Source organism: Triticum aestivum, chromosome 6A, assembly GCF_018294505.1.
Source record: "Triticum aestivum cultivar Chinese Spring chromosome 6A, IWGSC CS RefSeq v2.1, whole genome shotgun sequence".
NCBI classification, from domain to species: Eukaryota; Viridiplantae; Streptophyta; class Magnoliopsida; order Poales; family Poaceae; genus Triticum; species Triticum aestivum.
The window spans coordinates 427,194,843-427,266,931 of NC_057809.1; the positions used below are offsets into that span (position 1 = coordinate 427,194,843).

At 43.7% G+C, this 72,089-nt stretch overlaps 2 protein-coding genes and 1 pseudogene across 3 annotated transcripts; 2 read left to right on the plus strand and 1 right to left on the minus strand.

Moving 5' to 3' along the window:
- The first annotated feature begins 45,407 nt into the window (after window positions 1–45,407).
- LOC123129629 (long-chain-alcohol oxidase FAO1-like) lies at window positions 45,408–46,265 on the plus strand. Its single transcript, XM_044549718.1, has 3 exons — window positions 45,408–45,711; window positions 45,861–46,133; window positions 46,236–46,265. The coding sequence occupies exons 1-3, from the start codon at window positions 45,478–45,480 to the stop codon at window positions 46,263–46,265; spliced, it is 537 nt and encodes a 178-aa protein (XP_044405653.1). The 5' UTR covers window positions 45,408–45,477.
- A 35-nt stretch (window positions 46,266–46,300) lies between these two features.
- Window positions 46,301–49,291, minus strand: LOC123129631 (uncharacterized; annotated as a pseudogene).
- LOC123127744 (type I inositol polyphosphate 5-phosphatase 4) lies at window positions 49,165–53,319 on the plus strand. 2 transcript variants are annotated; one of them, XM_044547560.1, is made up of 11 exons: window positions 49,165–49,612; window positions 49,700–49,802; window positions 50,377–50,454; window positions 50,574–50,655; window positions 50,761–50,865; window positions 50,955–51,452; window positions 51,586–51,721; window positions 51,811–52,001; window positions 52,091–52,199; window positions 52,316–52,464; window positions 52,556–53,319. In XM_044547560.1, exons 1-11 carry the CDS (start codon window positions 49,586–49,588, stop codon window positions 52,800–52,802), a joined length of 1,725 nt encoding a protein of 574 aa, XP_044403495.1. In that variant the 5' UTR covers window positions 49,165–49,585; the 3' UTR covers window positions 52,803–53,319. The 2 variants fall into 2 exon arrangements, with proteins under 2 accessions (XP_044403495.1, XP_044403496.1); XM_044547561.1 differs by lacking the exon at window positions 49,700–49,802.
- The last annotated feature ends 18,770 nt before the right edge of the window (window positions 53,320–72,089 follow it).

Sequence of the window (72,089 nt, forward strand, 5' to 3'; positions counted from 1 at the left end):
CCACACCCTCTACTCTCACTGTAGCGAGGTCGCAGGAGGGGTGGAGGTGGGCTGCTGGGCCAGCAGGCCAACTAGGCCAAATGGCCCGGGGGAGGGGAGGGGCTCTTCTTTTATTTTAATTTTCTGTTTTTCTTTTTCATTTGTTTTATTAATTCTTTTCTTTTTTATTTTTATATTCACATTAGTTTAGTTTTGTAAAATTTATACTTAGCAGCTAAATTAGTATTTTCATTTAGTCCACTGCCACAAAAAGTTTCACTCACAAATAAAATAGTTTGAACATTGTAGAAATTATAGAAGGCATTTATATAATTATTTTAGGTACAGTTTTATTTATGTAAGTGCATTTAAATGTTTTATAAAAGTGTGGTTTTTTCACCAATATAACCTTTGAATTATTTGCCACAATTTGAACAATTTAGTTTTGACATTTTGAAAACTTTAAATTTTGACTTTCATTTAAATTTGAGTTTGAACCGGTTTCGAATCAACGCGAGTTTAACAACAGTAATCATGGTGACGTGGCATCATTAGCAGAGGATTACTATAGATTAATTATCTAGGCATTACACATGTCTATGACAAGTAGACCGACTCCTACCTGCATCTACTACTAATACTCCAGGCATCGACCGTTATCCAGCATGCATCTAGAGTATTAAGTTCATAAGAATAGAGTAACACCTTAAGTAAGATGACATGATGTAGAGGGATAGATCCAATCAATATGGTAAAACCCCATCTCTTTATCCTTAATGGAAACAATACAATACGTGTCTCGCTACCCCTATTGTCACTGGGTGAGGACACTGCAAGATTTAACCCATCACAAAGCACCTCTCCCATTGCAAGAAAAACCAATCTAGTAGGCCAAACCAAATCGATAAATCAGAGGGAAATACAAAGTTATCTTAATCATGCATAAAAGAGTTCAGAAAATCCTCAAATAATATTCATAGAAAATCTGATCATAAATCCACAATTCATTGGATCTCAACAAAAGTAGCGCAAAAGAAGATTACATCGAATAGATCTCCAAGAACATCGAGGAGAACAATGTATTGAAGATCAAAGAGAGAGAAGAAGCCATCTAGCTATGAACCCTTAGGTTTGTGGTAAACTACTCGCGCATCATCGGAAGGGAACAAGGTTGGTGTAGAGGCCTCCCCGATCGAATCCCCCTCCAGCGGAGTGCCGGAAAAGGCCCCAAGATGGGATCTCACGAGAACAGAAGCTTGTTGCGGCGGAAAAGTATTTTTGGTGTGCCCTCTGACGTTAGGGGAATATTTGAGAATTTATAATGCTGGAGTTAGGGTTAGGAGAGCCACAAGGGGCCCACAAGCCTAGCGGCCACCCCCTAGGGCGCACCCCTGGGGCTTGTGGCCTCCTCGTGGGTCTTCTGGCCTCCTCCCGAAGCTTTCTAGGGCTTCTGGCATCTCCGGTTTATATCACCTATTGGAGTTGTTGTTTTCCATCTCCATTTTGCATCATCTATTGGAGTTGGGCCTTTTTTGAAGACCCAAAAAGCACTTTTGGGAGATGTAATTGTTTTACATCTCCATATTTACATCTTCTATTGGAGATGCTCTAAGGAAATTTATTTTCAATCGTGACATAACTTCAAACATGGGCGGAGCGTTGACGGGAATATCCCGGGTCCTGCAAAAGGATTTGATGCAAATAAAAGCAAATGGCCCATCATACAACTATGGGTACTATCATGCAGATGGGATCTACCCGAGGTGGAGTACTTTTGTCAAGCCAATTGCAAAACCCGAAGGTAAGAAATAACTTATCTTTCACCATGCACAAGCGGCGTCTAGGAAAGATGTTGAGAAGGATTCTAGGATTGTGCAATCACAATTTGCTATTGTGCGAGGATCATCTAGATTCTGGGATCGGAAAACCCTTTGGTATATCATGATTGATTGTGTGATCATGCATAACATGATCATTAAAAATGAGCGTGAACAGGTTTAGATTACACCTTCTATCACTAGATGGGCATACGCGTTATGCCGATGAGAATAGTGGAGCGAATCAAGCGCTTGATGAAGGTGTACAATAAAATTAGAGACTTCGATGCACGCGATCAACTTCAGAAGCATTTGTTGGAGGAGTATTGGAAATATCATGGCGAAAGAGCCTCCTAGTTTCATTTATTTGTTTGTTGTATTGTGCAAAACTATGTTGTATGTGTGCTATATTTGATCTTGTGGATTTGATGAACTATGTAATGATTTGATATTGTGGACATGTGAAATTTTTATGTTGATTTTCTGATGTTTTATTCAACATGTGTCGTTGTACAGTAACTACACATCAGCTACAGCGGCAGCGGCTGGCGGCCAGTTTTGCATCTCCAGTTTACATCATCTATTGAAGTTGATGTTTTACATCTCCATTTTGCCTCATGTGTTGGAGTTGGGCCTTTTCTGAAGATGCAAAAAGCACTTTTTAGATATGTAAATTTTTACATCTCCAAATTTATATCTTCTATTGGAGATGCTCTGAATAGGGGTGGAGCGTCGGCGGGACAATCCCGGGTCTTGCAAAAGGATTTGATGCAAAGAAAAGCTAATCCTACTAGTGAACTCACTTTTAATCGATTTTGTTCACGCTCCGCCATTGACTTCAAAAAAGTACAATAGAAGTCTCAGATTAAGAGCTTGCTCAAGATTATCTTCAAAGTATCGTACTTTTAGTGATGTAAACGTTTTTAAGGGAGTACAAGATTGTGTTGTACTGTAAAATAACTACCCCATCTTGGTAAGTACCGTCATGCTACTCATCTACACAGAGCCATAGAACAAGAAGTACTTGACGTCATGATCACCCTTAGGAGAATGTCCTTTTTTTGGGGTACCAAAAGGTAAGCTCGGTATGAAGTCAATTGGATCGGCACTCTCTGTTTTTGCTGTTGCAACATATGTAAGCGGTACGCCGAGCCCTGTTGGAATAATTGTATAGAGAGAGAATTCCTCCTATTTAAACTTGTATCTCTTCTCTATCTCTTCTTCTATTCCAACTCCTACCGACCTTCTGTAATCTCGATCTACCGATCGTTTATTCCTTGTAAGCCACGGCATTGCCCATATAAATATAAGTGCGGCCCGAGCAAAGGGTTTAACGCTTCCCAATAATCTTACATGGTAATCAGAGCGACTTCTTCCTAAGATCGAAAGGATATCGCATCTAGCCAAGCCGTTCTTCAACCTATCGCCATGACTACCGCTTCCACCACCTCTAGCACCATGAGTGCTCTCGCCACGTCCCTTGCATCCAACTCCACCTTCGCCCCTTCCTCCTCTTCCACCCCATCCTTTGCCACATCCCTCGGATCACCCCCCCCCCCCACCCCCAGGAGAAGCTGGTGAGGAACAACTACCTCATGTGGAAGGCCATCGTGCTGCCCCAAATTAAGGCCGCATAGATGGGCCACCACCTTGATCCAATGATCCAGGCGCCAACGGAAACCCTCACCATCACCAAGGATGGGAAGGAGGAGTAGATTGCCAACTTCGCCCGTGTTCTCTGGTATGCACAACAGCAGCAGGTTCAGGGCTTTCTCATGGGTTCTCTGTCTCGCGAAATTCTTGCACATGTGGTTACCCTACAGACACCGGCGGAGGTGTGGGCGGCGATCGAAGCCATGTTTGCTACTCAAAGTGAAGCGCAAGCGATCAACACATGGATGGATCTCACAAACCTCGAGAAGGGAAACATGTCCATGGCAGAATACTTGGCCAAGATCAAGATGCTCACAGATGAGATCGCCTGCACCGGTGCCCCCATGTCCAGAGGCGAGATCGTCTCTCAAGTTCTGGCCGGCCTCGACTTCAACTACAAACCGGTCGTGTCGGCTCTTGCTGCGCGAGTTGAACCTGTGTCTGTACAGGAGTTGTACATGCAGCTTCTAAGTTTTGACGCACTGCTCAATCTCCTCCATGGGATTAATGTGTGCCAGTCTTCAGCTAATGCCGCCTCGCGTGGCTGCGGTATTGGCCATGGGCGCCGATACGTCTCCATCGTATCTACTTTTCCAAACACTTTTGACCTTGTTTTAGACTCTAACATGCATGATTTGAATGCAACTAACCCGGACTGACGTTGTTTTCAGCAGAATTGCCATGGTGTTATTTTTGTGCAGAAACAAAAGTTCTCAGAATGACCTGAAACTTCACGGAGAATATTTCTGGAATATATAAAAAATACCGGCGAAAGAATCAACGTCAGGGGCCCACACCCTATCCACGAGGGTGGGGGCGCGCCCACCCCCTGGGCGCGCCCCCCTATCTCGTTGGCCCCCTGAGGCTCCACTGACCTCAACTCCAACTCTATATATTCACGTTCGAGGAGAAAAAATAAGAGAGAAGGATCATCACGTTTTACGATACGGAGCCGCCGCCAAGCCCTAATCTCTCTCGGGAGGGCTGATCTGGAGTCCGTTCGGGGCTCCGGAGAGGGGAATCCTTCGCCATCTTCATCGTCAACCTTCCTCCATCATGAATTTCATGCTCACCGCCGTGCGTGAGTAATTCCATCGTAGGCTTGCTGGACGGTGATGGGTTGGATGATATTTATCATGTAATCGAGTTAGCTTTGTTAGGGTTTGATCCCTAGTATCCATTATGTTCTGAGATTGATGTTGATATGACTTTGCTATGCTTAATGCTTGTCACTAGGGCCCAAGTGCCATGATTTCAGATCTGAAACTATTATGTTTTCATGGATATATGCGAGTTCTTGATCCTATTTTGCAAGTCAACAGTCACCTACTATGTGTTATGACCCGGTAACCCCGCAGTGACAATAATCGGGACCACTCCCGGTGATGACTATAGTTTGAGGAGTTCATTTATTCACTAAGTGTTAATGCTTTGGTCCGGTACTCTATTAAAAGGAGGCCTTAATATCCCTTAGTTTCCAATAGGACCCCGCTGCCACGGTAGAGTAGGACAAAAGATGTCATGCAAGTTCTTTTCTATAAGCACATATGACTATATTCGGAATACATGCCTACATTACATTGATGAACTGGAGCTAGTTCTGTGTCACCCTATGTTATAACTGTTGCATGAGGAATCACATCCGACATAATTATCCATCACTGATCCAATGCCTACGTGCTTTTCACATATTGATCTTTGCTTAGTTACTTTTCCGTTGCCATTATTACAATTACTACAAAGCCAATACTGTTACTTTTGCCACCGTTACCATTACTTCCATATTACTTTGCTACTAAATACTTTGCTGCATATATTAAGTCTTTCAGGTGCGGTTGAATTGACAACTCAACAGTTAATACTTGCGAATATCTTTGGCTCCTCTTGTGTCGAATCAATAAATTTGGGTTGAATACTCTACCCTTCAAAACTATTGCGATCCCCTATACTTGTGGGTTATGAAGACTATTTTCTGGCGCCATTGCCGGGGAGCATAGCTCTATTCTTTGAGTCACTTGGGATTTATGATCACTATGAGGAACTTGAAAGATGAAAGAACCAAGATTTTTTCCCTAAACTACGAGGGGAGGTAAGGAACTGCCATCTAGCTCTGCACTTGATTCACCTTCTGTTTTGAGTAAACTTGCGACACCTACTCCTGCTATTTATTCTGATATGTCGCATGTTATTGATGATGCCACTTCTGCTATGCATGATGCTTATGATGAAACTACTTCTATGCTTGATAATATTGTGCCATTAGGTGAATTTTTTGATGAACAACTTGCTAGGGTTAGAGAGAATGAAATTATTGAAACTGATAATATTGATAAAAGTGACGATGAAGATTCTCCCCCTAGATATGAATTGCCTGTTGTGCCTGGGGGTTATGTTATGGAGGAAGAAACTGCTAGAGACTTTTTAGCTTGCAATGATAGATATGATCTTAAGAAATTGTTAGCTAAGCTGGAAGAAAAATCTTTGAATGCTAGAATGAAATATGACGCTGCTGAAAGATCGTGGATGTCGCCTAGAGGGGGGTGAATAGCCATTTCAAAATAATTACGGTTTAGGCTTGAACAAATGCGGAATAAACCTAGCGGTTAATTTTTGAAGCACAAGACCTAAAACAACTAGGCTCACCTATGTGCACCAACAACTTATACTAAGAAAGATAAGCAACTATGTGATAGCAAGATATATGACCAAGAACACTACGGCTATCACAAAGTAAAGTGCATAACTAAAAGGCTCGGCTAAGAGATAACCGAGGCACGCAGAGACGATGATGTATCCCGAAGTTCACACCCTTGCGGATGCTAATCTCCATTTGGAGCGGTGTGGAGGCACAATGCTCCCCAAGAAGCCACTAGGGCCACTGCAATCTCCTCGTGCCCCCGCACAATGCAAGATGTTGCGATTCCACTAAGGGACCCTTGAGGGCGGTCACCGAACCCATACAAATGGCAACCCTTGGGGGCGATCACCGAACCCGTACACTTTGGCAACCCTTGGGGGCAGTCACCGGTACCCGTCAAATTGCTCAGGGCGGTCTCCACAACCTAACTGGAGACCCCGACGCTTGCCCGAAGCTTTACACCAGAATGATTGAGCTCCGAACACCACCAACCATCAAGGGCGCCCAAGCACCCAAGAGGAACAAGCTCAAGGTTACCAAGCACCCAAGTGTAATAAGCTTCTCAACTAGTAACTTCCACGTATCACCATGGAGAACTCACATCGATGCACCAAATGCAATGGCAAGGGCACACAGAGTGCCCAAGTCCTTCTCTCCCAAATACCACCAAAGCAAATAATGCTAGGGAGGAAAACGAGAGGAAGAACAAGAAGGAGAACACCAAGAACTCCAAGATCTAGATCCAAGGGGTTCCCCTCACATAGAGGAGAAAGTGATTGGTGGAAATGTGGATCTAGATCTCCTCTCTCTTTCCCCCAAAAAACTAGCAAGAATCTATGGAGGTATTGAGAGAAAGCAAGCTCGAAGAAGATCAACAATGGGGGAAGAACACGAGCTCAAAGGATAAGGTTCATTGGGGAAGAAGACCCCCTTTTATAGGTGGGGAAAAATCCAACCATTATGCTCATAGCCCGCACAGAGCGGTACTACCACTCGACCTCACGGTACTACTGATAGGGGTAGCAGTACTACCTCAAAGGGTAGTGGTACTACTGCTTGCGGGCGGTATTAAAAAAAATACATATGTGCCTACCACCGCTGGACTTGTGACGAGTTTTTGGTCCGGAGTGAAAGTAGCCATGGTAGTACTGCTCCAAGCGGTAGTACCGCTCCCAAGAGCGGTAGTGAAAAATTACATCCCCTCCAAGCGGTAGTACCACTCCCACGAGTGGTAGTACCGCCGCAACTTTTATAAGGACACCAAAACTAACACAACTTCTACAAACGGACTCCGAATTCAATGAAACCAAGTTTGTTGGAAAGCTAGCGACAAGGGCTAACACAATATTGATAGAAATAACAACAAGAAGAAAATTAAAAAATGCCCATAAGAGAATGGTGAGAACCCTTCTTTGAATAAGACCAGTAAAACCTCCAACACCGAAAACGCAATAGAAGAAGCATGTGAACTCCGTTTTCGATGAACTCGAGCTTGTCAAGAAGATGACCATAAGCTCCAAATCTCACAAAGAGAACCAAACAAGAACCAAGAAAGATGATGCAAGGATGCAATGGTTTGAGCTCTCTACGAATGATACGATCAAGCTACTCATCCAGAGCCGCCCTTGATAGTACGGCAATCGATCCTATAACCCGGTCTCCCAACTACCACCATGAGACCGGTAAAATAGAAGACCTCTCAAGGGAAAACCTTTGCCTTGCAAGAAGTCCACTTGAGCTATATGATGAAGATCTTGACTCCCTCAAGTTGGACCACCTTTCTTGATTGCGTTGGCTCGATGAAGACTAGATGATCGCTCCCCCATAGTCCACTATGGGTGAGCCACTCTTCGGCGTATCTTCACAAGTCCATTGTCATCACAATGGACGGCAAGCTTCAAGCACTTGATCTCTTCGTGATGCATCACCTGAACTTGCACACCGCAACCTAACCCCACAAAGACTCTCACGAAGACCACAGGTTAGTACACAATGCGTAATTGACAATGCTTACCATACCATGGGATCACTTGATCCCTCTCGGTACATCTTCTATGCTTTGTGTGTCGATCAACTTGATTCACTCTTTGACTTAGTCTTCTCTCACAAGACCAATCTTTAGGTAATTCCTTGAATAGCACCTTGGTCGACACAAACTCTCCTTGAAACCAACACATGTACTCCAAGAAAAGCCTATGGACAAAACCTTCAAATATAACTCAAGGCAACCATTAGTCCATAGAGATTGTCATCAATTACCAAAACCAAATATGGGGGCACCGCATGTTCTTTCAATCTCCCCCATTTTGGTAATTGATGACAATCACGTTCAAGAGAGTTTATATAAGGAATTATGCATCATCATGCAATGCAACAACCAAAGATGGATGAGTAAGAGATGCAAATGCTTAGGAACAAAACAAAAGCAATGCAAAAACTCAGAAAACTTCTCCACAAAACTCTGTGTAACTTCTCCCCCATTAGCATTGATTGCCAAAATGGGCGAAAAGCTTAGAAGGCCAATATAGAGAGTGTTCCTCCATAAATTGTGTATTTCTCAACAAGAGAGTGGAATGTCATACACATATCCAAAGGTAAATACTTGGAGGAAGACAACCTATATTGAGGCACAAAGATTGCTAAAGAATGATATGCCACAAATACATAACAAAGAGAGACAAAAGCAATCAAGCAATCAAAAGATACCAATTGAAGCAAGCAATCAACAGATACCAATTGAACCAACTAGACCAATGATCCTGCGTGCCACATGAATAAAAGAAATTATGATATGAGCAAAGGAGTGTTCAAGAGAAACTAGAGAAGCTCCCCATGATATGTGCACAATTTAGTTTTGTAATTGGATACAACAAGGACAAAATAGGATCTTCACTCCCCCAAGATCAATAGAACCTCACGACAAGTGCAAGAGAGCAATGGATTGTTCAAAAGACACTAGTGAAGCTCCCCATGATTTGTGAACTCCTTAGAATATTTGCATTAGGATACCAAGTGCACAAAAATAGGATCATCACTCCCCGAAAATCAATAGAAACTCACAACAAGTGCAAGTGGACATGTAGGAAACAAAGCCTAGCACTTGCAACAAACAAATAGCTGAGCAACATATAAAAGAGGCAACTTAAGAGTAGGCTCAACCAAAATGATGTGTGTGAGTCATGACAAAGCACTTGAGAAGACTAATATAAGGATGAGCGTAAAGCATCAACATAGTCTTGGATAAATGAGATACACGGTGCATGACATGTCCTCCCCACACACACCCAACAAGCAAATGGGTTCACAAGCTCACTAAAATGTGAATTAACAACAAGGCTTGTGACAACCCATGGTGAAGATAGAAGATGAAAGCCTCATCAATACGAGGGATATCAATTAAGATGGCAAAAGCCTCGTAAAGACAAGCATGAGAAAATAATCTTCACCACACAAGAGTGCAACAAGATGCAAAGATATAAGATCCGCACTCAAGACAAATCCTTTCACGGAGCCACCTAGGAAATACAAAGGAAAGAAAGGTGGATGTGAAAGAATAAGGATATCAACTAGAGATGTAACTTTACTCAAGTGTAGGTATACACGAAATAGTTACACAAAGGAAAGAACAAGATGTCCACAAGGAAGTCATAAATATACCAATAAGATATTTGCTTGGAAGCATAGCACATGGATAGATATGGTCTTATTGAATATAAATGAACTCCTACCACACATCCATCAAAGACATCACAACTAGCAACAAGAGATCATTGTTGGGATGCTTTGAGAAAGGAAACAAGTATCACAAGAAAGAATGAATAACATGCCATGATACAACCTACACAAGGTTGATGCAAGAAATGTGTGCATGAAGTATATGAAGATACTTGTTACCGAGTTAATATTGGAAGGATGTAGTAGATACCAATTGAAGGTAGATAGTAGTTCATTGATCATCCTAGCTTGACTCCCGTAAGCACATGGTGACGACACCTTCCTTGTGAGTGAGCCGAGCATCTAATGCATATCCAATTGTTCCTAGAGCAACAACAGAAACAAAATGGTACCCAAACTCATTGGGGCCAAAGAGTTAGAGAACCAACAATATACATGACAAACTGCACATAAATATGTGCATATAGAAATGAAAAAGAATTTCATGCACATCTCATCCAATTTGAGACTTGGTGGAGTTTCCCATATATGTTGGGTCAAAGAAAGAAAGCATGACAAAGAGACTACATGAAGTTAATATGCATGCTCAAGACTTTCAAGGACCGATACCAATTGACAAAGAAATGCCAAGTGAAGAAAAGATACCAAATGAATAAATCATCACTTGGAGGATATCCATAACAGATGCATCGAGGAATGAGATATTCATTGATACACACTAAATAAAAGATATCAAACTCCCAAAAGAGAGGATGGTTCCAAACAAACCAAGTCTACAAAGTTTCATGATGGCATAGAGTACCAAAAAGAAAACGGCTTGCCTTCCACTAACACACACTTGATAAGGATCACAAGAGAGTGTTTTATAGGAAATAGGATAGCTCCCCCAAGACTAGTGCATTATAGAGAATTTGCATTTGAATACAAAATGCACAAGGTGGGATCACCACTTTCACTATATCTAGAAAACTCTAGACAAGGCCAAGAAAATAATAAGATCCACAAGTGGTATGGAAGACAAAGGGAGTTGATACATTCTTTGGCAAGAGAAAAGGCAATAAGAAGCAATCGCCAACATGAAGATGGTCAATAATTTCTATCACACATAAGTGAGTACCAATTGTCAAAAGAAAAGAAGTATTTGGAAGTAATTCCTGGTGGTAGATAGCAAGGATATCCAACATCATCTTGACACCAAACACAAGAAAATTTGCAACTTGTAGAGCTAACATGCCACCTAGCAACAAGATAATTTACAATATCAACTCTAGGTGACAATATCTCAAATGTACACATTTTCTAGGCTAGTAATATACACATAGCATATTACTCCCCCATAATGTGATACCTATTAAAGATAAACAAGAGGCAAATAAAAGGATCCGACAAGAGATAATTAATGGACTATTTAGAATTTGAATTTCTCATGAGAAGACATACCACATAGTGACTAGATAATCTTGTAATATCACTAATAGATGGTATTCCTCATGTACACACATTTATAGGATTGTGAGGTTCACAAAGCACATCACTCCCCCACAATGGGATATTCCATTAATCTCTCACAAGAGCCAACTATGATACAAACAAGATGCACAAAGGCTCAACGCACAACACACACGAACATGATGTGCAAACCAACAGACATATGCTTGATAACTCAAGATAAGAAAATTGGAGGCACAACATACACAAACACATGCAAGGAACAGAACCAAAACATGCAAAGGGGCAAGTAACTTCCAATGGAAACAATTTAAGTACAAGTTACCGCAATGAGGCACATTGGATATAAGATAGAAACTTGATAACCCAATTGACTTGGCTTGAGACAATATGAATGATGAAGATCCCTTAATTCTTCATGATGTAAAGCCAAGTCTCCAATGCCCTCCAACCACACCTATTGATCAAGTTTGAGCTAGTTGGTCCCCAACCAAGTTGGGTCCTAAGAGGTTAGTCACAATAGGCTTGGCTACCCAAATTATTCTTCTCTTGACACCATTTTGAGTACTAACAACTTTGGAAAACACATTGCCAACCTTATCCTTCCCAAGAGAATAGATATCATCAATAATAATTGGGTTGCATAAGTTACCACTAGTGCATGAAGAAGCGAGGTGACCTTTCTCACGACATAGGTAGCAATGTCTACTCTTCACTTTCTTCTCACTTAATTTCTGAACTTGAGAAGCATTAGCTTGAGTTTTCTTGGGAAGAGGCCTTTCTTCAATTTGAGGTTGAGCATGAGAGTGAACTTGTGGCCGCTTCCCTTGTTACTTGTCACTAATGGGCTTCTTCTTCAATGGGAAAGATCTAACATGATGCCCTTCTACTTTGCACTTGAAGCAAACAATCTTGGCCGAATTCATGACTTGTTCTTCATCCTTCTTTTTGTTCATCTTGGACTTCTTCTTATTATTGGAGTTGAATCCAAGTCCACCTTTGTCATTGGGGGATCTTTGCACACTCAAGATATTGTTGAGTGTGGAATTTCCCTCCTTGACTCTTTCCAAGTCTTTCTTCAAAGAAGTGACTTGGGCCTTGAGCTCTTTGATTTCCTCTACATGGGTAGTCTCAACACAAGTACTAGAGGAAGTATAAGCTTCATCGTTAGAGCAACAAGGCAAGGAAAGCAATTCATCACAAGATGTACCAACATTGTGAGTAGATGAATTACAAGGACTAGCACATGGCAATATAGCATTTTGACTAGAAGTAGTGCTAGTATCAACATGAGGCTCACTAGAGGTTACCTTAGCAATCATGGCCTCATGAGCTATCTCTAGCACATTATGGGATACTAGAAGATCATCATGAGAGCTTGAGAGCTTTTCATGAATTTCTTCCAATTTCCCATAATTGCTCAATAGCAACTCAAGTTGAGCCCGTCGCTCAACATTTTCCTTCAAAATGGATGCTTCACAAGTAATAGAGTTAGTAGCACAAGCATCATCATTAACAATAATAGGAGAGGACAACTTGGCAAGCTCTTTTAAATAAGAAGATTCAAGTTGAGCATGAGACTCGGTGAGTTTGATGAGCTCACCCTTGATGACCCTTGAGCCATTTTCGAGGTGCTCAAAATCCTTAAGGAGTCTAGCATGAGCAACTTCAATCTTAGCATTTTTAGTTTTAAAATCATTGGCTACCTCAAGAGCTCTATCATGAGATTCCTTCACTCTAGACAATTCTAGAGAAAAATTCTCCTCAAGAGATTGCTTGGTGGTTTGTTCAAGTTCAAGAGCTTGAGAGAGGTCCGCAATCTCATTAGCATAATCACGCTAATGACCTTCTATTTTATCAATGGTGACCTCATGTTGCTCGATATGAGATTCCAACTCCTCAATACATTTCTTGCCCTCAATGGCAATGGACACGATTTCCATGAAGTTGGAACGAGCAATTTTACTTTTATGAAGAGCTTTATAAATCATTTCCCCCTTAATTTTTAAGGAGGTAACATTATCATTCTCTTCATCATTATCAACATCATCATCAACAGACATATTGGGGTTCAAACTAGGAGATACCTTTGAAGCCTTAGCCATAAGGCAAAAAGCAATAGATGATGATGTAGGATCCCTTGAAGCACCATTTAAGACCACATCTTGTTACATGGAGTGTTGAGTTTCCTCTACATTGTTAGCACAACAACTCGAGGAAATAGATACATTTTTATCATGGTAACAAGACATAGCAAGCATATCATCATGAGATTTGAGCAAGCAATTTATACATGATATGCAAGGACTACCAACACAAGCATGTGAAACATGTAAGGTGCTCGAAGTGTTAAAGTCCAAAAAAGGACCATTGCAATAAGATAGTGATGAAGAATCACCAAGAACAAGCACACTATCATCATTGCAATGACCAACACTACTCACCCTAGCATTACCTTGTGGAAATCCACATGTAGGTGAAGTAGAAGAAGTTGAGAAGGCAACATGGCCGAAGGTGGATGGAGAACAATCATCCCCACAAATCTTGGACACACCATATTTATCTTGAAGCTTTGTCCACAACTCATGAGCATCCCGGAACAGCGTGAGTTGAAATATAACTACATTGCTCAAAGCATCGAAAAGCACATTAGAAGCTTGAGCATTGAGATAAGAGTTTTTCTCATCCTCAAAAGATAATCTTTGGGGATCCTTTGGAGGAGAAAAACCCATTTCTACAATTTTGTCTAAATTTGGGTCCATGACCCTAAAGAGATTAAGTATGCGAATTACCCAAACATCAAATTTTGTGCCATCAAAACTAAGAGTGTTAGAGAATCCTAAGCCCCTAGTTGACATCCTTACTCTCTAGGTGGTTAAGCATTATAAAGAGCGATGAGGCTCTGATACCAATTGAAAGATCGTGGATGTCGCCTAGAGGGGGGATGAATAGGTGTTTTAAAATAATTATGGTTTAGGCTTGAACAAATGCGGAATAAACCTAGCGGTTAATTTTTCAAGCACAAGACCTAAAACAACTAGGCTCACCTATGTGCACCAACAACTTATGCTAAGCAAGATAAGTAACTATGTGATAGCAAGATATATGACCAAGGACAATATGGCTATCACAAAGTAAAGTGCATAAGTAAAAGGCTCGAGTAAGAGATAACCGAGGCACGCGGAAACGATGATGTATCCCGAAGTTCACACCCTTGCGGATGCTAATCTTAGTTTGGAGCGGTGTGGAGGCACAATTCTCCCCAAGAAGCCACTAGGGCCACCGTAATCTCCTCACGCCCTCGCACAATGCAAGATGCCATGATTCCACTAAGGTACCCTTGAGGGCGGTCACCGAACCCGTACAAATGGCAACCCTTGGGGGCGATCACCGAACCCGTACACTTTGGCAACCCTTGGGGGCGGTCACCGGTACCCGTCAAATTGCTCGGGGCGGTCTACACAACCTAATTGGAGACCCCGACGCTTGCCCGAAGCTTTACACCATAATAATTGAGCTCCGAACACCACCAACCATCTAGGGCGCCCAAGCACCCAAGAGTAATTGGCTTCTCAACTTGTAACTTCCATGTATCACCTTGGAAAACTCGAATCGATGCGCCAAATGCAATGGCAAGGGCACACGGAGTGCCCAAGTCCTTCACTCCCAAATCCCACCAAAGCAACTAATGCTAGGAAGGAAAATGAGAGGAAGAACAAGAAGGAGAACACCAAGAACTCCAAGATCTAGATCCAAGGGGTTCCCCTCACATAGAGGAGAAAGTGATTGGTGGAAATGTGGATATAGATCTCCTCTCTCTCTTCCCCCCCCCCCCAAAACTAGCAAGAATTCATGGAGGGACTGAGAGAAGGCAAGCTCGAAGAAGGTCAACAATGGGGGAAGAACACGAGCTCAAAGGATAAGGTTCATTGGGGAAGAAGACCCCCTTTTATAGGTGGGGGAAAATCCAACTGTTATGCTCACAGCCCGCACAGAGCAATACTACCGGTCGACCTCACGGTACAACCGCTAGGGGTAGCGGTACTACCTCAAAGGGTAGCGGTACTACTGCTTGCGAGCGGTACTAAAAAAATACATCCGTGCCTACCACCGCTGGACTTGTGACGAGTTTTTGGTCCGGAGCAAAAGTAGCCACGGAAGTAGCCACGGTAGTACTACTCCAAGCGGTAGTACCGCTCCCAAGAGTGGTAGTAAAAAATTAAATCCCCTCCAAGCGGTAGTACCGCTTCAGCTTTTATAAGGACACCAAAACTGACACAACTTCTACAAACGGACTCTGAATTCAACGAAACCAAGTTTGTTGGAAATGTTGTGACAAGGGCTAACACAATCTTGATATAAATAACAATAAGAAGCACATTAGAAAAGGCCCAGAAGAAAATGGTGAGAACCCTTCTTTGAATAAGATCAGTAAAACTTCCAACACCGAAAATGCAATAGAAGAACTCGAGCTTGTCAAGAAGATGACCATAAGCTCCAAATCTCACAAAGAGAACCAAACAAGAACCAAGAAAGATGATGCAAGGATGCAATGGTTTGAGCTCTCTACGAATGATACGATCAAGCTACTCATCGAGAGCCCCCCTTGATAGTATGGCAATCGATCCTATAACCCGGTCTCCCAACTACCACCATGAGACCGGTAAAATAGAAGACCTGTCAAGGGAAAACCTTTGCCTTGCAAGAAGTCCACTTGAGCTATACGATGATGATCTTGACTCCCTCAAGTTGGACCACCTTTCTTGATTGTGTTGGTTCGATGAAGACTAGATGATTGCTCCCCCATAGTCCATTATGGGTGAGCCACTCTTCGGCACATCTTCACAAGTCTATTGTCACTAGAATGGACGGAAAGCTTCAAGCACTTTATCTCTTCGTGATGCATCACTTGAACTTGCACACCGCAATCTAACCCCACAAAGAACTCTCATGAAGACCACGGGTTAGTACACAAAGCGTAATTGACAATGCTTACCATACCATGGGATCACTTGATCCTTCTTAATACATCTTCTACGCTTTGTGTGTTGATCAACTTGATTCACTCTTTGACTTAGTCTTGATCAACCTCTCACAAGACTAATATTTAGGTAATTCCTTGAATAGCACCGTGGTCGACACAACCTCTCCTTGAAACCAACACATGTACTGCAAGAAAAGCCTATGGACAAAACTTTTAAATATAACTCAAGGCAACCATTAGTCCATAGAGATTGTCATCAATTACCAAAACCAAACATGGGGGCACTACATGTTCTTTCACCTGCTTTTGCTACTTCACATATCTGTATTTTCGATAAGGATTATGATTTCTCTATCGATCCTGAGTTAATTACTTTGGTTGAATCTGATCCTTTTTATGGCTATGAATCTAAAACTGTTGTGGCACGTCTTACTAAATTGAATGATATAGCCACTCTGTTCACTAATGATGAGAAAACTCGCTATTACTTTATCCTTAATTTATTTCCGTTCTCATTAAAGGGTGATGCTAAAACATGGTTTAATTCTCTTGATCCTGGTTGTGTGCTTAGTCCCCAGGATATGATTTATTACTTCTCTGCTAAATATTTCCCCGCTCATAAGAAACAAGCTGCCTTAAGGGAAATATATAATTTTGTGCAAATTGAAGAAGAGAGTCTCCCACAAGCTTGGGAGGGCTTCTCCGATTACTTAATGCTTTGCCTGATCATCCTCTCAAGAAAAATGAAATACTTGATATCTTTTATAATGGACTAACTGATGCTTCCAGAGACCACCTGGATAGATGTGCTGGTTGTGTTTTCAAGGAAAGAACTGTTGATCAAGCTGAATTGCTATTGAATAATATGTTGAGTAATGAAAATGATTGGACACTTCCTGAACCAACTCCTAAGCCAACTCCAAAGTAAAGGGGTATTCTATTTCTCAGTCCTGAAGATACGCAAGAGGCAAAGAAATCTATGAAAGAAAAGGGTGTTAAAGCTGAAGATGTTAAGAATTTACCACCTATTGAAGAAATACATGGTCTTGATAACCTGACACAGGTAGTAAAGGTAAATTCTCTCTATAGATTTGATAAGGGTGAAATCCCATCTACTAAGTTTGCTAGCCAATGCTTGGATGAGTTTGATAATTTTATGGTTAAACAAGAAAACTTCAATGCTTATGTTGGTAGACAATTGAAACGTAATGCTTATATTATTGAACACATGAGTGATTACATGTCTAGAGTTAAAGGTGAACTTAAACTTATTAGTAAACATGCTTCTATGGTTACCACTCAAGTAGAACAGGTTCTTAAAGCTCAGAATGATTTGCTAAATGAATTAAATAATAAGAAAAATGATAATGTTGTTAGAGTTGTGACTAGAGGGGATAAAATGACTCAGGAACCTTTGTATCCTGAGGGCCACCCTAAGAGAATTGAGCAAGGTTCTCAGAGAACTAATGTTAATGCACCTAGTCCTTCTAAAAGGAAGAAAAAGAAAAATGATAGGACTTTGCATGCTCCTAGTGAACCTGTTGTTGACACATCTGAGAATCCCAACGATATTTCTATTTCTGATGCTGAAACACAATTTGGTAATGAACATGAACCTAGTGATAATGTTAATGATGATGTTCATGTTGATGCTCAACCTAGCAATGACAATGATATAGAGATTAAACCTGCTGTTGATCTTGATAACCCACATTCAAAGGATCAATGTTATGATAAGAGAGACTTCGTTGCTAGGAAGCATGGTAAAGAAAGAGAACCATGGGTTCAGAAACCCATGCCTTTTCCTCCTAAACCATCCAAGAAAAAGGATGATGAGAATTTTGAACGCTTTGCTGAAATGATTAGACCTATCTTTTTGCGTATGCGTTTGACTGATATTCTTGAAATGAATCCTTATGCTAAGTACATGAAAGATATTGTTACAAATAAAAGAAAGATACCGGAAGCTGAAATTTCCACCATGCTTGCCAATCATACTTTTAAAGATGGAATACCAAAGAAACTTGGAGATCCAGGAGTACCAACATTACCATGCTCCATTAAAAGAAACTACGTTAAAATTGCTTTATGTGATCTTGGAGCCGGTGTTAGTGTTATGCCTCTATCTTTATATCGTAGACTTGATTTGAATAAGTTGACACCTACTGAAATATCTTTGCAAATGGCTCATAAATCAACTACTATACATGTCGGTATTTGTGAGGATGTGCCTGTTGTGGTTGCAAACGTTACCATTTTAACGAACTTTGTTATTCTTGATATTCCCGAGGATGATAGTATGTCGATTATCCTTGGTAGACCCTTTTTGAATACTGTAGGGGCTGTTATTGATTGCAACAAAGGCAACGTCACTTTTCACATTAATGGTAATGAGCATACGGTACACTTTCCGATGAAACAACCTCAAGTCCATAGTATTAATTCTATTGGAAAAATTCCAATGATTATTATTGGAGGTTTTGAATTCCCTCTTCCTACTGTCAAGAAGAAATATGATATTCTTATTGTTGGGGATGTGCATATCCCCGTTGAGGTAACTTAGTGTTATTTGAAAATTCTCCGGTTTCATGCGATTCGGAAAGAGTTTGTTAACAAGACTTGATCAACCTTGTTAGTGGATTCCTTTTGATGAGCATGAGATGGATGAAGTTAGAAAGCACAACTCTCTGTACCCTCTTTTTACTTTTTGTAATTTAGTTTAAATAAAGCAAAAATAGTATTCTCTGTCTATTTCGGAATTATCCTTGCAATAAAAAATACCCCGAAAATAAAAGTTCTCAAAATGTCATGAAAATTTTATATGGCTTTTTTCTAGAATATTTAAGAATTATTGGCACTGAGAACACACCTGGGGGTCACACCACCTGGCCACGAGGGTCTAGGGCGTGCCCACCCCCCTGGGGTGTGCCCCCTGCCTCGTGGACCCCACGTGGGCCCCCTCCACTTATTCTTGCACCAACACACTTCGTCTTCCTCCAGAAAAATCCTCCACCAGCTCAAACCCAAGTTCTAGCTCATCTTTCTACCATTTTTTATCTCCTTGCTCAAAGGTCCATTCACAAAACTGCTTTGGGGGATTGTTCTTCGGTATGTGACTCCTCCAACGGTCCAATTAGTTTTGTTCAAGCGCTTTATTTATTGCAAATTTTTGCTGCTTAGGTGACCCTGCTTTTGAGCTTGCATGTCAAATTTATGTGGTCAAAAGTAGTTTTAATACATGATATGGCCTCTAGGCACTTGTGGGAGTAGTTGCTATCAATCTTGTTGAGTTTGATTCACTTTTATTTTGAGTCACTAAAAATTTCAAAAAACATAGAGGAAGAAATATGTTTAGGAAAATGTACCAAGGTGGTCCTTCAAGGAAGCAAGGCCCAAGGCCCACGATACGTGAGCCGGATAATGAACTACCAAGGGAAGCTCAAGTGCGACCTTGTGAATGGCCGTCAGAGGATTTCATGGTCCAGGCAGGCATTAAGGATGAATTTGACGCATATGTGCGTAACGTTGATCTTGAGAGCTTCGTGTCAGATAAGTGCCGGCAATACCTCTATCTAACTGATTCATTTGTGAGAAGGTTTAAATTTACATCCTCGCACAATTCTCACACTGTCCTATTTGATCTTTATGATAAATCATATACCATGGACTTAGAAGATTTTAATACTGCTTGTACACTCCCGCACTGGGGGAATGTTAGTGAACCTCGCAAATCTGAATATAGACTTTCTCACTAGTATTACTGTGGGGGAATCTAGGGAGATTACACAAGCTACCATAGGGAGCATTCTTTCCCTTCCATACATTATTTTGCTCTCTTCATTGTTAGATGCATTAACGGTAAAGATGAGGCTTGTCAAATGTGTGTTCCTAATCTTAGTGTCCTCGAGAGTGCAGTATTAGGTGATAAACAATATAATTTGGGGGCTATTGTTGCACGTAGGTTGCATTACAATAGTATAAGTGGAGATTTGTTTGGTGGAATTTATGCAACTCGTGTAGCTAACTATCTTGATATACCAATACATGGAAATGATATTGAGTTGCCTCCTGCTTACCTAGATTATAATGCCATGGTTCGCCATCAGTTTGTTGAGAGGAACGATCAGTTCCTCCAGTACGAACTGATCTTTGACTGACGGCTCATCGTCCATGTTGCTCTGCCTGCTCCTGCTTTCTATGACTTTTAGGAAAAAAGGAGATATGTTATAACTAGGGAGGAGGCGAATGAGTACGACAGGAGGACGGAGGTAGCTCGCCTCCAAGTTGCAGCTCGTCAAGAAGTAGCTGTTGGATCTCAATACAACCCCAGCTACAACTTTGTATACCCACCAGGCCAGCCATGGCCATAGACCAACTTAGGCCAAAAGCCTAAGCTTGGGGCAGTCCGTATTTCTCACCGACATTATATTCATGTTCACACACTCATGCCAGTTGTCGGTGCTCATACTTTTTCATTGTATGATCCATGCTAGTTTATTTTCTTTTCTAGCATTCTTCTTGTGTGTTTGAAAAACCTTAAGAAAAACCAAAAAAATTAGTTGTAGCTTTTAGCTAGTTTACTTTCCATGCGTGTAGTAGTAGTAATTAAAAGAAAACCCCAAAAGATTTCTCGTTCTTCTTTTGCTTGTTGGGAGCTTTCCCGTGTAAATAGTTTTATTTCCTTTCCTTTCTTTGGGGGTCGAGAGGAGAAGACCATGATGAAAATGTTGAGTGGATCTCATATGCATTATTGTTGATCTAACCAAGAGCCCATATTACCTTGTCTTCTCCTATATATTGAATGCTTACAGATTCCAGCTTAGTCCAATGCACGTGCACTATTATTATTATCCACACCATTCGGTCGTGCAAGTGAAAGGCAATAATGACGGTATATGATGAACTGATTGAGATGAGAGAAGCTGGTATGAACTCGACCTATCTTGTTTTTGTAAATATGATTAGTTCATTGTTCCTGATTCGGCCTATTGTGAATGAAACATGTTTGCAATGACAATTAGAGATTATAGTTGCTCATGTCATGCTTAATTAGCTAGGAGTTTATAATGGTTTACCTTGTGTGCCAACATGTTATTAAAATGGTTGTGATGTGGTATGATAGGGTGGTATCCTTCTTTGAATGATTCGAGTGGCTTGACTTGGCACATGTTCACACATGTAGGTGAAACAAACTCAACATAGCCTCCACGATATTTATGTTCATGGTGAATTATATCCTACTCATGCTTGCACTCAGTGTTGATTAATTTTAATGCATGTTCATGACTGTTGTTGCTCTCTAGCTGGTCGCTTCCCAGTCTCTTTCTAGCCTTCACTTGTACTAAGCGGGAATACTGCTTGTGCATCCACTTCCATAAATCCGAAAAGTTATTCCATATGAGTCCACCATACCTTCCTATATGCGATATCTACCTGCCATTCCAAGTAAATTTGTATGTGCCAAACTCTAAACCTTCAAATGAAATTCTGTTTTGTATGCTCGAATAGCTCATGTATCAACTAGGTCTGTCTATATCTTCCATGCTAGGTGGGTTATTCTCAAGAGGAGTGGACTCCGCTCCTCACTCACGAGAAAATGGCCGGTAATCTGGATGCCCAGTCCTATGCTCAAACCAAATCAAAATAATTGCAAACAAAACTCCCCCAGGATTGTTGATAGTTGGAGGCACCCATTATTTCGGACAAGCCATGGATTGATGCTTGTTGGTGGTAGGGGGAGTATAAACTTTACCATTCTATTTGGGAACCGCCTATAATGCGTGTAGCATGGAAGATATCAAGATCTCTTGGTTGTTATGTTGACAATGAAAGTATACCACTCAAAATGTTATTTATCTCTATTTCAAAATCGAGCTCTGGCACCTCTACAAATCCCTGCTTCCCTCTGCGAAGGGCCTATCTATTTACTTTTATGTTGAGTCACCATCCTCTTATTAAAGAACACCAGTTGGAGAGCACCGTTGTCATTTGCATGCATTACTATTAGTTTACATTGAGTATGATTGTGACTGGATCTCTTTTACCATGAATTACAATGTTTAGTCAGTCCTTGAACTTCAGAGGTGCTCTGCATTCATGTTTTGCGGTCTCGGAAAGGGCTAGCGAGATACCATCTTGTTATATCATATTATGATTATTTTGAGAAAGTGTTGTCATCCGAGATTTACTATTATTGCTCGCTAGTTGATTATGCCATTGATATGAGTAAACATGAGACCTAAATGTCATTGTGAATATGGTTAGTTCATAATCTTTGCTAAAAACTTGAATGCTGGCTTTACATATTTACAACAACAAGATCAAATAGAGTTTGTAAGAGTTTTTCTTTATCACTTTAAGTTTGTCAACTGAATTGCTTGAGGATAAGCAAAGGTTTAAGCTTGGGGAGATGATACGTCTCCATCATATCTACTTTTCCAAACACTTTTGACCTTGTTTTGGACTCTAACTTTCATGAATTGAATGGAACAAATCCGGACTGACGTTGTTTTCAGCAGAATTGCCATGGTGTTATTTTTGTGCAGAAACAAAAGTTCTTGGAATGACCTGAAACTTCACAGAGAATATTTTTGGAATATATAAAAAATACTGGCAAAAGAATCAACGCCAGGGGGCCCACACCCTATCCACGAGGGTGGGGGCATGCCCCCCTATCTCGTGGGCCCCCTGAGGCTCCACCGACCTCAACTCTAACTCTATATATTCACGTTCGGGAAGAAAAAAATAAGAGAGAAGGATTCATCGCGTTTTACGACACGGAGCCGCCGCCAAGCCCTAATCTCTCTCGGCAGGGCTGATCTGGAGTCCGTCTGGGGCTCCAGAGAGGGGAATCCGTCGCCATCGTCATCATCAACCTTCCTCCATCACCAATTTCATGATGATCACCGCCGTGTGAGAGTAATTCCATCGTAGGCTTGTTGGACGGTGATGGGTTGGATGAGATTTATCATGTAATCGGGTTAGTTTTGTTAGGGTTTGATCCCTAGTATCCATTATGTTCTGAGATTGATGTTGCTATGACTTTGTTATGCTTAATGTTTGTCACTAGGGCCCGAGTGCCATGATTTCAGATCTGAACCTATTATGTTTTCATGAATATATGTGAGTTCTTAATCCTATTTTGAAAGTCAATAGTCACCTACTATGTGTTATGATCCGATAACCCCGAAGTGACAATAATCGGGACCACTCCTGGTGATGACTATAGTTTGAGGAGTTCATGTATTCACTAAGTGTTAATGCTTTGGTCTGGTACTCTATTAAAAGGAGGCCTTAATATCCCTTAGTTTCCAATAGGACCCCGCTGCCACGGGAGGGTAGGACAAAAGATGTCATGCAAGTTCTTTTCTATAAGCATGTATGCCTATATTCAGAATACATGCCTACATTACATTGATGAACTGGAGCTAGTTCTGTGTCACCCTATGTTATAACTGTTGCTTGAGGAATCGCATCCGACATAATTATCCATCATTGATCCAATGCCTACGAGCTTTTCACATATTGATCTTTGCTTAGTTACTTCTACATTTCCATTGTTACAATTACTACAAAACCAATATTGTTACTTTTGCCACCGTTACCGTTACTTCCATATTACTTTGCTACTAAATACATTGCTGCAGATATTAAGTCTTTCAGGTGCGGTTGAATTGACAACTCAACTTTTAATACTTGAGAATATTCTTTGTCTCCCCTTGTGTCGAATCAATAAATTTGGGTTGAATACTCTACCCTAGAAAACTGTTGCGATCCCCTATACTTGTGGGTTATCAAGCACGATCACCAGGGGAGGAACCGCAGCGGCGGTGGGCGCGGCCGTGGCAACGGCTCGGGTGCACGACCAGGCGGGAGCAGCTACACCAAGACCAACACTCATGCCCGTTCTAGAGGGGGCGGATTCAACAACAATCATGCCTCCTCTGGTCCTTCCTCCAACAATCGTGTTCGATGCCAATTATGCAAGAAACTGAGCCATGAGGTCTTGGACTGTTGGCATTGTTATGATGAAGATTTTGTTCCTGATGCTCGTCATGTCGCCGCTGCAATCAGAGAACAAGGGGGCGATGGCACGGTCTGGTACGTCGACTCGGGGGCCACTGATCATGTCACCTGATACGTCTCCAACGTATCTATAATTTTTGATTGCTCCATGCTATATTATCTACTATTTTGGACTATATTGGGCTTTATTTTCCACTTTTATATTATTTTTGGGACTAACCTATTAACCGGAGGCCCAGCCCAGAATTGGTGTTTTTTGCCTATTTCAGTGTTTCGAAGAAACGGAATATCAAACGGAGTCCAAATGGAACATAATCTTTGGGAACGTGATTTTCTCACCGAACATGATCCAGGAGACTTGGACCCTACTCCAAGGAGTCAAAGAGGAGTTCACGAGGGTGGGGGCGCCCCCCCCCTAGGGCACACCCCCCTGCCTCGTGGGCCCCTCGGTGCTCCACCGACGTACTCCTTCCTCCTATATATACCTACATACCCCCAAACCATCAAAACAGGAGCCAAAAACCTAATTCCACCGCCGCAAATTTCTGTATCCACGAGATCACATCTTGGGGCCTGTTCCGGAGCTCCGACGGAAGAGGGCCGTCATCACGGAGGGCTTCTACATCATCATAGCCTCTCCGATGAAGTGTCACTAGTTTACCTCAGACCTTCTGGTCCATAGTTAGTAGCTAGATGGCTTCTTCTCTCTTTTTGGATCTCAATACAAAGTTCTCCCCCTCTCTTGTGGAGATCTATTCGATGTAATCTTCTTTTTGCGGTGTGTTTGTTGAGACCGATGAATTGTGGGTTTATGATCAAGTCTATCTATGAATAATATTTGAATCTTCTCTAAATTGTTTTATGTATGATTCGTTATCTTTGCAAGTCTCTTCGAATTATCCGTTTGGTTTGGCCAACTAGATTGGTAGTTCTTGCCATGGGAGAAGTGCTTAGCTTTGGGTTCGATCTTGCAGTGTCCTTTCCCAGTGACAGAAGGGGCAGCAAGGCACGTATTGCATCGTTGCCATCGAGGATAACAAGCTAGGGTTTATTTCATATTGCATGAATTTATCTCTCTACATCATGTCATCTTGCTTAAGGCGTTACTCTGTTTTTAACTTAATACTCTAGATGCATGCTGGATAGCGGTCGATGAGTGGAGTAATAGTAGTAGATGCAGAATTGTTTCGGTCTACTTTTCACGGACGTGATGCCTATATACATGATCATGCCTAGATATTCTCATAACTATGCTCAATTCTGTCAATTGCTCAACAGTAATTTGTTCACCCACCGTAGAATACTTATGCTCTTGAGAGAAGCCACTAGTGAAACCTAAGGCCCCCGGGTCTATTCTCATCATATCAATCTCCATCACTCTAATCTTGCTTTGCTTTTTTACTTTGCCTTTACTTTTTACTTTGCATCTTTATACCAAAAATACCAAAAATATTATATCTATAAGATCTCACTCTCGTAAGTGACCATGAAGGGATTGACAACCCCTAATCGCGTTGGTTGTGAGTAGATATCGCTTTGTGCAGGTACGAGGGACTTGAGCGTGGCCTCCTACTGGATTAATACCTTGGTTCTCAAAAACTGAGGGAAATACTTACGCTACTCTGCTGCATCATCCCTTCCTCTTCGGGGAAAACCAACGCAAGCTCAAGACGTAGCAAGAAGGATTTCTGGCGCCGTTGCCGGGGAGGTTCACGCAAGTCAAGATTTGACTCTCGACAACGAGCCATTTCTGGCGCCGTTGCCGGGGGAGTCTACGCAAAAAGTCAACATACCAAGTACCCATCACAATCCCTATCTCTCGCATTACTTTATTTGCCATTCGCCTCTCGTTTTCCTCTCCCCCACTTCACCCTTGTCGTTTTATTCACCCTCTCTCTCTATCCTCCCTCTCTATTTGCCTCGTTTTGCCCGCTTGCTTCTTGTTTGCTCATGTGCTAGTTTGCTTGTTTGTCGCGATGGCTCAACCGAGATTTGGTGATCTTCACCTTAAAAGGTTAGAGGAGATTGAAAACAACGTTACGAAGTTTATGGTTTTGCAATTTGAGAATAATAATTTCTTCAGAAACGAGCTTAAGGAACAAAAAAGTTTTATGAATTATATGAATAAAGAGCTTGATGATATGTCTAAGGAATTTGATGGAATAAGATCCCAAATTGCTCGTCTAGAAAAGATGACTGCTGAAATTTCGAATATGCAAGCCACCTTAGTTAATAAGATGGCCGCTAAATCTAATTCCTATGAAAATCAAGATGAAGATATAAAAGTTATTGATGTGTCCCCTATTAAATCTTTATTTTGCAATATGAATCTTGATGAAACTGAATATGATCTTCCTTTACCTAGAAGGCGTTCTAAAAATTCAGAGTATTTAGATCTTAATGATGAAACTGATGAAAGTGGGATTGAAAGAAATAAAAATCTAGATGTTGCTAAAACCACTATATTGGATTTCAAGGAATTTAATTATGAATGTTGCTCTTTAATTGATTGTATTTCCTTGTTGCAATCCGTGCTAAATTCTCCACATGCTTATAGTCAAAATAAAGCCTTTACCGAGCATATTGTTGATGCCTTGATGCAATCTTATGAAGAAAAACTTGAGTTGAAAGTTTCTATCCCTAGAAAGCTCTATGATGAGTGGGAACCAACTATTAAAATTAAAATTAAAGATCATGAGTTTTATGCTTTGTGTGATTTGGGTGCTAGTGTCTCCACTATTCCCAAAACTTTGTGTGATTTACTAGATTTCCGTAATTTTGATGATTGCTCTCTAAACTTGCATCTTGCGGATTCCACTATTAAGAAACCTATGGGAAGGATTAATGATGTTCTTGTTGTTGCAAATAGGAATTATGTTCCCGTAGTTTTCATTGTTCTTGATATAGATTGCAATCCTTCTTGCCCTATTATTCTTGGTAGACCTTTCCTTAGAACGGTTGGTGCGATTATTGATATGAAGGAAGGGAATATTAGATTTCTATTTCCATTAAAAAAAGGGCATGGAACACTTTCCAAGAATGAAAATAAAATTACCATATGAAACTATCATGAGAGCCACTTATGGATTGCCTACCAAAGATGGCAATACCTAGATCTATCCTCGCTTTTATGCCTAGCTAGGGGCGTTAAACGATGGCGCTTGTTGGGAGGCAACCCAATTTTATTTTTATTCCTTGATTTTTGCTCCTGCTTAGTAATAAATAAATTATTTAGCCTCTGTTTTGGTTGTTTTTGTGTGTTTAATTAGTGTTTGTGCCAAGTAGAACCGTTGGGAAGACTTGGGGAAAGTCTTGTTGAACTTGCTGTAAAAAACAGAAACTTTAGCGCTCACGAGAACTGCTGTAATTTTTATTTGAAGAGTGATATTTAGTTAATTCTTTTTTAAGATGATTAATAGATAAATTTCTCACGTCCAGTAATTTATTTTAGAATTTTTGGGGTTCCAGATCTTGAGCTAGCTACAGATTAATACAGACTGTTCTGTTTTTGACAGATTCTGTTTTCCGTGTGTTGTTTACTTATTTTGATGAATCTATGGCTAGTAAAATAGTTTATAATCCATAGAGAAGTTGGAATACAGTAGGTTTAACACCAATGTAAATAAAGAATGAGTTCATTACAGTACCTTGAAGTGTTCTTTTGTTTTCTTTCGCTAACGGAGCTCACGAGTTTTCTATTTTGAGTTTTGTGTTGTGAAGTTTTCAAGTTTTGGGTGAATTCTTTTGATGGATCATGGAACAAGGAGTGGCAAGAGCCTAAGCTTGGGGATGCCCATGGCACCCCCAATATAATCCAAGGACACCAAAAAGTCAAAGCTTGGGGATGCCCCGGAAGGCATCCCCTCTTTCGTCCACTTCCATCGGTAATTTACTTGGAGCTATATTTTTATTCACCAACATGATATGTGTTTTGATTGGAGCGTCTTGTATTATTTGTGTCTTTGTGTCTTAGTATACCACAATCATACTTGCTGTACACACCTTTTGAGAGAGCCATACATGAATTAAAATTTGATAGAATACTCTATGTGCTTCACTTATATCTTTTGAGCTAAGTAATTTTGCTCTATGTGCTTCACTTATATCTTTTGAGCTAAGTAGTTTTGCTCTATGTGCTTCACTTATATCTTTTGAGCTATGTAGTTTTGCTCTATGTGCTTCACTTATATCTTTTGAGCTATATAGTTTTGCTCTATGTGCTTCACTTATATCTTTTGAGCGTTATAATTTTGCTCTATGTGCTTCACTTAGATCTTTTAGAGCATGGTGGTGGATTTGTTTTAAAGAAACTATTGATCTCTCATGCTTCACTTAAACTATTTTGGGAGTCTCTTAATAGCATGGTAATTTGCTTAATAATAATATGCTTGGTATTCAAGATTTGTGAAACTTTCTTTTGAGTGTGTTGAATACTAAGAAAAGATTGAAGCATGATAATTGTTTTGAGATATGGAGGTGATAATATTAAAGTCATGCTAGTTGAGTAGTTGTGAATTTAAAGAATAATTGTGTTAAGGTTTGTGATTCCCATAGCATGCACGCATGGTGAACCGTTATGTGATGAAGTTGGAGCATGATTTATTTATTGATTGTCTTCCTTATGAGTGGCGGTCGGGGACGAGCGATGGTCTTTTCCTACCAATCTATCCCCCTAGGAGCATGCGCGTAATACCTTGCTTTGATAACTTCTAGATTTTTGCAATAATTATATGAGTTCTTTATGACTAATGTTGAGTCCATGGATCATACGCACTCTCACCCTTCCACCTTTGCTAGCCTCTCTAATACCGCGCACCTTTCGCCGGTATCATACACCTACCATATACCTTCCTCAAAATAGCCACCATACCTACCTATAGTGGCATTTCCATAGCCATTCCGAGATATATTGCCATGCAACTTTCCACCATCTAGTTCATCATGAGACATACATCATTGTCATATTGCTTAGCATGATCATGTAGTTGACATAGTATTTGTGGCAAAGCCACCGTTCATAATTTATTCATACTTGTCACTCTTGATTCATTGCATATCCCGGTACACCACCGGAGGCATCCATATAGAGTCATACTTTGTCTTAGAATCGAGTTGTAATCATTGAGTTGTAAATAAATAAAAGTGTGATGATCATCATTTCATAGAGCATTGTCCCAAAAAAAAGAGAGAAAGGCCAAAGAAAAAAAAAGAAGGCCCAAAAAAAGAGAAAATAAATAAAAAGGGGCAATTCTACTATCCTTTTACCACACTTGTGCTTCAAAGTAGCACCATGATCTTCATAGTAGAGTCTCTCATGTTATCACTTTCATATACTAGTGGGAATTTTACATTGTAGAACTTGGCTTGTATATTCCAATGATGGGCCTCCTCAAGTGCCCTAGGTCTTCGTGAGCGAGCAAGTTGGATGCACACCCACTAGTTTCTTTTGTTGAGATTTCACATACTTATAGCTCTAGTGCATCCGTTGCATGGCAATCCCTACTCACTCACATTGATATCTATTGATGGGCATCTCCATAGTCTGTTGATACGCCTAGTTAATGTGAGACTATCTTTCCTTCCTTTTTGTCTTCTCCACAACCACCATTCTTTTCCACCTATAGTGCTATATCCATGGCTCACGCTCATGTATTGTGTGAAGATTGAAAAAGTTTTGAAAAAGTTAGAGTATGAAACAATTGCTTGGCTTGTCATCGGGGTTGTGCATGATTTAAATACTTTGTGTGGTGAAGATGGAGCATAGCCAGACTATATGATTTTGTTGGGATAACTTTCTTTGGCCATGTTATTTTGAGAAGACATAATTGCTTTGTTAGTATGCTTCAAGTATTAATTTTTTATGTCAATATAAACTTTTGTCTTGAATCTTTCGAATCTGAATATTCATACCACAATTAAGAAGATTTGCATTGAAATTATGCCAAGTAGCACTCCGCATCAAAAATTCTCTTTTTATCATTTACCTACTCGAGGACGAGCAGGAATTAAGCTTGGGGATGCCTGATACATCTCCAACGTATCTATAATTTTTGATTGCTCCATGCTATATTATCTACTGTTTTGGACTATATTGGGCTTTATTTTCCACTTTTATATTATTTTTGGGACTAACCTATTAACCGGAGGCCAGCCCAGAATTGTTGTTTTTTGCCTATTTCAGTGTTTCGAAGTAACAGAATAGCAAACGGAGTCCAAACAGAACAAAATCTTCGGGAACGTGATTTTCTCACCGAACGTGATCCAGGAGACTTGGACCCTACTCCAAGGAGTCAAAGAGGAGGTCACGAGGGTGGGGGCGCCCCCCCTAGGGCACACCCCCCTGCCTCGTGGGCCCCTCGATGCTCCACCGACGTACTCCTTCCTCCTATATATACATACGTACCCCCAAACCATCAAAACAGGAGCCAAAAACCTAATTCCACCGCCGCAACTTTCTGTATCCACGAGATCCCATCTTGGGGCCTGTTCCGAAGCTCCGACGGAAGAGGGCCGTCATCACGGAGGGCTTCTACATCATCATAGCCTCTCCAATGAAGTGTGAGTAGTTTACCATAGACCTTCGGGTCCATAGTTAGTAGCTAGATGGCTTCTTCTCTCTTTTTGGATCTCAATACAAAGTTCTCCCCCTCTCTTGTGGAGATCTATTCGATGTAATCTTCTTTTTGCGGTGTGTTTGTTGAGACCGATGAATTGTGGGTTTATGATCAAGTCTATCTATGAATAATATTTGAATCTTCTCTGAATTCTTTTATGTATGATTGGTTATCTTTGCAAGTCTCTTCGAATTATCCGTTTGGTTTGGCCAACTAGATTGGTAGTTGTTGCCATGGGAGAAGTGCTTAGCTTTGGGTTCGATCTTGCGGTGTCCTTTCCTAGTGACAGAAGGGGCGGCAAGGCACGTATTGCATCGTTGCCATCGAGGATAACAAGATGGGGTTTATTTCATATTGCATGAATTTATCTCTCTACATCATGTCATCTTGCTTAAGGCGTTACTCTGTTTTTAAATTAATACTCTAGATGCATGCTGGATAGCGGTCGATGAGTGGAGTAATAGTAGTAGATGCAGAATCGTTTCGGTCTACTTGTCACGGACGTGATGCCTATATACATGATCATGCCTAGATATTCTCATAACTATGCTCAATTCTGTCAATTGCTCAACAGTAATTTGTTCACCCACGGTAGAATGCTTATGCTCTTGAGAAAAGCCACTAGTGAAACCTATGGCCCCCGGGTCTATTCTCATCATATCAATCTACATCACTCTAATCTTTCTTTGCTTTTTTACTTTGCCTTTACTTTTTACTTTGCATCTTTATACCAAAAATACCAAAAATATTATATCTATCAGATCTGACTCTCGTAAGTGACCTGAAGGGATTGACAACCCCTAATCGCGTTGGTTGCGAGTAGCTATCGCTTTGTGCAGGTAGGAGGGACTTGAGCGTGGCCTCCTACTGGATTGATACCTTGGTTCTCAAAAACTGAGGGAAATACTTACGCTACTCTGCTGCATCATCCCTTCCTCTTTGGGGAAACCAACGCAAGCTCAAGACGTAGCATCACCAACGAGCTTGAAGAACTCTCCATGAGGGAGAGGTACTTCGGCAACGATCAAATTCACACCCCAAGCGGTGGATGTATGGATATTTGTCCCATTGGTCAAGCAACTATTAATTCCCCTACTGTTAGACGTGATCTTGTTCTAAAAGATGTTCTTCATGTTCCACAAGCCGACAAAAACCTTGCAGCTATGTCCTGTTTATCTGCCGATAATAATATCTTTTTTAAAACGCATCCAACATATTTTTTGATCAAGGATCAGGAAATGAGGGAGCTCATTCACCACGGTAGATGCATTGGAGGCTTGTATCCAATCACATCTGGAGCACTTAGTCGAAAGCGTCATCATCAAGTCTACTTCGTCGCCAAGCCCTCCTTGGCAAGATGGCATCAAAGATTAGGACATCCTTCTTCGGTCATCGTCAAGCAAGTAGTGGATAAAGGCAATCTTCCATTGTCATCTAGTAAAAATATTGAGTCTGTTTGTGATGCTTGTTAGTGTGCAAAGAGTTACCAACTCCCTTATGCTAAGTCAAATAGTGTGTATTGTGCTCCATTGGAACTTATTTTTAGTGATGTATGGGGTCATGCAAGAGATTCTTTTGGAAGAAAAAAATATTATGTTAGTTTTATTGATGACTTTAGCAAGTTCACTTGGATATATTTGCTCAAGTTTAAATCTGAAGTTCTTTCCATCTTCCAAGAATTTCAGAAACTTGTTGAGCGTCAGTTTAACAGAAAGATTATTACAGTCCAAAGTGACTGGGGAGGAGAGTATGAGAAACTCAACTCTTTCTTTTGTGATATTGGTATTAGTCATCATGTCTCTTGCCCTCATGCTCATCAGCAGAATGGCTCCGCCGAGCGTAAACATCGCCACATCGTTGAAGTAGGTCTATCCCTTCTAGCTCATGCATCCATGCCCTTAAAATATTGGGAGGAAGCCTTTATTGCTTCCACTTATCTTATAAACCGTCTTCCTAGCAAAGTGATTGGATATATTACTCCTTTAGAAAAATTGTTTCATCAAAAACCAGACTATAATTCCTTGAGAATTTTCAGGTGTGCTTGTTTCCCTAATCTTCGTCCATATAACCATCACAAACTTGAGTTTCGTTCTACTCAATGTGTGTTTCTTGGTTATAGTAACCTTCACAAAGGTTACAAGTGTCTTGAAATTTCTAGTGGACGAATCTATATTTCTCGTGATGTTATATTTGATGAGACAATATTCTCTTTTGAAAGACTTCATCCAAATGCCGGAGCTCTACTTCATGCAGAAATTGCACTTCTTCCGGAGTATATGCCTAGTCTAGATCACGAGGGTGAGTTAAATAGTGCTGATCATGTGACTAATCCTAAAGAAAATATGATTTTTGATGATAAAAGTGCAGCTTCAGGGCGTGATTTCATGCAAAGGGATGCAACCAAAGTTATCATGGGATCCCAGGTGGATTTGTGCGGCAGCAGAACAGGATCCGAGGAAAATCCTCGTATCAGAGTGTTAGGCGCGCGATCCCAGGCGATTCCCTCCGCGCCGCATGCGCCAGCCGCCGACAGCCCAGGCAGCGTGGGCCCCTCCAGCCGAGCCAACACGGGCCAGTGCGGCTCCCCGAGCACCACGCGCGTGGTGGATGGGCCGGTGGCCGACCAGGCGACAGGCGTGGGGCCCAACACCAATGTCTTGCCCTGCGCGTCCGAGGAGGCAACCAGCGAGGGCGACACGCGACGCGGTTCCACTAGAGCACCGATCGCGAGGGAGATCCCTATCTCCTCGGATCTGGAGCGATCTGGCGCAGCGGATCCAGAATCGGTTTGGTATAGCGGATCCGGCCGGATCTTGTGTGGTTGCGAACTCTGCTGAGGATTCTGATGCGCCAGGTATTCCACTTCGACACACGAGATCCCGGTCTGGTATTCTTAACAAGAAGGAATACACTGATGGCACTATAAGGTATGATAAAATTAAACGTGCCTTTCTCACTAGTATGGGTGAACCAACTCATTTGCATGATGCACTTGCTAGTAAGGAATGGAAAAGGGCCATGGATGTTGAATATGAAGCACTTATGAAAAACAAAACTTGGCATTTAGTACCACCAACAAAGGGCATAAATGTCATAGATTGCAAGTGGGTACAAAATTAAGAGAAAATCTGATGGAAGCATAGACAGATATAAGGCAAGGTTAGTTGCAAAAGGTTTCAAACAGAGATTTGGTATTGATTATGATGATACTTTTAGTCCCGTTGTTAAAGCAGCTACTATCTGACTTTTGCTATCTGTTGCGGTTTCCAAGGGTTGGAGCTTAAGGCAGCTAGATATTCAAAATGTGTTTCTTCATGGTGTTCTGGAAGAAGAGGTTTTTATGCGGCAACCACCAGGTTATGAGAACAAAAGCTCACCTCATTTTGTTTGCAAGTTAGATAAGGCTTTATATGGTTTGAACCAGGCCCCAAGAGCCTGGTACTCAAGATTGAGCACTTAGTTACAACAATTTGGGTTTACACCATCTAAGGCAGATACCTCATTGTTTTTCTATCAAAAAGGAAATGTCATTATCTATGTTCTAATATATGTTGATGACATTATTGTTGCTAGTTCAATTTCAGATGCTACCACTTGTTTGCTTAAGGATTTAAAGATGGAGTTTTCTCTTAAGGATCTAGGAGATCTTCATTATTTCCTTGGCATAGAGGTCAAATAGATAAAAGTTGGTATACTTCTTTCACAGGAGAAATATGCTCATGACATACTCAGGAGAGTATGGCTGGAAAATTGCAAACCTTTAAGTACACCAATCTCAACTTCAGAGAAACTCACAGTTGATAGTGGAGAAGCACTTGGACCTGAGGATGCAACAAACTACAAAAGTGTTGTAGGGGCATTACAATATTTGACTCTTACACGTCCTGATATTTCTTACTCCGTAAACAAAGTGTGTTAATATTTGCATGCACCTACTACTACTCATTGGACTGCGGTTAAAAGAATTGTTAGGTATCTAAAGTTCTCAGAAGGACTTGGACTTAGAATTGTCAAGTCTTCATCTATGCTTGTGACTGCTTACTCAGATGCATATTGGGCAGGATGTCCTGATGATAGGAGATCTACAGGTGGATTTGCTGTTTTTCTGGGAACAAATCTTATACCATGGAGTGCAAGGAAACAGGCTACAGTTTCGAGGTCAAGTACTGAAGCAGAAGATAAGGCTCTAGAAAATGCCACTGCTGAAGTCATGTGGATTCAAAGTTTGCTTTATGAGCTTGGTATTAAGACTCCACAAGCTGCAAGATTATGGTGTGATAATATTGGTGCAACCTATCTTTCAGCTAATCCTGTGTTTCATGCATGCACTAAACATATTGAGGTTGATTTCCACTTCGTCAGAGAAAGAGTAGCTCACAAACTGCTTGATATAAAGTTTATACTCACTGGTGATCAACTGGCTGATGGCTTTACAAAACCTCTCACTATGAGAAGGCTGGATGAGTTCAAGTTCAATCTCAACCTTGGAGTTCCATAGGTTTAGATTGAGGGGGAGTGTTGGAATAATTGTGTAGAGAAAGAATTGTATAGAGAGAGAATTCCTCCTGTTTAAACTTGTATCTCTTCTCTATCTCTTCTTCTGTTCCAACTCCTACCGACCTTTTGTAATCTTGATCTATCAATCGCTTCTTCCTTGTAAGCCACGGCATTGCCCTTGTATTTATATAAGTGCGGCCCAAGCAAAGGGTTTAATGCTTCCCAATAATCTTACAAGCCTGGGCATCCATCCGTCTCCTCCAGATTCTGCAAGCAAAATGTTGCACGTCGACAGTCCCGAGGTTGCAGCTTGCATCATCCATCCAAACCGAGCCCGACGAGGGGACAGAACCACGCATGTGATGTCCCGCGTGCGATGCAAGGACACAGCAGGCTGCCGTGCTGTGGCACCCGTAAGTCATCCCAGCCGACGAGCTGTGCACCGTTCTAGATTCAGTTCAGTTCAGACTGTTACTCTGCACCTCCGGTTCAGTTAACAGATGAGATGATGAGGCAGTAAAAAAAGATACGCCTGGATGGTTCTGAAATTTCGCAATCCTTCCACGTTCTGCGGGCCCGGGAAGCAACGGACGCTGTCGCTCATGGCAAATTTGACAATTTTGACCTGTGGATGAAATCGTTTCACAAAATGAACTACTCCTAAAAAAATTTCACTCAGCTGACCTTTTTGAGTGGCGCCCGACACGAAGGTGCCACACTACACAGTATAACGCCTGACTGACAGGCGCTGCACGCCTATCCAGCGTCGCACCTATGTGATCTGAAAATTACTAAGTCAGTGTGCAGCGCCTGAGAGCTAGGCGCCACCCTATACAGTGTAGCACCTAGCTTCTAGGCGTTGCACTAGTGGTTGATTCATTTTGTAGTGCAACCACTAGTGCAACGCCTAGAAGCTAGGCGCTACACTGTATAGTGTGGCTATTATGACCGGTTTAGCTTATAACCGGAGGAGGCCCACCGGGCAGTAGTTAGGGGATTGGCCCACAAGTTGTCTTAGGCTATTCATTTCGAGGTTATAAATGTTGGAAATATGCCCTAGAGGCAATAATAAATTAGTTATTATTATATTTCCTTGTTCATGATAATTGTCTTTTATTCATGCTATAATTGTATTATCCGGAAATCGTAATACACGTGTGAATACATAGACCACAATATGTCCCTAGTGAGCCTCTAGTTGACTAGCTCGTTGTGATCAACAGATGGTCATGGTTTCCTGGCTATGGACATTGGATGTCGTTGATAACGGGATCACATCATTAGGAGAATGATGTGATGGACAAGACCCAATCCTAAGCCTAGCACAAAGATCGTGTAGTTCGTTTGCTAGAGCTTTACCAATGTCAAGTATCTCTTCCTTTGACCATGAGAGCGTGTAACTCCTGGATACCGTAGGAGTGCTTTGGGTGTATCAAACGTCACAACGTAACTGGGTGACTATAAAGGTGCACTACAGGTATCTCCGAAAGTATCTATTGTTTTATGCGGATCGAGACTGGGATTTGTCACTCCGTGTAAACGGAGAGGTATCTCTGGGCCCACTCGGTAGGACATCATCATATGCGCAATGTGACCAAGGAGTTGATCACGGGATGATGTGTTACGGAACGAGTAAAGTGACTTGCCGGTAACGAGATTGAACAAGGTATTGGATACCGACGATCGAGTCTCGGGCAAGTAACATACCGATAGACAAAGGGAATTGAATACGGGATTGATTAAGTCCTTGACATCGTGGTTCATCCGATGAGATCATCGTGGAACATGTGGGAGCCATCATGGGTATCCAGATCCCGCTGTTGGTTATTGACCGGAGAACGTCTCGGTCATGTCTGCATGTCTCCCGAACCCGTAGGGTCTACACACTTAAGGTTCGATGACGCTAGGGTTATAAAGGAAGTTTGTATGTGGTTACCGAATGTTGTTCGGAGTCCCGGATGAGATCCCGGACGTCACGAGGAGTTCCGGAATGGTCCGGAGGTAAAGATTTATATATGGGAAGTCCTATTTTGGCCACCGGAAAATGTTCGGGATTTTTCGGTATTGTACCGGGAAGGTTCTAGAAGGTTCCGGAGTGGGGCCCACCTGCATGGGGGGACCCACATGAACGTGGGTAGTGGGGGCAAGGCCCCACACCCCTGGTCAAGGCGCACCAAGATCCCCCCTTAGAAGGAATAAGATCATATCCCGAAGGGATAAGATCAAGATCCCTAAAAAGGGGGGATAACAATCGGTGGGGAAGGAAATGATGGGATTTCTTTCCTCCCACCTTGGCCAACGCCCCAATGGACTTGGAGGGCAAGAAACCAGCCCCTCCACGCCTATATATAGTGGGAACACGAAGTTCTGGCGCAGCCCTTCCCCTCTCCCAAGTCCTCCTCCTCTCCCGCGGTGCTTGGCGAAGCCCTGCGGGATTGCCACGCTCCTCCACCACCACCACGCCGTTGTGCTGCTGTTGGATGGAGTCTTCCTCAACCTCTCCCTCTCAACTTGCTGGATCAAGGCGTGGGAGACGTCATCGGGATGTACGTGTGTTGAACGCGGAGGTGCCGTGCGTTCGGCACTTGATCATCGGTGATTTGAATCACGACGAGTACGACTCCATCAACCCCGTTCACTTGAACGCTTCCGCTTAGCGATCTACAAGGGTATGTAGATGCACTCTCTTTCTACTCGTTGCTGGTCTCTCCATAGATAGATCTTGGTGACACGTAGGAAAATTTTGAATTTCTGCTACGTTCCCCAACAGTGGCATCATGAGCTAGGTCTATTGCGTAGATTCTTTGCACGAGTAGAACACAAAGTAGTTGTGGGTGTTGATTTTGTTCAATATGCTTACCGTTACTAGTCCAATCTTGTTTCGACGGTATTGTGGGATGAAGCGGCCCGGACCGACCTTACACGTACTCTTACGTGAGACAGGTTCCACCGATTGACATGCACTTGGTGCATAAGGTGGCTAGCGGGTGCCAGTCTCTCCCACTTTAGTCGGAACGGATTCGATGAAAAGGGTCCTTATGAAGGGTAAATAGCAATTGGCATATCACATTGTGGTTTTGCGTAGGTAAGAAACGTTCTTGCTAGAAACCCATAGCAGCCACGTAAAACATGCAACAACAATTAGAGGACGTCTAACTTGTTTTTGCAGGGTATGCTATGTGATGTGATATGGCCAAGAGGAATGTGATGAATGATATGTGATGTATGAGATTGATCATGTTCTTGTAATAGGAATCACGACTTGCATGTCGATGAGTATGACAACCGGCAGGAGCCATAGGAATTGTCTTTATTTATTGTATGACCTGCGTGTCATTGAAGAACGCCATGTAAATTACTTTACTTTATTGCTAAACGCGTTAGCCATAGAAGTAGAAGTAGTCGTTGGCGTGACAACCTCATGAAGACATGATGATGGAGATCATGATGATGGAGATCATGGTGTCATGCCGGTGACGATGATGATCATGGAGCCCCGAAGATGAAGATCAAAAGGAGCAAAATGATATTGGCCATATCATGTCACTGTTTGATTGCATGTGATGTTTATCATGTTTATGCATCTTGTTTACTTAGGACGACGGTAGTAAATAAGATGATCCCTTACAAAATTTCAAGAAGTGTTCTCCCCTAACTGTGCACCGTTGCTACAGTTCGTCGCTTCTAAGCACCACGTGATGATCGGGTGTGATGGATTCTTACGTTCACATACAACGGGTGTAAGACAGTTTTACACAGCGAAAACACTTAGGGTTAACTTGACGAGCCTAGCATGTGCAGACATGGCCTCGGAACACGGAGACCGAAAGGTCGAGCATGAGTCGTATAGTAGATACGATCAACATGAAGATGTTCACCGATGATGACTAGTCCGTCTCACGTGATGATCGGACACGGCCTAGTTGACTCGGATCATGTGATCACTTAGATGACCAGAGGGATGTCTATCTAAGTGGGAGTTCATAAGATGAACTTAATTATCCTGAACATAGTCAAAAGACCTTTTGCAAATTATGTCGTAGTTCACGCTATAGTTCTACTGTTTTAGTTATGTTCCTAGAGAAAATATAGTTGAAAGTTGACAGTAGCGATTATGCGGACACTAGAACGCTTATGTCCTTAATGCACTGCTTAGTGTGCTGAACCCCAAACGTCATTTGTGGATGTTTCGAACATCGAACATACATGTTTTGATAACTACGTGATAGTTCAGTTAAATGGTTTAAGTAGAGGCACCAAAGACGTTTTCGAAACGTCGCGGAACATATGAGATGTTTCGAGGGCTGAAATTGGGATTTCAGGCTCGTGCCCACGTCAAGAGGTATGAGACCTCCGACAATTTTCTTAGCCTACAAACTAAGGGAGAAAAGCTCAATCGTTGATCTTGTGCTCAGATTGTCTGAGTGCAACAATCACTTGAATCGAGTGGGAGTTGATCTTCCAAATGAGATAGTGATGTTTCTCCAAAGTCATTGCCACCAAGCTGCTAGAGCTTCGTGATGAACTATAACATATCAGGGATAGATATGATGATCCTTGAAATATTCATGATGTTTGACACCGCGAAAGTAGAAATCAAGAAGGAGCATCAATTATTGATGGTTGGTGAAACCACTAGTTTCAAGAAGGCCAAGGGAACAAAGGGATACTTCATGAAACGGCAATTCAGCTGCTGCTCAAGTGAAGAAACCCAAGGTTGAACCCAAACCCGAAACTAAGTGCTTCTGTGATAAGGGGAATAGTCACTAGAGTAGAATTACCCTAGATACTTGGTAGATGAGAAGGCTGGCAAGGTCAATAGAAGTATATTGGATATACATTATGTTAATGTGTACTTTACTAGTACTCCTAGTAGCACCAGGGTATTAAGATACCGGTTCGGTTGCTAAGTGTTAGTAACTCGAAATAAAAGCTACGAAATAAAAGGAGACTAGCTAAAGGTGAGCTGACGATATGCGTTGGAAGTGTTTCCAAGTTTGATGTGATCAAACATCGCACGCTCCCTCTACCATCAAGATTAGTATTAAACCTGAATGGTTTATTGAATCTCTATCGTAGTGATACACATTTTCATGCCAAAAGATATAAGATAGTAATGATAGTACCACTTACTTGTGGCACTGCCATGTAAGTCATAATGGTATAAAATGCATGAAGAAGCTCCATGTTGATGGATCTTTGGACTCACTCGTTTTGAAAAGTTTGAGACATGCGAACCATGTCTATTGGTATATATGCATGAAGAAACTCCATGCAAATGGATCGTTTGGACTCACTTGATTTTGAATCACTTGAGATATGCAAATCATACCACATGGGCAAGATGACTGAAAAGCCTCGTTTTCAATAAGATGGAACAAGATAGCAACTTGTTGGAAGTAACACATTTTGATGTGTCCAATCCAATGAGTGCTGAGGCATGCAGTGAATATCGTTATGATCTTACTTCACAGATGATTCGAGTAGATGTTGAGAATATTTACTTGATGAAACACAAGTCTGAATTATTGAATGGTTCAAGTAATTTCAGAGTGAAGTAGAAGATCATTGTGACAAGAGGATAAAATGTCTATGATATGATCATAGAGATGAATATCTAAGTTACGAGTTTTGGCACACAATTAAGACATTGTCGAAATTGTTTCGCAATTAATACCGCCTGGAACACCATAGTGTGATGGTGTGTCCGAACATCATAGTTGCACCCTATTGGATATGGTGCGTACCATGATGTCTCTTATCGAATTACCACTATCGTTCATGGGTTAGGCATTAGAGACAACCACATTCACTTTAAATAGGGCACCACGTAATTCCGTTGAGATGACACCGTATGAATTATGGTTTAGAGAAACCTAAGTTGTCGTTTCTTAAAAGTTTGGGGCTACGACGCTTATGTGAAAAAGTTTCAGGCTGATAAGCTAGAACCCAAAGCGGATAAATGCATCTTCATAGGACGCCCAAAACAGTTGAGTATACCTCCTGTCTCAGATCCAAAAGCAATAAAGGATTGTTTCTTGAATTAGGTCCTTTCTCGAGGAAAGGTTTCTCTCGAAAGAATTGAGTGGGAGGATGGTGGCGACTTGATGAGGTTATTGAACCATCACTTCAACCAGTGTGTAGCAGGGCACAGGAAGTTGTTCCCGTGGCACCTACACCAATTGAAGTGGAAGCTTATGATAGTGATCATGAAACTTCAGATCAAGTCACTCCCAAACCTCGTAGGATGACAAGGATGCGTACTACTTGAGAGTGGTACGTAATCCTGTCTTGGAAATCATGTTGCTAGACAACAATGAGCCTACGAGCTATGGAGAAGCGATGGTGGGCCCGGATTCTGATAAATGGCTTGAGGCCATAAAATCCGAGAGAGGATCCATGTATGAAAACAAAGTGAAGACTTTGGCAGAACGGCTCGATGGTCATAAGGCAAATGAGTACGGATGGATTTTAAAAGGAAGACAGACAATGATGGTAAGAATTACCATTAAGAAAGCTCGACTTGTCGTTAAGATATTTTCCGACAAGTTCAAGGAGTTGATTACGGTGAGGTTTTCTCACTCGTAGCGATGCTAAGAGTCTGTTGGAATTGGATTAGCAGTTACTGCATGATTGATGAAATCTTGCAGATAGGATGTCAAAACATTGTTTCCTCGACGTTATACTTGAGGAAAGGTTGTATGTGATACAACCGGAAGGTTTTGTCAATCCCGAAAGATGCTAATAAGTATGCAAAGCTCCAGCAATCCTTCTAAGAACTGGAGTGAGCATCTCGGAGTTGGAATGTATGCTTTGATGATGATCAAAGATTTTGGGTTTGTACAAAGTTTATGAGAAACTTGTATTTCCAAAGAAGTGAGTGGGAGCACTATAGAATTTCTGATGAGTATATGTTGTTGACATATTGTTGATCAGAAATGACGTAGAATTTCTGGAAAGCATATAGGGTTATTTTGAAAGTGTTTTTCAATGAAAGCCTGGATTAAGCTACTTGAACATTGAGCATCAAGATCTATAAGATAGATCAAAATGCTTAATAATACTTTTAAATGAGCACGTACCTTGACATAATCTTGAAGGTGTTCAAGATGGATCAGTCAAAGAAGGAGTTCTTGCCTGAGTTGTAAGGTATGAAGTTAAGACTTAAAGCTCGACCACGGCAGAAGAAAGAGGAAGGACGAAGGTCGTCCCCTATGCTTTTATCATAGGCTCTCTACAGTATGCTATGCTGTGTACCGCACCTGAAGTGTGCCTTGCCATGAGTCAGTCAAGGGGTACAAGAGTGATCCAAGAATGGATCACAGGACAGCGGTCAAAGTTATCCTTAGTAACTAGTGGACTAAGGAATTTTCTCGATTATGGAGGTGGTAAAAGAGTTCGTCGTAAAGGGTTACGTCGATGCAAGCTTAACACCTATCCGGATAGCTCTGAGTAGAGATACCGGATACGTATGATGGAGCAACAATTTAGAATAGCTCCAAGTGGAACAGTTATTTGGAATAGCTCCAAATAGAGCGTGGTAGCTGCATCTAGGAGATGACATAGAGATTTGTAAAGCACACACGGATCTAAAAGGTTCAGACCCGTTGACTATAACCTCTCTCACAAGCATAACATGATCAAACCCAGAACTCATCGAGTGTTAATCACATGGTAAATGTGAACTAGATTATTGACTCTAGTAAACTCTTTGGGTGTTAGTCACATGGGGATGTGACCTTGAGTGTTAATCACATATCGATGTGAGCTAGATTATTGACTCTAGTGCAAGTGGGAGACTGTTGGAAATATGCCCTAGAGGCAATAATAAATTAGTTATTATTATATTTCCTTGTTCATGATAATTGTCTTTTATTCATGCTATAACTGTATTATCCGGAAATCGTAATACACGTGTGAATACATAGACCACAATATGTCCCTAGTGAGCCTCTAGTTGACTAGCTCGTTGTGATCAACAGATAGTCATGGTTTCCTGGCTATGGACATTGGATGTCGTTGATAACGGGATCACATCATTAGGAGAATGATGTGATGGACAAGACCCAATCCTAATCCTAGCACAAAGATCGTGTAGTTCATTTGCTAGAGCTTTGCCAATGTCAAGTATCTCTTCCTTTGACCATGAGAGCGTGTAACTCCTGGATACCGTAGGAGTGCTTTGGGTGTATCAAACGTCACAACGTAACTGGGTGACTATAAAGGTGCACTACAGGTATCTCCGAAAGTATCTATTGTTTTATGCGGATCGAGACTGGGATTTGTCACTCCGTGTAAACGGAGAGGTATCTCTGGGCCCACTCGGTAGGACATCATCATATGCGCAATGTGACCAAGGAGTTGATCACGGGATGATGTGTTACGGAACGAGTAAAGTGACTTGCCGGTAACGAGATTGAACAAGGTATTGGATACCGACGATCGAGTCTCGGGCAAGTAACATACCGATAGACAAAGGGAATTGAATACGGGATTGATTAAGTCCTTGACATCGTAGTTCATCCGATGAGATCATCGTGGAACATGTGGGAGCCATCATGGGTATCCAGATCCCGCTGTTGGTTATTGACCGGAGAACGTCTCGGTCATGTCTGCATGTCTCCCGAACCCGTAGGGTCTACACACTTAAGGTTCGATGACGCTAGGGTTATAAAGGAAGTTTGTATGTGGTTACCGAATGTTGTTCGGAGTCCCGGATGAGATCCCGGACGTCACGAGGAGTTCCGGAATGGTCCGGAGGTAAAGATTTATATATGGGAAGTCCTATTTTGGCCACCGGAAAATGTTCGGGATTTTTCGGTATTGTACCGGGAAGGTTCTAGAAGGTTCCGGAGTGGGGCCCATCTGCATGGGGGGACCCACATGAACGTGGGTAGTGGGGGCAAGGCCCCACACCCCTGGTCAAGGCGCACCAAGATCCCCCCTTAGAAGGAATAAGATCATATCCCGAAGGGATAAGATCAAGATCCCTAAAAAGGGGGGATAACAATCGGTGGGGAAGGAAATGATGGGATTTCTTTCCTCCCACCTTGGCCAACGCCCCAATGGACTTGGAGGGCAAGAAACCAGCCCCTCCACGCCTATATATAGTGGGAACACGAAGTTCTGGCGCAACCCTTCCCCTCTCCCAAGTCCTCCTCCTCTCCCGCGGTGCTTGGCGAAGCCCTGCGGGATTGCCACGCTCCTCCACCACCACCACGCTGTTGTGCTGCTGTTGGATGGAGTCTTCCTCAACCTCTCCCTCTCTCCTTGTTGGATCAAGGCGTGGGAGACGTCATCAGGCTGTACGTGTGTTGAACGCGGAGGTGCCGTGCGTTCGGCACTTGATCATCGGTGATTTGAATCACGACGAGTACGACTCCATCAACCCCGTTCACTTGAACGCTTCCGCTTAGCGATCTACAAGGGTATGTAGATGCACTTTCCTTCCCCTCGTTGCTGGTTTCTCCATAGATAGATCTTGGTGACACGTAGGAAAATTTTGAATTTCGGCTACGTTCCCCAACAATAAATACTAGTTGTAAAACACCTTTTGATATTAAGCAATAAAGATATTTACTATCCCTATTGCCCGACTCCCAGAGGAGCCGGAACCCTAGTCGCCTCCAGCCCTAACCGTCGCTGCCCTCCTCCTCCCTCGCGACAGCACCGACACGCCGGAGCTCGCGCCCTTGCCCCCACCCCCGTTGTTCTGCCCTTATAACGTAAGGAGTAGAGCTGGTAGGAACCCTAGTCCTACCAGTGGCGCCTAGCTCTTAGGCTCTGCACATTGACTTAGTAATTTTTAGGCAGTCCGAGGTGCGACGTTGGCCAGGCGTGTAGCGCCTGCCAGTCAGGTGTTGCACAGTGTAGTGTGGCGCCTTCATGTCGGGCACCACTCAAAAAGGTCAGCTGAGTGAAATTATTTTAAAAACAATTCATTTTGTGAAATAATTTCATTCACAGGTCAAAATTGTCAAATTTGTCGCCGCCCATCCATCGTCCGTATCCCATCCGTCCAATGTTAAAGCCTCGGTACCTCCACAGTCCACACTCCGCTTGTCCATTACCTCCCACCTCACCGCTACCCACCCACCCACGCTCCATCATACCCCTGTGAGTCTGTGACAACATCAGAAAGGCGCCATGGAAGAGGACAAGAAGCAGAGAAGAAGGCAGGGCCACCCCCTCCTGTGGGGAGGAGGCGCGAGGACGGAGCCCTACACGCACGGCTTCTCAAACACCCAGATGATGGCGCTCACCGCCGTCTGCGGCACGCTGGTCCCGTCGTTGCCGCCCGACGGCCACTACTTGGCGGACGACAAGGCCGTCTGGGACTCCTCCCTCGCATCCGCCGCTTACCCGCCCGTCCCAGACGAGGTTAGTAGCACACGCGCGCGCGCGCGCACACACACACACACACACACACACACACACACCTGCGACTAGCTATGATACGATGACCTGTCTTGGCGACCTACGTTTTGCTACCAACCGGCGGCTGACTCTGTGCGTACACGCATGCTCAGGTGGCGCAGCTGATGTCGGCAATGTGTCTCCGGGAGGCGCTGACGCTGGTGCGGATGGTGTTGTGGCTGCTGGGCACGCGACTGGGGATGCCCGCGCTGGGCGGCGCCCGGTGCCTGTCGTGGAGCTCGCAGTTCGTGCAGCGGTTCACGGAGATGTCGGTGGACCGGCGGGAGGACGCGCTGCGCTGGTGGAGCCGGGAGACCATGCTCCCGCCGTTGCGCCTCTTCTTCCTCCTCGTGAAGGTCTTCTGCCTCTACGTCTTCTACTCCTGGGTAAGTAGAGCACAAAAACGCCAAAAAAATCAAACTTGTCACAAAAAACGCCACAAGTTCGGTGATCATCATTGCCACAAATCGGCAATCATCATGCCACAGTTCCGTGATCAAACATGCCCGAAAGTTTGACGATCAAAAGGAAGGAAGCATAGACACGGAGCGTATCAAACAGCAGGGTCCTCTGGTGTGGGACTGGCCGGGGTCGACATGGACGCAGGCGTCATCGGCGTGGCTTCTGTGCTCGGCGTCGGCTTGCTCGGTGTCGGAGTGGCTTCTATGCTCGGGCTGGTGGTCGGCGTCGGCACCGCTTCGTCGATCGGGATGGGCATCGGCGTTGCTGTCAGCGTGGGCGTTGGGGCAGTAGTCGGCGCCAGCCCGGGTATCTGGTTCAAGATGAGGCCGCGCTCCGCCAGGTACCACGCCTTGACTTGCTCGTCCATCGTCGACATGTCCGCCCCCATTAAGAATTCCAGGTCGGTGTTCCTCTTCTTCGCGACGACGTTGGTCCTGAGAAGGTCGAGCTTCACGTCCTGCTTCGCCATCAACGCCGACCACCACGCGTCGAATTTCTTCTCCCTCTTTGCGGTGCTGTTCTTGGCGTCTGCGATGCATTGCTCGATCGATGATTGCAGCCTCTCGGCAGCTGGTGCCACGTCCCTCGCCGTCTTGGCTTGTTTGTTGCCATCAGGGCGCCCATCCGCCGCCCTTGGGCGGGTGCGTCCGGCTTGTACGTCTCCTTGGCCTTGGCAAGGGTGAGCCGGACCTCCCTCCACTTCTCGCACAACTCGACCCGGGAGAACACGTGAAGGAACTTGAACTCTTGGTTGCTGCTGTCCTGGCGATACATGTTGAACATCTGAACCATCTGCGCAGCCGAAGAACAAGTATCGACGACGTCCATGGTGAAAGAAGTGAGCCGGCGGCTGGACATACCTGACCCTCGACGCTGGCACCGCTTTCTGGGCGAGCCGCGATCTCCTCAACGATCCCATGCCATTTGTTGCAGACTGCCTGGATGATCGCCCAATGATTCGAGATGGCCTTGTCACCGCGCTCCATGTTGATGGTGGCGAAGTAGGGGTTGACCAGCTTGCGCTCATCGAACGCCGACTTGATGCGTCTCCAGTACATGTCAACATTCTGATTCAAGCCGGTGATCGGGTCGATGCTGACGGTCTCCCATGCTTTGACGAGGCACTCGTCTTCCTTGGACGTCCACTTGTGCGCCGCTTCTTCCTTCTCCCTTTCCTCGCCGGTGCCGGCTCCATCTCCTCCTCCTCTTCCTCCTCCCCCTCCTCGAGGTCGTCGTCCATGTCGACGGCGGTGTCCATTGTTTCGTCTTGCGCGTGGAAGCCGGGGTGGGAGGCGGCGGCGCCCGAGCCCCTCGTGATGATCTCGTCCATGTTGGCGTCGGTCGCGTCGGGGTTGCCGAAATGTGGCGCCGATGTTTTAGCGAACTTTAGAGCGCCCCGACGCAAAGGCGGCGTCAGGGAGGCTGAGTACGCCGGCAACGAGTAGTTGTACTGGGTGTGGAGGCCAACGAACGTGGGGGAGGGAGTGCGCTGGTCGGGGTTCAGGCCGGAGGGGGAGGCACGTGGCGGCGGGCCATACGGGAGGGTAATGTTGGGGTCGAACCTACCATGCGTGTCACCGTCGAAGTAGCCAGGCGAGGGTGCGTACCCCCAGGGTGGCGGCGGCGAGAAGTTGGCCGACGACGCGACGCTCTGTTGGCTCCCCAACGTAGCCCGCGGGTAGTGGCCGGACGGATTCATCATCCCCGTGTGAGACGCATATGCCTGCTCTGCCGCTGACGCTGCCGCGTCCCTGGCCTTCTTGGCCTTGAGCCTGTTCCGCTGGTCGGTGATGACAGCCTTCCGGCGTTGAACCTCCGCCTCCACTCGGCGTTGGACACGCCCAGTGGTTTTTCCATCGGCGCCCTCGTTTTCCTCTGCATTGGGTGGGTGGAATCGGCAGTGGCAGCGGGACGAGGGGCCGAATACATCTTTGGCGGCATGGCGGAGCGCAGGAGGAGAATGGCGGGAGCGCGCAATGAGGAAATGGAGGAAAAGGGGGGAAACGGCGGGAAAAGGCCTGTCTATCGCCGACAGAGCGGGCCCATATGTCTTTTCGCTTCGGCCGGCGCCCCAGGCGCCCCCGGGGGTCTGGGTTCGGATCGGGTTCGCCGACACTTATGTCGGCTCAAACAGGCGATAAACAAGGACCTGAAGGCGCGACTGGGCCGATTTTTCACCGCCGGCACTAAAAAAGACTTCCCAAGGGACCTGTTGGGTACGCGGATGGAGATGCTCTTAGAGCATCCACAATGTATGCTAAATATCAATGCCAAATACTTCCTTCGTTTCAAAATAGATGACCCAATTTTAAACTAACTTTAGTATGAATTTTGACAGCCCTTCTACACATTGTAGAAAATAGTGCCAAAGCTAAAATATATGGAACCGGTGTTTCTTGGACTTCTCATGCCAAATTTGAGCAGCTAATAAAATATCATATGTGGACATAGGAGTGGGAGGAGTGAGAACCTATAGAGACAAGGCACCTATAGAGACAAGGCTGAGAAGAGAAACTGAATAGTTTACATGTACTTTTATTTTGAGGTGGGTCCATCTTTAATTTGTTTGGCACCGGCTACATAACAGACGAGGGAAAAAAATTATATGAGACCAGGTCTCACGGTTAGCAGGTGAGACCCGTCCTGATGGATGACACGTGGCATTCACATATCACAAAGCATCTAATTTCTCCCCCCTGATTTTAAGTGAGAGGTGGAGGATGCTTTGTGATTTATGAATGTCACGTGTCATCCATCAGGATGGGTCTCACGTGAGACATATTCTCATAGAATTCTTTTCCGCACACGAGAGGTAAATTTAGTACCATTGCTATATTGTAGTGATCTGTCAGATTTGGCATTGCTCACGCTGCTGTGGATGGCTTTATACTCTCCCAATCTCTCGGTTACTCTTTCTTCCTCTCTCCCCCCGAATACAGCCAGTGTCCTTTAGGCCTTTACCTCCTAGAAGTAGCAGCCAGTGACAGTGGTAGCAGGCATCACTCGCGCTCTGCTCGTCTCCTCTCCACCCCCACACTTTGCTTCGGAGGCCAGGCACAAACAATTCAGATTCTTCCCACATCCCGATCCTGTCTTCTTCATCCGATTTCCCTCCAATCTTCACTCAGACAAATTACCTCCCCACCCCCTTTCCGTCAAATCACGATCTCTGTGCGCGGAAAGCCAAATAGAGTGCCCTGCTTGTCCTTGGCTCTCCCACCACCACCACCGCCGCCGCCCCTGCTGCTGCTACTACTAGTACCTTAGCCTCACCTGGCACGCCGTCTTGCAGGAGCGCCAAGATAGCTTCTTCTTCTTGAAATCGCCTGCATGAGTGTGCTCTCCGTTGCTTCTTCCCCCTCCCCGGTCTGGAACGATGGGAGATGGCACCAAGAAGAGCAAGGTGAGTGTCCCAATCCTCGACTCTTTTTTAAGCTGCTAGTCAGGGATTTGGTTCCAATTTGGTTCTTCCTCCGCCCTTGTTGTGCAGCTATCATGGTCTAACTCCAAGAGCCTCGTGAGGAAGTGGTTCAACATCAGGGGGAAGTCCCATGACTTCCATGCCGATGACGCTGCTGCCATTGGCAGGAGACGTAAGCACTGCACAGTACACTAGCTAGTCAAAGATCCATGGCCCATGAACCCGTCCCTGTGCTGCCATTGTGTGTTCTTGTGGGTCCTTCACTGCCACCCGTTGGTCTGCAGTCTCTTCTACCCCTTGTCTGCGTCTGTGAGATCACTCTTTTGTTTCTTGTTGTACTACAACTCCACTGTTCCTCCGTCCCATTGTCAAGTTCTTTTGCTGCTGCTAATAGACAAAGCCCTCGGCTCGTTTTCAGGCTCCTCTGGTTTGTTTCCAGTGTTTTAATCCGTCCCATACTCCCTCCATTCCAAAATATAGTGAGCCCGTACTTCCCGAGGTCGAACTTTGACAATAAATTTAACGAACAAGACCGACTGCGGCGGGAGAAAAAATTACATAATTAAAAACTTTTTTCGAATACGAATTCACTGATATAACTTTTGCTCCCGCCACAATCGGTCTTGATAGTTAAATTTACAATCAAAGTTGAAGCACAGAAATAGAAGAAGCACTACATTGTGAAATGGAGGGAGTATTTATTTACTCGTCGTCCACTTGTGGAGTAGTAACTGTCGTGGTTGCAGGAGGAGGAGGGGACAGCGAGTGGATGAGCGGCAGCTTTTCCAGGCGGGAATCCTGCACGGTCAAGAAGAGCAGGACAGGTAGTACTAGTACTACTTAATCGCATTTATGTGTATAATGGTTGGATCGGACAGGGTTAAATGTCTGACCTGCGTGCGATTCTACCTGTTACTACTGCATTGTGTGATTTGGATCTCAGAGAGGAGGAGCTCGCACGAGCGGTCGCAGCGGAGCAAGATCGACCTCGACGCCGCCGAGGCCACAGTCACCTTGGACTACAGGTACGTACCAGCTATCTCTCCGGCCGCCACGTTTCTTGGGAACTCGATCCCAATTCCCCATCCGTGAATGATGCCGACGTCCTTGTTTGGTTGGTCTTGAGGTAGGATCTTTGTTGCTACGTGGAATTTAGGTGGTCGCGCGCCGCCCTGCTCCCTGGGCCTCCACGACTGGCTCCACACCTCGCCGCCGGCGGACATCTACGTCCTCGGGTACGTACATCCGTCCAATGCACGAGCACGAGCACGAGCACTGGTAGAACCTGGCTTGAATGAATTGCCGCCGGCCCCTCCTTGCGCAGGTTCCAGGAGATCGTGCCGCTGAACGCAGGCAACGTGCTGGGCGCCGAGGACAACGGCCCGGCGCGCAAGTGGGTGTCACTGGTCCGGCGGACGCTGAACAGCATGCCGGGGAGTGGCAGCGGCAGCGGCAGCGCGACTCTGCATACGCCGTCACCGGCGCCCAACGTGGTGGTGGAGATGGACGACGACTTCCAAGGGTCGTCGAGGCGGGACAACCCGTCCTTGTTCCACCGTCGGTCATTCCAGGCCGGGCGCAGCCGGAGCCTGAGGATGGAGGGCGACATCCTCGCCCCCAGGCTCGACCGCCGGTACAGCGTCAACGACCGCGTCATGTACGGCAGCAGGCCGAGCGACTACGAAGCCAACTACCACCGGTGGGAGGACGAGAACAACGACGGCGAGTCGCCCAGCACGGTGTTCTCGCCGATGTCGTATGGGTATGGCAATGCGCCACCGTACGTGGAAGAAACCAATGGGACGGCTGCTGGCCACACGAGGTAAAAATAGTATTCAGCTCAGTCCATTCATGGCTAATTAAACTGGAGTATATCCCTTTGAATTTTTTTTTCCAAATTGCACCTCTGTTTTGATGAGATTTAGTGCTCTTGTTCTTTGGTGAAAACCTGGTAGGTACTGCCTTGTTGCAAGCAAGCAAATGGTTGGGTTGTTCCTCATGGTTTGGGCTAGGAGAGAAATAAAGAGTGACATACGGAATCTCAAGGTCTCTTGTGTCGGCAGAGGATTGATGGGGTATCTTGGAAACAAGGTGAGGACATGAGTGAATTTCGAGGAAAACATTACACTTTTGGTAGCTTTGGAACTCGATCGATGAGAAATTAAGGGTTTATTTTCCAGGGCTCGATTTCCGTTAGCATGCTATTGCACCAAACGAGCTTCTGCTTCGTCTGCAGTCACCTGACATCAGGGCACAAGGACGGCGACGAGCACCGCCGGAATTCTGATGTCATGGAAATCCTGAGAAAAACCAGGTTTCCAATGGTTTATGGGCAATATGAAAGATCGGCTGAAACTGTCCTAGAGCATGAGTAAGCAATGCAGATCAGTTTGAGCTCATAGGAATTTTCATAGCAACTTGCAGTTGCATTTTCTTATGAAATATTGTTTTCCTGCATAGTCGAATCGTTTGGCTTGGGGACCTGAATTACCGGATAGCGCTTTCTTACCGGGCAGTGAAGGCCCTTGTGGAGATGCGCGACTGGAAAGCATTGTTAGAGAAAGATCAGGTGAGAGCTTAGCAACAACTCACTCATGAACACAGTGCACATACCTACCTAATGTTACAAAGCCAAAAGGTCAAGTAGACTTCTGATGAGGAGGCATGAAATGCCGGTGGTTTCAGCTGAGGAGCGAGCAAAGAGGCGGCCGCGTCTTCCCCGGTTGGAATGAGGGGAGGATATACTTCCCGCCGACATACAAATACTCGAATAACTCTGACAAATATGCAGGGGAAGACATGAATCAGAAGGAGAAGAAGAGAACACCTGCATGGTATGGTAATTTAAAGCACATTGTTGCATTGCATAATGTTTTGCCAGATTATGTACAGTTAGAAAGGAAACTCAGTGATCTGTTTGTACAGGTGCGACCGTATTTTGTGGTACGGGAGAGGCCTTAGCCAACTATCCTATGTCCGGGGAGAGTCGCGCTTCTCTGACCATAGACCTGTGTACAGCATGTTCAGTGCAGAAGTAGAGTCCATCAATCACAGCCGGATACAGAAGATGAGTTCTTCAAGCTCGCAACTCGACATCGAGGAATTGCTGCCCTATTCATATGGGTACACCGACATCAACCCGTATGGATACACTGATCTTAATTTCTACTAGAGTGGAATTCAGAACGAGCCTTCATGCCTCATGGGATTGGGAGGTACACTTGAGAAATTGTAAGCCCAGTGCTGAGCCTGAATTGCGTTGCAACGTCAGTCTTTGTTGACAACAGAGGATAGCGTATGCGGTGAAGCCAATTGGTGCTCTTTTTTGCAGTATAAACCAAGTCAGGAAGAGATTGCAGGCAGCAGAAAGTGAGATGTTTCACTGACTCCATACAGATAAAATGATAACAGAAAATAACATACCTTACATAACTCATACAATGGGCAGGTAGTATCAGCCGTTGTCCCATCTGAAATCCAATCTGTGACTTCGGCCAAAGCAGATATATGCTGCCAGATAGAAATGGCGAGTGTTTCCCAGAATTTTTTCCTGTACATTGTAAGACAATTTCTTCCATTATTTTTGGTTGCTGTGAGAAAACGACAAGACTCGCGTCGTGAGATCCTTGTTTTTCTTGGCTTTTGAGAGCTGTAAAAAAGATCATGAATGCATGCAGTGTTTATACTCATTTTTCTGGATGGAATAGAGAAGCAGGTGTACGTCATGATCACGAGGCATGTGTTGCTGTAGCAGCACTACTTGATCCGTAGTGAGCTGACAGAAAGGCTCCTGGTCAAATTCAGAACGAGCCTTCATGCCTTTTGGTCTTGTTTGTAGGTGGCATGAAAAACAAAGCATAATAGCTACTCCCTCTGTCTCATAATATAAGAGTGTTGTTGACACTCGCTCTTCCTTTGTCCCATAATATAAGCATTTTTGACACTCGCTCTTATATTATGAGACGAAGGGAGTAATATCTTGATCAATAAAGCGAATATCTGAAGCCATCGCCACAACTACCACCACAAATTAATCCTTGGCGGCGAGCGATGGCGCACGACGTGCGGGACGTGTGAATGGCGTGTCTCGTTGGCCGCCGATCTCATGGCGCGCACCCTCTCCTTCTCCGACAGGGAGCTCCTCCTCCGACGAGAGGCGCTTCGACTCATACTCATGGACGGGCGAGGCGTCATCATCGATGCGCGCTCCCTGCGCGCGGGCGAGTCAGTCGATATAGGCAATGTCGTCTCGTTCCCATGTCACTGCAAAAGGTATGTGATCGCTTGACGGCGGCAAGCTCATCGCCGGCGAATACATTGAAGGGCACGGGGCATGTGGGTGCGGTACACGGGCGAGACGGGGGGAGGTGCACGGGTAACCAGTCTCTGGGCAGTGCGAGCCTGACCTCTCCTACCTACCCATCCATGGCGGATGCTCAACAAGTGGGAGCACATCCAATCCTCCATTCTCACCCACGGGTGCATCACAGTGATATCAAATCCCCCCACCGCCTCCTGTGCTTGACCTAGAAACCGCATTTTCCCACTTCTGGACAGCGGCGAAAAACCCTAGATCTAGCCCATCAATTGATTTGAGATGGTGGAAAGGCAAGGTGGGTGTGTTGGGGAACATTGTATGGGAAACAAAAAATTTCCTACGCTCACCAAGATCAATCTAGGAGATGAACATCTATGAGAGGAGAGATTGCATCTACATACCCTTGTAGATCGCTAAGAGGAAGCATTAAGAAACGCGGATGATGTAGTCGAACGTCTTCACGATTCGTCCCGCGAACTCCCGATCCAAGTGTCAAACGGACGGCACCTCCGCGTTCAACACACATACGGCTTGATGATGTCTTCACCTCCTCGATCCAGCGTGCTATGGTGAAGTAGTAGCTCGAGTCCTCCGGAAGCACGACGGCGTGGCGGCGGCGGCGGTGGTGGAATCTTAGCAGAGCTTCGCTAAACACTACAGAGAAGAAGAGGGTTACGAGGGAGAGGAAGGGCAGCGCAGTGGCAGTACTTGGGTGCGGCTGCCCTCCCTCTACCCCTCTATATATAGAGGGAAGGGGGAGGAGGGGGGGCGGCCACAACGGGGAAACCCTAGATGGGTTTGGGCGCCTCCCACCTAGGAGGCTTGGCCCCCAAGGCAAAGGGGTGGGCAGCCCTAGGGGGCGCCCCCACCTCCTCTGGTTACGTGGGATGGGTGAGGGGGTGCGCGCAGCCCCTTAGTGGGCTGGTGTGCCCCCTCCCCTTGGCCCATGAGCCCCCCTCAACACTTGTCAGGGGCCCCCGAAACCCCTGTCGATCATCCTGGCCATAACCGGGTGCCCCTGGAACACTTCCGGACTCCGATACCCTTCGTTCTACATATCAATCTTCATTTTCGGACCATTTCAGAGTTCCTCGTCACGTCCGGGATCTCATCCGAGACTCCGAACAACTTTCAGTAACCACCATAATGACTCGACTATACTTATATCGTCATCAAACGTTAAGTGTGTAGACCTTGCGGGTTTGAGAACTATGCAGACGTGACCGAGACACCTCTACGGTCATTAACCAATAGCAGGACCTGGATGCCTTTCCTACATATTCTATGAAGATCTTTATCGGTCGAACCTCGATGTCAGAGATTCAGACAATCCCGTATGTAGTTCCCTTTTTCTATCGGTATGTTACTTGCCCAAGATTCGATCGTCGGTATCACCATACCTAGTTCTATCCCGTTACCGGCAAGTCTCTTTACTCATTCCGTAATACAAGATCCCGTGACTAACTCATTAGTCACATTGCTTGCAAGCCTGTTGTGATGTTGTATTACCGAGTGGGCCCTAAGATACCTCTCCATCATATGGAGTGACAAATCCCGGTCTTGATCCATGCCAACTCTGTAGAGCACCTTTATAGTCACCCAGTTACGTTGCGATGTTTGGTATACACAAGGTACTCCTTCGGTGTCAGTGAGTTGCATGATCTCATGGTCATAGGAACATACACTTGACATGCAGAAAACGATAGCAATAAACTTGATATGATCATATGCTACGTTCATAGTTTGAGTCTTGTCAATCACATAATTCTCCTAATGATGTGACCCCGTTATCAAATAACAACTCATGTCTATGACTAGGAAACCATAGCCATCTTTGATCAACGAGCTAGTCCGGTAGAGGCTCACTAGGGACATGTTGTTGTCTATGTATCCACACATGCATTTGAGTTTCCGGTCAATACAATTATAGCATGGATAATAAATGATTATCATGAACAAGGAAATATAATAATAACCACTTTATTATCGCCTCTAGGGCATATTTTGAACTGGGTGGAGATCCACGTTCGTTTGCGGAGGTAGCTGCTGATAGATATGATAAGATAATATTTTTGGTATTTTTATGATAAAGAGAAATAAAGATGCAAAGTAAAATAAATGGCAATAGAAACAGCTAAGTATTGGAAGATTAATATGATAGAAGATAGACCCGGGGGCCATAGGTTTCACTAGTAGCTTCTCTCAAGAGCATAAGTATTACGGTGGGTAAACGAATTACTGTCGAGCAATTGATAGAATTGAGCATAGTTATGAGAATATCTAGGTATGATCATGTATATAGGCATCACATCGGAGACAAGTAGACCGAAACGATTCTGCATCTACTACTATTACTCCACACATCGACCGCTATCCAGCATGCATCTAGAGTATTAAGTTCATAAGAACAGAGTAATGCTTTAAGGAAGATGACATGATGTAGAGGGATAAACTCATGCAATATGATATAAACCCCATCTTTTTATCCTCGATGGCAACAATACAATACATGTCGGTTCCCTTTCTGTCACTGGGATCGAACACCGCAATATTGAACTCAAAGCTAAGCACTTCTCCCATTGCAAGAAAGATCAATCCAGTAGGCCAAACCAAACTAATAATTCGAAGAGATTTGCAAAGATAAACCAATCATACATAAAAGAATTCAGAGGAGAATCAAATATTGTTCACAGATAAACTGGATCATAAACCCACAATTCATCGGATCTCGACAAACACATCGCAAAAGAAGATTACATCGAATAGATCTCCAAGAAGACCGAGGGGAACTTTGTATTGAGATCCAAAGAGAGAGAAGAAGCCATCTAGCTAATAACTATGGACCCAAAGGTCTCAAGTAAACTACTCACACATCATCGGAGAGGCCATGGAGTTGATGTAGAGGCCCTCCATGATCAATGCCCCCTCCGGTGGAGCTCCGAAAAAGGCCCCAAGATGGGATCACTCGGATACAGAAGGTTGCAGCGGTGGAATTAGGTTTTCGTGGTGCTCCTGAATGTTTGGGGGGTACGTGGATATATATAGGAGGAAGAAGTACGTCGGTGGAGCAACGAGGGGACCACGAGGGTGGAGGGCGCGCCTGGGGGTAGGCGCGCCCCCTGCCTCGTGGACGCCTCGTTTGTTTCTTGACGCCCACTCCAAGTCTCCTAGATCACGTTTGTTGAGAAAATCACGTTCCCGAAGGTTTCATTCCATTTGGACTCCGTTTGATATTCCTTTTCTTCGAAACCCTAAAATAGGCAAAAAAACAGCAATTTGGGTCGGGCCTCCGATTAGTAGGTTAGTCCCAAAAATGATATAAAAGTGTAAAATAAAGCCCATTAACATCCAAAATAGATAATATAATAGCATGGAGCAATCAAAAATTATAGATACATTGGAGACGTATCAAGCATCCCCAAGCTTAATTCCTGCTTGTCCTCGAGTAGGTAAATGATAAAAGAAGAATTTTTGATGTGGAATGCTTTCTAACATATTTCTCAATGTAATTTTTCTTTATTGTGTCATGAATGTTTAGATCCAGAAGATTCAAGATAAAATTTTAATATTGACATAAAAATAATAATACTTCAAGCATACTAACTAAGCAATCATGTCTTCTCAAAATAACATGGCCAAAGAAAGTTATCCCTACAAAATCATATAGTCTGGCTATGTTCTATCTTCACCACACAAAATATTTAAATCATGCACAACCCCGATGACAAGCCAAGCAATTGTTTCATACTTTTGATGTTCTCAAACTTTTTCAATCTTCACACAATATATGAGCGTGAGCCATGGATATAACACTATATGGTGGAATAGAATGGTGGTTGTGGAGAAGACAAAAAGGAGAAGATAGTCTCACATCAACTAGGTGTATCAACGGGCAATGGAGATGCCCATCAATAGATATCAATGTGAGTGGGTAGGGATTGCCATGCAACGGATGCACTAGAGCTATAAGTGTATGAAAGCTCAACAAAAGAAACTAAGTGGGTGTGCATCCAACTTGCTTGCTCACGAAGACCTAGGGCATTTTGAGGAAGCCCATCATTGGAATATACAAGCCAAGTTCTATAATGAAAATTTCCCACTAGTATATGAAAGTGATATCATAGGAGACTCTCTATCATGAAGATCATGGTGCTACTTTGAAGCACAAGTGTGGGAAAAGGATAGTAGCATTGTCCCTTCTCTCTTTCTCTCTCATTTTTTTGGGCCTTCTCCTTTTTTATGGCCTTTCTCTTTTTTTTTCTTTTTTTCGTCCGGAGTCTCATCCCAACTTGTGGGGGAATCATAATCTCCATCATCCTTTCCTCACTTGGGACAATGCTCTAATAATGATGATCATCACACTTTATTTACTTACAACTCAAGAACTACAACTCGATACTTAGAACAAAATATGTCTCTATGTTAATGCCTCCGGCGGTGTACCGGGATGTGCAATGATGCATGAGTGACATGTATGAAAATTATGAATGGCGGCTTTGCCACAAATACGATGTCAACTACATGATCATGCAAGCAATATGACAATGATGAAGCGTGTCATAATAACGGAACGATGCAAAGTTGCATGGCAATATATCTCGGAATGGCTATGGAAATACCATAATAGGTAGGTATGGTGGCTGTTTTGAGGAAGGTATATGGCGGGTTTATGGTACCGGCGAAAGTTGCGCGATACTAGAGAGGCTAGCAATGGTGGAAGGGTGAGAGTGCGTATAATCCATGGACTCAACATTAGTCATAAAGAACTCACATACTTATTGCAAAAATCTATTAGTTATCGAAACAAAGTATTACGCGCATGCTCCTAGGGGGATAGATTGGTAGGAAAAGACCATCGCTCGTCCCCGACCGCCACTCATAAGGAAGACAATCAATAAATAAATCATGCTCCGACTTCATCACATAACGGTTCACCACACGTGCATGCTACGGGAATCACAAACTTTAACACAAGTATTTCTCAAATTCACAACTACTCAACTAGCATGACTCTAATATCACCATCTCCATATCTCAAAACAATTATCAAGTATCAAACTTCTCATAGTATTCAATGCACTTGTATGAAAGTTTTTATTATTGCCATGTTGTTCTAAAGGAATCTCAAAATAATATAAGTGAAGCATGAGGGAACAATAGTTTCTATAAAACAAAACTACCGCCTTGCTCTAAAAGATATAAGTGAAGCACTAGAGCAAAAACTATAGCTCAAAAGATATAAGTGAAGCACATAGAGTATTCTAATAAATTCCCAATCATGTGAGTCTCTCTCAAAAGGTGTGTACAGCAAGGATGATTATGGTAAACTAAAAATCAAAGACTCAAATCATACAAGATGCTCCAAGCAAAACACATATCATGTGGTGAATAAAAATATAGCTCCAAGTAAAGTTACCGATAGACGAAGACGAAAGAGGGGATGCCTTCCGGGGCATCCCCAAGCTTAGGCTTTTTGGTGTCCTTGAATTTTACCTTGGGGTGCCATAGGCATCCCCAAGCTTAGGCTCTTGCCACTTCTTGTTCCATAACCCATCAAATCTTTACCCAAAACTTGAAAACTTCACAACACAAAACTTAAATAGAAAATCTCGTGAGCTCCGTTAGCGAAAGAAAACAAAACACCCCTTCAAGGTACTGTAACATCCCAAATTTGCAATTTGGAATGTTATACACTAGATCATCATGCATATCATATTTTCTTGCATTTTGGTTGATCCTAGAAATTTCACGCAACTCAAGGACCTTCGGAGAGAGTTGGGGATTTCGTTATTTTCATATTTGAGAGTTTTCTCGAATTTGAAAAGAGGATCATTTGATTTATTTATTTCATCTTCAATTATTTTTCCGATATCAAAAAAATATGAGAGAGGGAATAATATGACTTTCCCAAATTTAGGAAAAATGAAGATCTAATGAATAAATCAAATTTTGGTTTTGCCAGAGTTTTATTTGCATTTTATTTGGATAGGGAAAAATGCGCGTTTTCAAAAATTGAATTTTAGGCCCGGAGAAAAGTTCATTTTGTTCGACTCATTTTTAGGATTCGGGGAAAATTTACTTTAGAAATTTTGGAGCCCGTTTAGATTTTCTTTTCTGTGTTTTTCTGCGCGCAGAACCGTTTAAAAAAATCCAGCAGACCAGCCGGGCCAAAGGCCCAGCCAGCTGCCGCCGCCCCAGCCTCCCTGCGCGCTGCCGCCAGGCGCAGGCAGCCATGCAGGCCGCCGCCTCGGTCGAAGCCGAGTCTCTCTTGGACTCTGGCCGGTTTAGCCCCCCTCTTTCCTTTGTTTCGTTTTCCTAGTAGGACTTTAGTCCTACTCTGTTTCCTCTTTTTCTTTCCTATTCCTACTCTATTTCTTGTCCCCTACCCCAAGTAAATCCTCCCCTCACCAATATAAATACCCCAACACCCCCCCCTCCAAATCATCAAACCAAACCCCAAGCCCTCCACCGCACCCCACCCACGCCCTACACTGCGCCACCCCACACCCGCGCCGCCGCACCTTGCCCACGCCGTCGCCGCCCTACGCCACGCCGCCGGAGCCTCTCGCCGGAGCCCCTCGCCGGAGGTTGCCCCACGTCTCTTTTCCTCGGATCGTTTTCTTCTAATCGTTCCGATTCTTTTCTTCTCCTCTGATTCGTTTTCTAGATCGGTTTTTCATTTCGGTTTTCTTCTCCGAAACCCTAGATCGGATTCGTTTTCTTTTCCGATTTAGTTGCCTTTGGACCGTTTGCCGGACCGTTCGTCCTAACGAACGTGATCACCGGATTCTTCTAGGTTAACGAACGCCCGTTCGTTTAACTGTTCGTCGTTTCTTTACGTCGGATTTATTCCGCGTTCTTTCCGATCGCGATCTCAGATCCGATCTTCGTTCTAGTTTATCTTCTCGCTCGTTTATCGGAATCAGGTGATTCAAGAGCCTGGAGTTTCGTCTCGAAACCGCCGTTCCGTCTAATCAACTTAAACAAGTTTTTGCCCCGGTAAAATTTGACCTAGATTCAACTTGCTAGAACTGAGTTGTTTTCTTCCGCCGTTTGTTTTCCGTTTCTTTGTTCGGTTCGTTCTTTCTTTGCAACCAGAGTTCTTAAGTTGAACTATCTCGTTCGTTCTCTTGTTCGAGTTTTACCTGAGCATTAGATGAGTACTTATTGTGTGCTTGTTGTTTGTCTGTGATAGATCACCCGGATTGCGCCGCTTGTTACTTCGAAACCCTAGGTCTCGCGGATCATCAGCAAGGCAAGTAACACTTTGATCATACCTTTTCTACAACCCATGTTTTATTGCATTAGATCAATCCTCTCACATTGCATGATTAGGATCTAATTAATTTGTGGGATGGGAAGTAGATGAGGTAGTACCTATTACCTGTTTATTATGAAACCTTTGGGAGTTACTTCTACGTTTGCTTATTATGCCATGCTATGCTAGTAGACGTGGATTGGGTGAGTGATATCCATGACAGATGTGAGTTGATAATTTTAATGGTTTATCTAAGGTGGCAACTTAAACACACATTTGGGTGGATTGAGGCACCTGATGTCTATCAGGACTTGCCTGTTTTTTTTGGACCGCCACCCAGGCTCAAAGGGATCATAAGATCTTTCATACTAGAAACTTCCGTGTGCAGCCACAAGCCATTATGGGCTCTGGCATAGTTGACTAAGTCGTGCGAACTCTTACGGGGTGGACTATCAGATGTAGGGGTTGTAGGTGGTACGGTCTACCCCACACGTAAGGTGCTAGCGCTTCTGAAAGACTGTGTCTCGGTCATCCGTCTTCTCAAATACCCTGTAGTGCGAGAAACCAAACGGAGGCGATCGAGTCTTGTGGGGAAAAGTGCGCAAACCTCTGCAGAGTGTATAAACTAATCATGATTAGCCGTGTCCCCAGTTATGGACAACTTGAGTATCTAGTTCTTGAATATCATGTGAATCTCATCACGTTACTTCTAATTAATGTTGTTGGGTTTTAATTACTTAATTGGGATCGGAATGCTGTCAACCATTCTCGATGTTTAACAACTACCACGATAGTTAAATAAATGTATTCCTTTGCAGTAGGGAAAAACTGGCTTTACGCAAAACTGTAACCATAGAGCTTTCCACCAGCCATATATGCATATAGTATAGCTGTTTCATTCCATTACTCTCTATGTGTTACCTTGCCAGCATATTCCATGTGCTGACCCGTTTTCGGGCTGCAACTTCTCATGTTGCAGACTTTTCAGACGATGAGTAAGGTGTTTTAGGTCGTGGTTCTATACTCAGTGATGCCGTTGGAGTTGATGGACCCATTTATCTTCCAAGTCTTCCGCTGTTATCGACACTAGATGGCCTCAAGCCATTTTTATTGTAATAAGTTCTCCTTGAGACAACGATGTAATAAGTGTGTGATTTCCACTCTGCTATAAATCCTTCGATGTACTATGTGGTGTCAGCATTACTGATCCAGGGATGACACCTGAGCACAGAGCGCTTGATCCATTTGGGTCGAGTCGCGACAAAGATGGTATCAGAGCCAGGTTGACTGTAGGACACGACCACTAAGTTAAAGCCATAGATCACCATTCTCTTCTCATTTTCTAACTCCTCATCTTTTCTACTCTTTTAGGATGAAGGCACACCATTTGGATTTCACCTGAAGGAAGTCACCAAGTACCTGAACATTGGATTACCAAGCTTCACGGGAACCTTCAACGCCACTCTGCCTGAAGAGGAGCGCTGGAAGATTCAAGCTCATGTTCCGGGAAGGACATTCGCGCCAATCACGAAGCCATAGAAAGTGTTTTCAATGCACCAACCTGGAGTCTGGGAAGGAGCATGGCAGCTCATATCACCATAGGACGCATTGGAGAAGTTTATCAAGAAGACCTCAAGGACACTATCTACCAGATTTGCGGACGCCGAGATGAACAATGGGAGTTAGTCAGCACCAAGAAGGATAGATCCATTGCATCTTTCATCCAGGAGTTAAACCAGCACATTCGACGCCACGAGAACCATATGTGCAATGATATGATAGAGTTGAAGAATGCAAAGGCAAGGATCATCGAGCTAGAAGGAGAACTGAAGTATACACGCAAGGACTACATGGACGAGATCGTAGCTCTAGCAAGGCACAATGGCGATCTTAAGCAGGAGATTAAAGAACTCAAGAGGAAGTTAGCATCCAAGGAAGAAGAAGAGTACGTCGCATGTCCGGACAACTACATCATCATCGACGACACCGATTCGGATCCAAGTGAACCCGACTTTGAAGACGAAGCTGGAGCAGATATCATGGAGTCTTCCACCGGTTCAAATTTCTAGATGACCACCAAATAATAGTAGTATTCCCCCATGTAAACATTATAGTTCGAGCACTTTTTGCGATAGTTAGCTCGTTTGTAAGCCCTTGTTTGATTGATTGAAGTGATTTTGTGTGCATTTGCTCATGTGCATTGGGGTAGTGTTTTCCCTTTAGACCTCACTCTATTCTTATATCTCAACTTTTCTAAACCCTCAGATGCCTCCGAGACGTGACAATGGATTTCCACCGGAGCTCACTCAGTTGATCCAGCAGCAGAATCAATTGATGCAGATGTTAGTCCAGAACCAGCAGAACAACAACCCACCACCACCACCACCTGTTGACCACTTAGCCCATTTCCTTAGGCTAAATCCGCCGGTGTTTTCCAGTAGCACCGAGCCGATAGTAGCAGATGATTGGCTCCGCAAGATAGGAAGGGAGTTGACCACTGTAGGATGCACGGATGGTGAGAAGGTGAAGTTTGCCGCACATCAGCTTGACGACCCGCGGCAACATGGTGGGAGAATTTCACAGCCACTTACCCAGTTGACACTTTCACATGGGATCAGTTTCAGCAAGCTTTCCGCACTGCCCACGTTTCAGCAGGAGCAATGGCCATGAAGAAGCGTGAGTTTCGCAACTTACGCCAAGGAGGAAGGACAGTTGGCCACTACATTGACGATTTCAGCAAGTTAGCATGTTATGCCCCAGATGACGTTGCTACGGATGCAGCTAAGCAGGAGAAGTTTCTGGAAGGACTGAATGATGAACTAAGCATGAAGTTGATGGTAGCGAGTTTCAACAACTACCAGGAGTTGGTAGATCATGCCATCATGATTGAAGGAAAGCAACAGCAGATGGAGAACCGTAAGAGGAAGTATGGACAGGGGAAGTATAACCCTGGAGCCCAGCAGAAGCCCCGTTTTGCCCCTAAACCGGGATTTCAGTTTCAGCATACCCATGGAGGAGGTAGTTCGCACAACCATAATGGCCACAAGAATGGTAATGGGAATGGAGGAAGTAATGGCCAGAACCGGACCATCCCATCGACCCCAACCAAGAGAGATCTGAGCCAAGTCACCTGTTTCAAGTGTTCCAAGACCGGACATTATGCCAAGGAATGTCCTGAAGGCCAGAATGGAAATGGCAATGGAAGCTCTGGGAAGAAGCCGAACCCTTTCAATAGGGGACATGTGAACCACGTTAATGTGGAGGAGGTTGAAGATCAGCCTGATGCAGTAATCAGTAAGTTTTTGGTTAAGTCATTTACTGCACTCGTTCTTTTTGATACCGGTGCATCGCATTCATACATATCAAGGGGATTTGTGGATAAATATAACCTGCCAACCCAAGCCCTTAGGTCACCCATGTTAGTAACCTCGCCAGGAGCGGAGTTTATGGCAAGACGATGGTGTGATCGGTTACCATTAAGGATTGGTAACTATGTGTTTCCCTCAGACCTAATAGTATTGGAATCTCAAGGACTGGATGTGATATTAGGCATGGATTGGTTGTCGATGTATGGAGGAAACATCGATTGCGCTAGTAAGTCAATTTTGCTTACCACACCAGAAGGAAGAAGGATCAAGTATGTATCCCGGCATGTGCCAAACAGGACACAAGTAAACTACCTAACAGGAGTTGTGCAAGAAGAAGTACCAGTGGTAAAGGATTTTCCTGATGTATTTCCTGAGGAATTACCAGGAATGCCACCGGATAGGGACATTGATTTTTTGATTGAGTTATTGCCAGGTACAGGCCCAATATCGAAGCGACCGTACCGGATGCCAGCAAAGGATTTGGTGGAAATTAAGAATCAGATTAAGGAGTTATTGGATAAAGGTTACATTCGCCCAAGTTCTTCACCTTGGGGATCACCCGTACTTCTAGTGGAAAAGAAGGATGGATCATTAAGGATGGTTGTTGATTATCGAGGATTGAATGAAGTAACCATCAAGAACAAGTACCCACTGCCAATGATTAATGATCTGTTTGATCGTTTGCAAGGAGCTAAAGTGTTTTCCAAGATCGATTTGCGATCAGGGTACCATCAGTTGAAGATTCGAGAGCAGGATATACCAAAGACAGCATTCACCATGAGATATGGACTGTATGAGTATACCGTTATGTCATTTGGATTGACTAACGCACCTGCCTATTTTATGAACCTGATGAACAAAGTGTTTATGGAGTTTTTGGATAAGTTCGTCGTAGTGTTCATTGATGACATCCTGGTATATTCAAAGAATGAAGAGGAGCATAAGGAACATTTGCGTTTGGTTTTGGAGAAACTAAGGGAACATCAGTTATATGCCAAGTTCAGCAAATGTGAGTTTTGGTTGAAGGAAGTTGGATTCCTCGGACACGTTATATCCGGAGAAGGTATAGTAGTTGACCCCACAAAGGTTGAGACTGTAGCCGAATGGGAAGCACCAACGACGGTTGGAGAGATCCAGAGTTTTCTTGGACTCGCAGGATACTACCGGAGATTCATTGAGAACTTTTCAAAGATTGCAAAGCCTATGACTGAGTTGTTGAAGAAGGATACTAAGTTCAAATGGACTGAGGAGTGTGAGGCTAGTTTCCAGGAGTTGAAGAAACGCTTGGTTACCTCACCAGTATTGATTTTGCCAGATCAGACCAAGGATTATGAGGTGTATTGCGATGCTTCACGTCGAGGACTTGGAGCAGTGCTTATGCAGGAAGGGAGAGTTGTTTCGTATGCTTCGCGACAAGTGAAGCCTCATGAGTTGAATTATGCCACGCATGATTTGGAGTTAGCAGCCGTAGTGCATGCATTGAAAACGTGGAGACATTTCCTCATTGGAAATCATTGTGAGGTGTACACGGATCACAAGAGTTTGAAGTACATTTTCACGCAGAAGGAGTTGAACCTCCGATAAAGGAGATGGTTGGAGCTCATCAAAGATTATGACATGAGATTGCATTACCATCCCGGAAAAGCTAATGTAGTAGCTGACGCATTGAGCCGTAAGAGCCATGTCAATACTTTAATGACGGGAGAAGTACCCAAGGAGTTAGCAGAAAACCTTCGTGAGCTATGTTTGGAAATAGTTCCGAGAGGCTATGTAGCAGCATTGGAGATTCAGTCAACATTGATGGATAAGATCAGAGAAGCTCAGAAATCTGACAAGAAGATTGTTGCTATAAAAGAGAAATTGAGCAAAGGAAAATCAAAGGGATTTCGTGAGGATGAGCACGATACCCTATGGTTTGAGGACCGTGTTTATGTGCCCAATGACCCGAAAATTAGGAAGTTGATTTTGCACGAAGCACATGATTCACCGTATTCGATTCACCCAGGGAATACCAAGATGTATTTGGATTTGAAGGAAACATTCTGGTGGACCAGAATGAAGAAGGATATTGCAGCACATGTAGCAGTTTGTGACGTCTGTCAGAGAGTAAAGGCAGAGCATCAAAAGCCAGCAGGATTGTTACAACCATTGCCGATACCCTAATGGAAGTGGGATAAGATAGGCATGGATTTTATCACAGGACTACCCAGGATGAAAGCAGGCTATGACTCGATATGGGTAGTAGTTGATCGTTTGACGAAGGTAGCACATTTCATTCCAGTTAAGACCACTTACACCAGTGCTAAGTTGGCAAAGATATACATGACTAGGATCATTTGTTTGCATGGAGTTCCGAGGAGTATCGTATCAGATAGAGGAACCCAATTTACCTCAAAGTTTTGGAATCAGTTGCATGAGACTTTAGGAACCAGACTAGAGTTCAGCACAGCTTTTCATCCGCAGACAGATGGACAGACTGAGAGAGTCAATCAGATTTTGGAAGATATGCTGAGAGCTTGTGCACTAGATTATGGATCTAGTTGGGATGATAACTTGCCGTATGTGGAGTTTTCTTATAACAACAGTTACCAAACCAGTTTGAAGATGGCACCTTTCGAAGCTTTATATGGAAGGAGGTGCAGGACACCGTTGTCATGGGACGAAGTTGGAGACCGCCAGTTCTTTGGACCAGATTTGATTAAGGAGTCTGAACTGAAGGTTAAGTTGATTCGCGATAGGCTCAAGGTAGCCCAGTCCAGGCAGAAGAGCTACGCAGATTCAAAACGCAAGGAGACAATTTACGAAACCGGAGACAGAGTTTATCTTCGAGTATCCCCACTTTGAGGAGTTAAGCGCTTTGGAGTTAAGGGAAAATTAGCACCGCGTTTCGTTGGACCGTATAAGATCTTGCAACGTAAGGGAGAAGTCGCGTATAAGTTGGAATTACTAGAGGGACTGTCAGGAGTTCATGATGTATTCCATGTTTCTCAGCTGAAGAAATGTCATGCCGAGATGGCGGAGGTACCGCTGAGAGATACCGTGCCACTCGAAGCGATTCAGTTGAAGGACGACTTAACGTATGAGGAGAAGCCAGTCAAGATTCTCGATTATGCCAGTAGAGTCACCCGCAGCAAGGTTATCAAGTTTTTCAAAGTTCAGTGGAACCACCACTCAGAGGATGAAGCCACCTGGGAGAGAGAAGAAGATTTGCTTAAGGACCACCCTCACCTATTTTCTAGCCAACCCGAATCTCGAGGGCGAGATTCATTTTAAGGGGGGTAGGTTTGTAACATCCCAAATTTACAATTTGGAATGTTATACACTAGATCATCATGCATATCATATTTTCTTGGATTTTGGTTGATCCTAGAAATTTCACGCAACTCAAGGACCTTCGGAGAGAGTTGGGGATTCCGTTATTTTCATATTTGAGAGTTTTCTCGAATTTGAAAAGAGGATCATTTGATTTATTTATTTCATCTTCAATTATTTTTCCGATATCAAAAAAAATATGAGAGAGGGAATAATATGACTTTCCCAAATTTAGGAAAAATGAAGATCTAATGAATAAATCAAATTTTGGTTTTGCCGGAGTTTTATTTGCATTTTATTTGGATAGGGAAAAATGCGCGTTTTCAAAAATTGCATTTTAGGCCCAGAGGAAAGTTCATTTTGTTCGACTCATTTTTAGGAGTCGGGGAAAATTTACTTTAGAAATTTTGGAGCCCGTTTAGATTTTCTTTTCTGTGTTTTTCTGCGCGCAAAACCGTTTAAAAAAATCCAGCAGACCAGCCGGGCCAAAGGCCCAGCCAGCCGCCGTCGCCCCAGCCTCCCTGCGCGCTGCGCGCCAGGCGCAGGCAGCCAGGCAGGCCGCCGCCTCGGTCGAAGCCGAGTCCCTCTTGGACTCTGGCCGGTTTAGCCCCCCTCTTTCCTTTGTTTCGTTTTCCTAGTAGGACTTTAGTCCTACTCCGTTTCCTCTTTTTCTTTCCTATTCCTACTCTATTTCTTGTCCCCTACCCCAAGTAAATCCTCCCCTCACCAATATAAATACCCCAACACCCCCCTCCAAATCATCAAACCAAACCCCAAGCCCTCCACCGCACCCCACCCCGTGCCCTACACCGCGCCACCCCACACCCGCGCCGCCGCACCTTGCCCACGCCGCCGCCGCACCTTGCCCACGCCGTCGCCGCACTACGCCACGCCGCCGGAGCCTCTCGCCGGAGCCCCTCGCCGGAGGTTGCCCCACGTCTCTTTTCCTCGGATCGTTTTCTTCTAATCATTCCGATTCTTTTCTTCTCCTCTGATTCATTTTCTAGATCGGTTTTTCGTTTCGGTTTTCTTCTCCGAAACCCTAGATCGGATTCGTTTTCTTTTCCGATTTAGTTGCCTTTGGACCGTTCGCTGGACCGTTCGTCCTAACGAATGTGATCACCGGATTCTTCTAGGTTAACGAACGCCCGTTCGTTTAACCGTTCGTCGTTTCTTTACGTCGGATTTATTCCGCGTTCTTTCCGATCGCGATCTCAGATCCGATCTTCGTTCTAGTTTATCTTCTCGCTCATTTATCGGAATCAGGTGATTCAAGCGCCTGGAGTTTCGTATCGAAACCGCCGTTCCGTCTAATCAACTTAAACAAGTTTTTGCCCTGGTAAAATTTGACCTAGATTCAACTTGCTAGAACCGAGTTGTTTTCTTCCGCCGTTTGTTTTCCGTTTCTTTGTTCGGTTCGTTCTTTCTTTGCAATCGGAGTTCTTAAGTTGAACTATCTGGTTCATTCTCTTGTTCGAGTTTTACCTGAGCATTAGATGAGTACTTATTGTGTGCTTGTTGTTTGTCTGCGATAGATCACCCGGATTGCGCCGCTTGTTACTTCGAAACCCTAGGTCTCGCGGATCATCAGCAAGGCAAGTAACACTTTGATCATACCTTTTCTACAACCCATGTTTTATTGCATTAGATCAATCCTCTCACATTGCATGATTAGGATCTAATTAATTTGTGGGATGGGAAGTAGATGAGGTAGTACCTATTACCTGTTTTGTTATGAAACCTTTGGGAGTTACTTCTACATTTTCTTATTATGCCATGCTATGCTAGTAGACGTGGATTGGGTGAGTGATATCCATGACAGATGTGAGTTGATAATTTTAATGGTTTATCTAAGGTGGCAACTTAAACATACATCTGGGTGGATTGAGGCACCTGATGTTTATCAGGACTTGCCTGTTTTTTTGGACCGCCACCCAGGCTCAAAGGGATCATAAGATCTTTCATACTAGAAACTTCCGTGTGCAGCCACAAGCCATTATGGGCTCTGACATAGTTGACTAAGTCGTGCGAACTCTTACGGGGTGGACTAGCAGATGTAGGGGTTGTAGGTGGTACGGTCTACCCCACACGTAAGGTGCTAGCGCTTCTGAAAGACTGTGTCTCGGTCATCCGTCTTCTCAAACACCCTGTAGTGCGAGAAACCAAACGGAGGCGATCGAGTCTTGTGGGGAAAAGTGCGCAAACCTCTGCAGAGTGTATAAACTAATCATGATTAGCCGTGTCCCCGGTTATGGACAACTTGAGTATCTAGTTCTTGAATATCATGTGAATCTCATCACGTTACTTCTAATTAATGTTGTTGGGTTTTAATTACTTAATTGGGATCGGAATGCTGTCAACCATTCTCGATGTTTAACAACTACCATGATAGTTAAATAATAGTATTCCTTTGCAGTAGGGAAAAACTGGCTTTACGCAAAACTGTAACCATAGAGCTTTCCACCAGCCATATATGCATATAGTATAGCTGTTTCATTCCATTACTCTCTATGTGTTACCTTGCCAGCATATTCCATGTGCTGACCCGTTTTCGGGCTGCAACTTCTCATGTTGCAGACTTTTCAGACGACGAGTAAGGTGTTTTAGGTTGTGGTTCTGTACTCAGTGATGCCGTTGGAGTTGATGGACCCATTTATCTTCCAAGTCTTCCGCTGTTATCGACACTAGATGGCCTCAAGCCATTTTTATTGTAATAAGTTCTCCTTGAGACAACGATGTAATAAGTGTGTGATTGCCACTCTGCTATAAATCCTTTGATGTACTGTGTGGTGTCAGCATTACTGATCCAGGGATGACACCTGAGCACTGAGCGCTTGATCCATTTGGGTCGGGTCGCGACAGGTACTGTAATGAACTCATTCTTGATTTATATTGGTGTTAAACCTACTGTATTCCAACTTCTATATGGTTTATAAACTGTTTTACTAGCCATACATTCATCAAAATAAGCAAACAACACAAGAAAAACAGAATCTGTCAAAAACAGAACAGTCTGTAGTAATCTGTAGCTAACGCAACTTCTGGAACCCCAAAAATTCTAAAATAAATTGCTGGACGTGAGGAATTTATCTATTAATAATCTTCAAAAAGAATTAACTAAATAGCACTCTCTAAATAAAAATTGCAGTAATTTGTGTGAGCGCTAAAGTTTCTTTTTTTTACAGCAAGATCAAAGAGACTTTCCCCAAGTCTTCCCAACGGTTCTACTTGGCACAAACACTAATTAAACACAAAAAACACAACCAAAACAGAGTCTAGATAAATTATTTATTACTAAACAGGAGCAAAAAGCAAGGAATAAAAATAAAATTGGGTTGCCTCCCAATAAGCGCTACCGTTTAACGCCCCTAGCTAGGCATAAAAGCGAAGATAGATCTAGGTATTGCCATCTTTGGTAGGTAATTCTTCAATAAGACACCTATAACCCTTAGGAGTTTCTTTCTTTTTATTAATTATCAAACTCCTAGGTACGAAATCAATAAAATCATTTGCAGCAAAAGGTTCCTTAAGGATAGTGAGAAAGTTGGGGTGAACACTTATGGATTTGAGGTCCGCATTTTCCTTACTAGAAATTTCACCCTTATTTTTAGGAACATACATCAATTTGACAATTTTAGCATTAGGAGGAGTGTTTTTCACGGAAGAAAAGGCAGACCCAAGGTTGGTAATAATATCCTCAATTTAATCAATTCTAGTGGAATCTTGATCTATCTTTTCATTAACCGTAGGTCCCTTTTCTTTAAAACTTTTAAGAGCAACTCCTACCTTAGATCTGTATTAGGTAATTTGGTTATGGATCTTTCTATCCAAATTTTCAATTAAGTCTACGGTGGCAACTTTAGTTTCAATAATTTCAAGCCGTTCCAAAGTTAAAATAGTTCCATTAACCAAAAGAGGTGGTGGGCCAAACGGATCTATCATAGCATTACAAGAATCAAAAGTATGGCTACCCAAGAAATTCCCTCCGGCAATGGTATCAAGAATATATCTATTCCAAGGAGTGATGCCTACATAAAAATGCGAAGAAGAACGGAAGTAGATTGCTTCCTAGTAGATCTATTTTGCGCATTGCAAATTCTGTACCAAGCATCTTTTAGATTTTCTCCCTCCCTTTGTTTAAAATTAAGAACTTCATTCTCGGGAGACAAAGGAGTAGATAAAGGACTAGCCATAAAGACAAAG

Coding starts and splice junctions, on each gene's coding strand:
- LOC123129629 (XM_044549718.1), top strand. CDS start 45,478: ATGGAAGAGGACAAGAAGCAGAGAAGAAGGCAGGGCCACCCCCTCCTG. Junction 45,712..45,860: donor ACCCGCCCGTCCCAGACGAG/GTTAGTAGCACA, acceptor ACGCATGCTCAG/GTGGCGCAGCTGATGTCGGC. Junction 46,134..46,235: donor TCTACGTCTTCTACTCCTGG/GTAAGTAGAGCA, acceptor ATCATGCCACAG/TTCCGTGATCAAACATGCCC.
- LOC123127744 (XM_044547560.1), top strand. CDS start 49,586: ATGGGAGATGGCACCAAGAAGAGCAAG. Junction 49,613..49,699: donor ATGGCACCAAGAAGAGCAAG/GTGAGTGTCCCA, acceptor CTTGTTGTGCAG/CTATCATGGTCTAACTCCAA. Junction 50,866..50,954: donor GCGGACATCTACGTCCTCGG/GTACGTACATCC, acceptor CTCCTTGCGCAG/GTTCCAGGAGATCGTGCCGC.